The 60948-nt window shown below is 34.7% G+C and overlaps 1 protein-coding gene across 4 annotated transcripts; it reads right to left on the bottom strand.

The window, feature by feature from the left end:
* Positions 1–1446: 1446 nt before the first annotated feature.
* Positions 1447–54616, bottom strand: galnt13 (polypeptide N-acetylgalactosaminyltransferase 13). 4 transcript variants are annotated; one of them, XM_015358791.2, is made up of 13 exons: positions 54181–54616; positions 48572–48856; positions 37792–37960; positions 36349–36515; positions 35789–35996; positions 34002–34172; positions 32026–32143; positions 31337–31517; positions 24020–24159; positions 20943–21041; positions 16298–16432; positions 11985–12189; positions 4557–4642 (listed from the first exon to the last, which is right to left on the bottom strand). In XM_015358791.2, the coding sequence occupies exons 2-12, from the start codon at positions 48711–48713 to the stop codon at positions 12004–12006; spliced, it is 1716 nt and encodes a 571-aa protein (XP_015214277.2). In that variant the 5' UTR covers positions 48714–48856; positions 54181–54616; the 3' UTR covers positions 4557–4642; positions 11985–12003. The 4 variants fall into 4 exon arrangements, with proteins under 4 accessions (XP_015214278.2, XP_015214279.2, XP_015214277.2 ...); XM_069196426.1 differs by lacking the exon at positions 54181–54616 and adding an exon at positions 48975–49072; XM_015358792.2 differs by lacking the exon at positions 11985–12189 and having other exon boundaries at positions 1447–4642.
* Positions 54617–60948: the final 6332 nt, after the last annotated feature.

Below are 60948 nucleotides of genomic sequence, written 5' to 3'. Positions count from 1 at the left end.
TAATGGTCGATAATTATAGAGCAAGACCGAGTTTAAGTTTATTTTTTTTTTAACAGAGAGATGTAGTTATCACTGTAAGTTTAGAGGCCAGTAATAACCACAAGTTTGATGGCTAGAGATATTATTACAGTGGAAACGAGATACAAGGATACTTGTTGTGAGTTTCATTTTAGCATGGATTTCAGATTGTTGCTGAGGAGAGAATGCATGAAACTCTGCAAGATGAGATGTACTAAATATAAAAGTACTGTATATTCTGTACTATACAGAGAGTATATAATCACAAGATACAATCTGACTTGCGATCATATCATGTTTTAAGAAGCACATCATAATAACTCAGTATGTAACAAGCTTGCACATTTTACCTGCCCTATCCATTTTACAAGACCTAAAAACCAAATCAAGAGATAATAAAATGCTTAAGCTTTAACTTACAAAATGTGTATAATATGTTTTAATGGCAAAAGCCATCTAGTCATTACTATATACTGTATTAACAGTATAACATGAATAAGACATACTGGATTTAATCAATATTAAATTAAACGCACATACTGTAGCGTCTGCAGGAGATAAAAAAAAATGATGAAGTGTTTCCTGGCGACAGTCATGTTCACTATTCCCTATTTCAGTGGAAGTCTCAGAGGTTGAATACCATGTTTGTGATGCATCCTGGTCTGTTTGTACCACTATAGTGTAATTTGAAGAATGTGTATCCTGGGTTACATTGCAATTGGGGGGGGTGCATGATCATGTTAATGCAACAAAGCAAGCACAGAGGCACATGCTGTTTTATTAGATGTCAGAAGTATTAAAAAATCCTTGGATTTCAGAAATATGGTTCTGGTGCTGCCATGATTATTAGAAAATAGAACTTGCATGTATTTCCTTAGGGAGAGTAAGCTTTGATTGCCCGATTTTTTTCCTTAGGTACTTATTATTTTGTCCAACCTTTTTAATTTGATACTATGGGTTCATGGTCCTATACATACAGTATTTGATTCATTTGTCAGTGGTATGACATCTCCCATCTGGCACTTTAAAATTACCTGTCATGTTATTTGTTGCTTCATAAAGTTATGAAAATTGTTTTTTTTTTTTCCAGTGATTTGTTCTCTTCTTAAACACTTTCAACAAGTTCACTCTGGGTAATGCCCTTATTTAGGAGCACTCACATTATTGAATGTATAACAGGAACTGTGCTGAGATTGACAAAGTCAAACATCATGAGATAAAGATCACTGTAACCAAAATAACATATGAACACTCTCCTTGTATAAAGAATTTTAAAAACCACAAAGCCATTATTCACTCATAGAGTATATATGAAAATCTACAGTATGTCTTTGTTTAGAACTCCAAGGTCTACTTAATATGTAGACCTATAGCTAGAAACTAGACCCAGAATATTTTCTCACGAGTAAAGAATAATGAACTCAAACATAAAGTTGTAAAGTTTAATAAGTCAAAAATGTACAAATTTTTAATTATACAGCAATGGCAATTGACATCACTTGAAGACTGGTACAACAGTTTTTTTTAGAATCCTTTGAACAGAAACATCTTTTTAACTCTGAACCATGCACTGAAAATAGCAGCATCAGAGGACCTTTAGAAAAGCCCAACTTTACAGTACTAGCCATCTTAATGGTGTATACCTGATATGTACAGAGAACTGAGAATATAAAATAAAATCACTGAAAAGTTTTCAATGGCAAGTTTTGAGTATTCAAGATTAGAGTGAATAAAACTTCAGCACAGCAACAATTTTACACAAGTTGCTTTGTAAAAAGAAAACGTTTTCTATCAGAGACCTACTTACAAATATCTTGGAGATTACATTTTTTTTTTCTGGGTTGCAAATTTTCTGCTGATTTTGGATGAAACTTGAGAAAAACTATAGGTCAATTATTTATACATACTAAATATTTTTAAACATAACATGGCATTTCCTCCACTATTGGTGAATAATAACATGTAAAATAATTGCAGAGCATACTTACAAGTGAGTTAACTTTCTTACCTGCATTTTAAATAGGGCTTTATCCCATTAATATTTCTTAAAAAAATATTTTGTTTTGTATACAGTATACATACATTATCTGATCATAGACAATTATTTACAATGTAAAGTGTTTTGTGTGAGAATATTAGACTGCAATTCTTCAAAAAAATGTAAGCTAAAATATTTCTATAAATGTGAATGGTTAACATTTCATTGGTTTGAACAAGATATGTACAGAACTACTAAAACCTAGAGCGAGTTCATATAAATGCATTTAAACAGTGATACAAAACTACTGTTGTTGAACCTTGCCGAGAGTGGTAAATTTACAGTCCTCCGTATTTAATCGTAGACCGAAGAAAAAGAGTTTAGCCTTGATAGTACAGGTTTTTGAGGTTGCTTATTGGAACAGGCTATGTAAACTTTCTCTGGATTATGTATCACCTGAAAAATTTCAAATCATTTTTAATTTGTTTCTTTTTTATTTCAAGACAAAATTGTATTTACTGTTCAGTCTGACTCTGCAACATCCAGTGGCTGTTCCCCTTCGAGAACATCATCTTTTGACTTGTGCTGTCAGGCTGACTGTTTCCTTTCAAGCTTCCAAAAACACAAAGAAGCTCCTTTTTTGGCTTGCTGTAAAAGGGAAGGGTTGCGCATTCTCAAGCTGATGTTCTACACAATTCCATATGATTTAAAGCAACAACTTTAACAACTCTATTTTACAGAAAAAAAACCATGCAACTGAGCACTGGAACACACAGTATGATGTTAGTTCAAACAAACAATGAGATGAGCAGTTCTGAAATTAAATAATCCATAACCTTTTTCCTACTCCATTTTAATTTTTCTCAGCCACATTGCAGTACGATAGAAAGAGACACCAGTAAATACATTTCCAAAGAATGGACCACTAACATCTGAACTAATCTTCCACTAGGTCTTCTGTTTCTTAGTACCCTCCCACTCTGCTTTTGCCTTCTTTAGCTTTTGTCAATTATTCAGAGCACATTATATGAAAAGAATATGAAAATAACCAAAAAGAAAATGAAATACCCAAAACACAAATATTATACAAACAGTTAAGAAAGTATATTTGACAACAACACAAATTCTAGGCGAGACATGACTCCTCACATGATTAACCCTTTCTAACTGGGAAAAAGGCTTTGGAGTCCTAAACAATTGTTTTACAATTGATATTTTTTTACTAATAATTTGGTCCATGTAAAAAAATGATAAAAATGCAATGACTATTACACATGTTCTAATGCATTGATATATTTTGCTATTAGAGTATAATTAAAAGTTTGTACCAAAAATAAACTCCCATTGACACCGCATCTACTAGGCACTACTAGTCTTTCTTTTTCCCCATTTTGTTTTATGCATTTATTAATCCTTTAAAATATTACATATTAATAAAATGTTTTATTATTATAGTATATACAATGCAGATCCTGTAGCGCCTGGTTTTCATCTCTCATAAGAATTAAGTTAAAACTGATCTGTAATTGCTCATGCTCACTTTAACCAATTAGCTTAGCTAACTGAAAAGAGCAAAACACAAGTCACAGTCATTGTGAACACAAAGGTTGAAATACAGTAGCACTAATCACCATCATCTTCGTTTTCTCTTCTTTTATGCTATGAAAAAAAATCCTCATTATACCTCTTGATATATACAGTGACAAGTCTTGAAAATACAGAGAAGTTCCCAGAATCTCCCCTCTTGCACAATCTGTAAAAGCATTTACCTCATTTTTTTTCAAAGATCTGACAGGCATTCACAAACTGTTGGACTCAAGTCCAGAAAAAATGGCAAAAAAAAAAGTGAACAGTATATGCAGTTTCATTACAGCTGCCAAATTATGCCATTTATCTCCAACTGTGTTTGATAAAAAGGTTAATGTACTCTGTCTGGCCGCTTTATTGGAATTAATACTCCTAGTGAATTTGGCATTACCAAGAACTTTTATAGGGCACAGTCTCAAAACATACCCTAAATCCCCTGAGTGTTAATTTGATTAAGTCTATCCAATAACATGGCATCTGTACACAGATATCGGTGACTGTTTTCAATGTTTACTACTTATGAAGGATACATTTCTTTACTCTGCCAAGTCCAATTTCAGGAGTATGACAGAAACATCTTGAATGATCTTTAATGTCCCTTGATATAATTTAACAGTTTTGTAATGAACCTGAATGGCTAAACCCTTCTCTGGTCTGTTTGCACCACAAAATGTTCATGGCTAATTGCATTCAGTGTCTCTTGCGGCATCTTACAGTGCTTCATGTTGAGTACGCTTCCAGTGTCAAGGCTGTGACTAAGAAAAGCCATGGTCCACAAGTCCACCAGATTCTGCACATACAGTACTAAAGGAGCCAGGCAGTGTTAGTGACATTGCTTCATCCACATTAAAAGAACCTAGATATGAAATGGTGAGAACCCTGGGTATACTGCCAGTCTGTGTCGAGTGCTCATTGGCCTCAAGCACTCAGGGTCATGTTCCTCAGCAGCCACTGTTGGGATCGGCTGCCATTGCAGTCCTTCAAGGTGGGAACCATTTTGTCCTCCTCCGATGGCATGTCGAGACACTGGTTGCTGTTCACATGCCGGAGTGTCATCTTCTGAGAAATTTAAAAAAATACAGACTTTAAGTTCATTTTGGGAGAATCCCTAAAAATGGAATGTGATCCTTTTACTTTTTCTAAATGAAGACCTAATATTTGCATGCTGAAAGCCAGAGCTGCTACCCCTTTTCTTTTTATGAGTGGATTTCAGGGCCTATCAAACTGTATGAATGAACACAATTAAAAAAAAAAACATTAAAAAATGAGTCTTTTTTTTTTTCCTCCAAGGAAGATTGATTGATTTAAGTTTTACCTTTACTGGAATGTACCAAAGGACACTAAATGATTTGGCATCACAGCTTGTTTGACAGCTTGAGTGAAACAAGGTTCAGAGCTCAAAGCACAAAATCAGACTTCATTTATTGGTGTCAACTTGAAGCTATAATTCCACTGATGAGCCTGAATACAAGCATAGTTCTACATCACAATAGTTTTACACAGGTTAAAAGTCAATTTGCAGAGAATGGTATAATTCTTTATAACACAATTTAGAATATTTTAATTACAATATCATTGTTTCTTATTGGCAGTTTACCCCCACCTAGTGGTAGAAACACATCTATAGTTGTGGCCCAGCTTTAGGGCTTTTATTTTTCATTTCAGCCCATAATAAACTACTTGACATAATTATCTTGACTACATCAATTTAACAATTTTCAAAGGTCTTTAGTTGATGATTTATAGAGACCTAGACAATGTGGCCCTTCAGACCTAAAGCATTGCATCTTTGCTTTAGTTTAGTCTCCTGTTTCAACACAAAGTACAATAATACTAAGTATTAAATTAAGACTTAACCAGGGCTGGCTCAAGGAAAGGGTTACTGACATTCTGAAATATACCCCCTTAAACTGTTTAAACTGCTTTAAACTGTGAGATTTCACTCAACACAAAACAAACCCTGCACAAAATGTGTTTTTTAACTTAACTTTAATTCATATAATCAGATTTTAGTGCATTACAGTACATACACAACAGTATACAGTATATGTAATAGAAGCATGAAAACATTTGATTTTTAGTTAACCTCTGCATGTGCATTTATATTTTCAAGATTCACTTGATAACAGCAGTAGTGGAACACCTGCAGATATGTGTAGTTGCAAAACAAATATACAGTATTTTAAAGATATATATTCAAGTACTCAAGAAACAGAATAGTACTTATATCTGTGGATCTGATTTGTTTAGCTTGATCCATTTCAGGTTTCTGCTTCACATAAATGGTATTCTAATCATGAATTAGCCTACTTATAACACACAGAAAAGTTCAAGATCTAGGCTCACGTTCTGCCCACGGTATCCCCCAAGGCTCTTTCCTGGAACTATGGCTGGTCTCTCTCTACACCCACTCTCTAGGTCCTCTCATCTCTCTGCCAGGTTTACCATATTGTAATCATGTTGATGATGCTTGAAATGCCCGCTCTTTCACCTCCTCTGAATCTTATGTTTCCCCCATTATCTCTGCTTGACCCATAGCCATCTACACTTGGATAAATGGTCTTCATCTTAAATGCCACTCCTCATTTTTCTCCTTCTTCTTCCCTTTCCATAGGCCTCTCTCTTATCCAGTCTCTCCACCTTCTTTCCTTCCTCTCTTTTTGGAAGTTTTCAGTATTGACCTTGACCTCTCCCCCCTCCTATTTTCAGGACAGTGTTTCTCTGGCATTGTCCTGCCACTTGATCATGAGCACCATTTGAAGAATCCACTCCCTACCAACTATTCTACACATCTTCTGCTCCAGGCCCTGGTACACTGCTGCCTAACCAATACAGTGTCCACTCCAGCTCATCCTGAATATCATCTCTGCTTGTCTTATCTTTTCCATTCCTCACTTTTGACATACTGCTCCATTAATCTAATCCCTGGCTTTCTGCGGCTACATGTATCAGTAAAAAGTGGTAGAAGCTAAACAAAATCCCACAACTGAATGCAAATGAAAGGAATTAATTGTAGCTACTAACTTGTAATTACAGATTTTACTATATTTATTGATTTCTGGCACTTGTAAAGGTAACTAAAGCTATTAATAATCAGGAATCCCTTAAAACATAATTAACCCCCCTCCAGAGTCTACAGACTATGATTCAGTCACAAAGCGCAATAGAACACTAAGGGAGCAAATCTCACCTAAAATGCAAGTATGAGTAACTTAATTCAATAAAATAATTAAATATATCAAAACTAATTTTTAAGTTTTACATTGCATTTCTTAGTAAAGCAGCATCAGCAAAAACAGAATTGGAAAAAAACTGCTGTCATTTTTTTTTGAAGTCACATATCTCAAGAATGTATTTTATATTAAGGAAAAAAAATCTGTACTTTAAACTGCAATTCTGCAGTGTCATCTGAAATACCATAGGCAGCTCTTGTTCCTCTCTGCTGGTTTCAAACGATGGACTCTGCAGTCTGCCTATTTAAGAGAACACTGTATGCTTCAAAACAAAATAAAATCTCTGCTCTGACAATAAGGTTTATTGTTTCATCCATTTATAGCAATTATAAAATCAAACTGAGTGAAAATGGGGGGCTTTAAAATTAACCATGATGTGCTGATGCAAAATGTACAAAATTTGTTTTAGTTTCATAAGTAAAATAAAGAAGACACAGAACGGTCAATAAAAATTAGAGCTAAAATACAATTATTTCAGTTTACTGAATGTCCTCAGGCAACTGCTTATATAATCTCCTCAGATTTCAAAGCAAAAATACTTAACTGGGTTAAAAGATAAACTGAACTCAATGGATAGACTCCTTTACTCTGATTGATATCTTACTGTGCAAAATCCTTAATTAAACCTTGATCAAACATTTTACTTGTATCCAAGGAACGACTCATTTAGTAAATGTTCTAGGCGCATCTTATTAGATTGAACTTTTTTACACTATTTGTAAAGCACAATTTTCACCAAAAATGATTAAAAATAAAGCATATCAGAGTTTTAAGTAGATAGCTGTTTACATTTTACTGTATAAAAATATTAAAACGTTTTTGTGTCCTTGAATAGTATAGTTCTAATGAATCTAAATATTATGAAAATAGTTCAGTTGGGTAGCTGTGTCAGCATGCATTGTCTGTAAAGGAATAAGAAATAGGTTTATTCCATGCTGAAAAGAGAAGAGAAAAATCACAACGTTTTGGCTGTGAAGCCTTCTTTGGGTGTGAGCCTCACACCCATAAACATATTCCTTATGAAAATAGCATGCCTCTTCTTAACCTAGGCAAAGTGCAAAGAAAACAACATACATACACAAATCTGGAAGCTCTTATCTAAAAAAGTTTGTTCATTATCACATACTGTAGATATTGAATGCTCTAGTTAGTCTATAGATAAACCAGCTGTCCTACTGTAGTTTGCAGGTTAGAGAAAATCGGCAAAGCAAACAAATCCCAGAGGTTAACTTTTGTAACCTAAAGCATGTACCCTAAAAAATGTAAGCTTTAGAGTAAACAACAAATACAAAATAACACATAATAAATGTTAAACCATTAATATAGAGAATGACTTTAAAATTAAACAAATGCTTTTAGTTCCAATACTTGTTTCATTTTTATGCATTGCTGAACATAATGTCTTCTAATGTACTGTTTTCTAATTACTATTAATAGATTAATACACATTTCAAATTTATTAATATAAGAATATCTGATTCATATAGTGTACTGATTAACCTATTCAATAAAACCTTTGATACAGTACCATTATAGAGTACTTTTGACACTGTGGTGATTCTGTATTTCACCTTTTTGAAGAAATGAACAGGGTGAATCTATATTTAATGGAAATATTAAAAACACATAGAACAGTTCCCTCTTACATTACTATTTTATCACTGTTCACTGGAAATAAAAACTCTCATTAAAAGCGTGCTATCTACTTTAAAAGTCTCATAAGGTAGTCTCTATAAATGTGTACAGCAGTCCTACAACATAATGAATATGACTTGTAAGTCTGCTTTCAGTACAGCTGATTTACCACATTTACTGTGTTGCAATGCATGAAAAGAACAATTTAAAAAAGATACTGAATGTCTAAAGAATTTGCTCTTTTTGCTGACTTTATATTTATGGTGAATACCCACTGCTTTCCTTAAAATAGAAACAGCTCAATGCAAGTTGTGCAAAAGCCAATCCAGAAATGTCTTTCTCATACAGAAAGATGTATAGCCAATGAAAAATGATTTAACACGAAGAAGCTACATTGTGATTGTTATGCCATCATTATTGTCTTTTAATCACGAAGTGTCTCAGTGATGCACAACAGGAACGCAAACCTCAAAAAGGGTTCTTAATTAACCTACCACCCCAGTAATTGAGAGTCTCACCAGGTCTCGGATGAGGCTCTATAGGGGTGAAAGGAACAGCTGGTAGCGTTTCCCTGTGTTTCACCTGCTGTAACAGATGGAAGGAATAATACTCCAAGCCTGTCAATGCCCTACCTCTTACACTTACAATTATAATTACTGTCAATGTAACAAGTTGTAAGTACCATAAACAAACCCACTCTGCTGAAAAAATGCGTTGTCCCTAACAATAAAGCAACCAACCTTTGGGACACGTGAATTAATCCATGAGGGTAAACAGATCTAGTACATTTAAAAGGGAATCTGTGCGATCTCATCCCAGCACAGGGTAAAGGAAGTACAGTTTCTGAGTCATTTAAAAAGGTGAGGAAGTCAACCCAGTTAAGGACAACCATAAGAATATAACAAGGTTACAAATAAGAGGAGGCCATTCAGCCAGTCTAGCCACAGTAATTTGAAAATGCGTGGCTAACTTATCTAAGGAAATCATCTAGCTTTTTCTTGAAAGCAACTTAGTAACTCGTTCCATATTCCCACATTGCTTTAGGTAAGGAAGTGCTTCCTGTTCTTGGTTTTGATGGAGTTGGCAGTCCATCCTAATTGGCATATCCTTAGGAAACGGGAGTTTCAATGCAAAGATGAGGAGAACGTGAACTGCACACGAACAGCACCCAGTTGGCACTGAACTGAACACCCTGCAGCTGCTGCAAGCTAAGCAGTGTTAACCAGCAAGCCCTTCAGGAAGACCTGCAGAGATTTTTAGCACAGTAGAAATTAAATATATACACCATGGCATGTTGATAAATTGGTTGGAATGGGTGTCAATGACTGCGAACATTTCCAAGATGACAAATCACTCACTTGAACTTAATGTCCAACACATGCTCCGTAGTCAGCTGAGGTTGCTTACAGCTTTAAGGTGAAGTCATCCTCTGTTAGATGTTTATATTGTAAAACCTATTTCTTAGAGATGAGTACATTGTGAAATTAGGTCAACAATCTTAAGTCTAATGCCTACAGTAGTTGCGCCATTGAATGTCAAAATCTAAGTAGAAACAACTCCTACTACAGTTTGTCTACAATTTCCTAAATTGGCAAGTTGTAAATCTTTTTAACATGTAGAGAGATAGTCTGCAATTACTGTGACATTCCCAAGAAGCTAGGATCACATGATTAGGATGATCATGGAGTGGATGACTGAAAGTTATGTCTTGTACAAGGACTGTTTTAATGACACATCTTCAGAATTGTTTCCAAATTCCTTAGTGAATGACTGAAACAATCCCTCTACACATTCTGTTGCGAGCTGCCTGTCGTTATTGACATCCTTCGTGCTTTCAGATCCTTACAAGTTTAAATGAATTTGGCTAAATGGCACATTGGCTGATTAAACAGGTTCAAAAGGGTGAATATGCTTTTCTTTGAATCAATCTATAAATCATACAGGATCAAGCGTCTCAGGGACATCACTGACCACTAGGTCAATGCTCTTCAAAGTCACCTTCAAAGCCTTGCAGGCCCTGAGTGGATCTCATCAGAGAATGGAATATGAGTCCAAGGATATCAGATTCAAATTGTAATTGGGTAAATAATCAGTCAATATAATAACTGCTGCAAGAGATGGTTATGTCCAATATTAATTTATGACTTATTCATCTTGACTAGACATACTCAAATAGCAGAGGAAAAATTTCATTAGAAATATAGATAAAATTGCTTCTAAACTGAGGTGGTGCAGCTTTAGATTTATTTAGCATTGCTGTTAAAAATCAAATGTTGCTATTTGTTGTACTATTCACATTACAGTCTGGCATTTCTGAAGCTGTGAAAATGATAGAATGAAAACAACCCCTAAGATAGAACACGATGATCTGTTGGTGAAGTATTGTGACGCGTTGTCTCCCAGATCATGGCCTGTAATCAATAAAATGTGTTTGGGAGCACCAACTTATCATTTTAGAAATTGCTTGCAGTGAACATTCCAGCAAAAGTGTGCTGACTTAGTCCAGCCTAAACATACTGAAGGGACCAAGACACTGTTATCTTGATAAGTGGGGTATATTGGTTCTTTTCTCTGTTTTTCTTTCTTGAGTTTTATCAGACTCGACATTCAACAGATTAAATCGCCTTATTACCTGCACCCCATCAACTCACTTGAGTGTATCTGTCATGAATGATCAATTAATTAAAATGACACTGAAAACAATCAATATCCAAAATCAATTGCATTTGTTTTTCTAAGAACATAGATGCAGAAATAAAGTAATATGTTTCTTTTGATACTGAGTACATGAGGTGATATATAAAAATCAAACAATAGATCTAATTTCAGGCTCAGTCTATGTCTGACAAAAGCAGTAAAAGAGATACTGAAATCATTAAAAAAGTAATAAAATATTAATACAGAAAAATTAATGTCAAGTGGATTTTTATCTTTAAGCAGTGGAAAAGATGAGGCTAGAACCACTCACATACTATCATCTAGTTTTGTTGTAGCAGTAGTGTGTCCCTTTGTTTTAAAGGGATTTAATTTTTGTTTTTTTTTACTAATTTTAAATGTTGATAAATTATTCTGATCTTGCTAACTGATCACCACACTTCTACCAAATACTGACTTAACAAGGTGAATACTTACCCAATCAGCATTTTCATTTTTTATATAGCTTTTGTGGTTTGTCTGTGCAGACATATTACTCTGTTTTTGTTTGAGAATTCAAGTTTTGATTACAAATACTGACTTTAAAAACACACTGACTTTAACATTTACAATACTGACTTTGTACATCATTTGTGGGACATCATTGGAAGGGGGTGTATACTGCATGGAGACATATAAAACAGTAATCTCCTTACAGCAAGAACTCCAGGAAGTGGATGGAACATGAGGAACACATAAAAAATATGCATCACTTCAAATGTGTAAAAACAACAAAACAACACATACTGTAGTACTGCAGGTTTAAAGAGGTTTTAAGAACCTGCATACTAATTTTCTAAATTATCACAATACACAATGGCAAGGACTAGAATACTGACCTGGAAGTATTTAGACCTGTTACAGAAAATAATCTGTTGGACTGTAAAAGATCTTCCTAAAAACTTCGAGTCTTGTGTAGTTCCTTAGAATCCAAGTTTGCAAAGGACTATTATCACAATACTCCACAGTAGGACCGTAACTCCCATCCTCAAGTTTGCTAATTGTTAGACATGACTGGGTGATGATGTGAAGAAAAGTGTGTTTCTGTGTGATAAAAATGAAGCAATGAAATAGAAAACAAAAAGTAAACCTGATGAAGAGACTAACGTAGACAGTCGCACAACTATTGCTGTAGCTCTCTTGTTTGTAAAGCCATTGATCCAGTGAAAACACACAGTGCAATCACAGGAAGTACTAATAAAGCACACAGCACAAAATACAACAAACAACTCATTCTCAGACCACAGGACAATAGTTGCCAGATCCTCAGCTTCATTGAATAATAAACTCAGGGGAAATCAGATTAGGCGTTGATTTTAATTACTGTTAAATTTGCATTGTTTATGTCAGAAAAAATAAAACCTGCAATAAACATTTGAAGCATAATAGTATTCTGTGTGTACTTGCTGAGTGTCTTTCTTGTTTTCAGAGGCTCAGAAGAGTAGCATTAAAAACATGGATGCCAGATGTCTCGTGTAGATTTAATACTATATACAGTATATGTAAGGTTAATAGCCACATACTTGATGACTGGCAAACATTTAATTTTACAAAATGCTAGAATACCCCAGGACCCACTGAGCATTGCACATTAGCTTAGCAGATATGGCAACAGCTACAAGATAAGGGGGAGGTCTGTTAGGATTTATGGTACAAGTTAACACATAGGCACCCCAAATGATATATTATGATGCTTAAAATATTTACAGTAAGCCATGTTTCTCTCAGAAGTTTCAACAATAATTCACAAATATTTTATGCCACCAATATCCTTAGTTTTGTAAATATTTCCTAAGAAAAAATGTTTTAAAATTATTTGGCCATGCTGAAAGTGCTAAATCTACTGTATTCTTTTATCAAACAGATATAGAGGCATTTGATGAGCAAGATGATATTGCCAGAAAAAATCATTTCCAGTCAATCAACACAAATCAGTTGAGGTGACTTATGCTGTCAATCACTTAATTATACTTACAGTATTTCACACAAAAATAAGTATAAAAAACAGAGGTAACCTTCCAAGATAATGCCACAACATGGACCATGATGTCTACGATGATATTGTACTAGAAATGTACTACCATTACTAATCTAACACCAAATGAACAGATCGGATAAACAACGTTTTAACCAAAGATAAGGCTTTGTACACTAAGCATTTATAGCAAATTTGTCCTCCAGTTTTAAGATTAATAAAACAAATACATACTGTATAGATCTTACTGAAGGACACTTGACTTTGTTAGAAGAAAAAAGACAATTTGACTGACAAGAAACACTAAGTTATGCAAGATGTGTCAAACCCTTTTAAATCATGAAATATTTAAACATAAAATATTAAGTGCTATATAAATAAATAAAGCACAAAAACATGAAATGCTCTAAAATCTACAAAACACTTCTTGAATGTAAATGGGAGAGTGCTCTAGTGGCAGAGTCTATGCCACAGGAGAGCTCTACTGTGCTTAAGCATAAAGTACATCCTTTTAACCATTCAAAAGGCAGCTTACCTTAAAATCATATTCCCATTTTCCTACATACTGAATGTGAGGTAGAAAGAAAAATCAATACAGTTTTTAATTCGCTTAATGTTTCCAAAGCATCTAGAATATTCAAGTGATATTTCAGTGTGATTGATACAGTACCCTATCAAGAAACCCTTTCTGCATCTTGTTTCAAAAGGACATGTTTTTGTTAACCAGTTAAATATCTAATCATTGATTATACACTTAGAATTAAGCTATTCATATAGAACAGTGCTTTTTGTTTAAAGTAAGAGCATCTCCACACTTTTTATTTGAACGCTCATCTCCCTTTTGTTTTAGTGTCATCTTCCTTTCATTATACACGATCGAGACAAAAAGATTTAGTTCAAAAATTATACTCCAGATGGGATTAGAGATCTTGCCCAGATGGCACAGTGACGCCAGCTCAGCCAGTAACAAGTCATGCAGGGTCTCAGGAAAAGTAGCAATTCTGAATAATTTAAGGGACCAGAAAGAATCACCAGTAAAGTGGTATAGTTAAGGAATCTGACTGCAGAAAATGAAAGGAAGACTCAATAACTCAAAGTGAAGCCTTGAAAATCAATGTAAGAAATGCAGGGCTGAAAAGTTTGGAATCATCTACTGTACAGCACAATATCTGGAAATCATGCATAATCATTTGGGATTTTGCATTCCATGATACATTAAAAAGGATGAGAAATTGCTAACTTTCTGAAGGAACAGTTTATTGCTTTCAGTGAAGTCAAGAAAATCGAGGTCTAAGATTAATTAGACACATTCTGCAGAAATGTAACAAGCTCACTGGTAAGAAGGTTAAAGGTTCAAATAATTTGTTCTCCTTTTTTAACAGCTTCACTGTTCTAGAGTAATAATAAAGAATTGTCTTGCTACTTTTCATTTTTTGGATGATTTAGCAATTTCACAAGGTTAAACTCACCTATAAAACTTGGTTGGGAGTCTTTATTTTAGAGCACAGAATAACCATGCTATTTATGTGTAATAATTGGCCACAAAGTCAAATGATCATTTGTTTATGCATCTTCTGCCGAGTATAACTCTACATACTACTGCATCAAGGATTTACTGCCAATAAAGATAATTGTTTTAATAATTGGATTGATACACAAAGAAGCTTTTATGAGGCAGTTTATTTTTTAAAAAGTATGAACATTTTAATAATAATCTCACAGTTATGTTTTTAAATTATTTTTAAAAAGTAAAAATATGAAATATTTAACACATAATATGTTTTAATAGCACAGTACAGTAAATCTAAAAGGATTTATTACATATGTAACTGCACTTCAGCTCCATCTAGTGGCTGAAGTAAAATTAATTTTCCTTTTTTTTAAAGGTTATGATTAGACCTTTTAGATTCAAAATCATATTTCAAAACATATTTTTATTTCAATTATATTGGGAATAGAAAATTGTAATGCCCTACCAAAAACAAAAATTTGTAAAAGTTGACTGTTGTCCAAACTAAGCTGCATTTAGTACTATAATGCTTTACTACTTATTAAAATAAGAGTAAAGTTTTGTATTTAGAAATCCTAAAATGCACCTACTTTGAAATTATTTTGTACAGCAGAATTAGTAATATTGCATCAATGGCATTTATCGGTAATATAAAAAAGTATGTTACTAACAGACCAGCACTGATGCTGAAATTACAATTGCACCAATTTTGCAGCTACCATCAGTTACAATTAGAGTTACACTTTTACTGCAGTAATAATTGTTAAACTTACAATCAATGCTAAAAGGTACAAAATACACTGCTGTACAATAGTCACACAGTCATGTGTTATACAAGGAGAATATGAACACTTACTCTGTAGTTTCAATTCATTAGAACAGTTTTGCAGAATTGAAATGTAGTTATGGCTCTGCTTTTGTGCTTTTTAAAAAACTTCCACTTCTCTGGCAACAGGATAACTCATAGTGATTAGAAATGAGAAAATACTGATTGAAAAGTTAACACAGCTATGCACATGATCCCGCTTGGTAAAGTGTAACCTTATTTAGAGATCTTAATTAGTTGCCGACATGATTTAAATTCACATTTAATTAATTTGGACATTCTTCCTTTGTTGTTTAATAAACTGATTTAATTTTAATATGCCTAATCTTCTTCTAATATCAAACATGCTGACATAATTACTTTTCATCAGTGGATAATACACATTTAATTGTTAAAAGTATATTTAGAAATAAATACATAATTGATCTGCAAAATGATTAACTACTTACAGTACATGCAATTTTATAGGTGTGCTCAAATTGTAGTAAGAAGCACAATCATTATTGCACAGGGTCCTAAACTTCAAAACGTCTATTCAGAAGCCAGTCTTAGGTTTTCAAACCTGTTTAACAGCAGGATTTGACTAGGCAGAAAACGTTTCTCGTTAACAAAAAAAACAAGACATTCGTGAGTGTAATGTGAGGTTGGCGATCAGTCAAACATTTGATTCAATGTGGTTCAAAATCAGTTACTGAATTTATACTGTACATTTTTGTATTTTACGTATGAACACATTACACCAAATTAAATGTATATAATTACTGTGTTTTTTAGTATTTGACTATTTTTATGTCCTGGATACCAACCACTTTAGCTCAAGAAAAAATACAAGAATTCTTACCTCAGCATCATACTCAAACAGCTGGTTTCCTCTCATGTGATGGCATTTCAGCATTACAACTGGGCCGTTAAGCCTAGATACGTCCAGACACAGATCATCTGTCCTGATCTCCTTGTCAGAAGTATAAGAAAAGACCTGAAACAGAATCAACACTTGTTTTTAGAGTATTACTCAAAATGATTATAATGTATTACTGCTGAAGAATAATTATTAAATTTGAAATACACTGTAAAGGTCTTAGATATTCGCATTGCACAGCAATTTTCGGACTTTTCTCAGTTTTTCTCCTGTACACAGAAACACTATTGTCTTCTATTGAACTTTTAACAACATTTTAAATGTTAGTCCTAAAGGAGTTGAAGTTAATAGCTTTTTTTTTAAGCTTAGGGATTTATAGTGAGAAACAAATTAAATTAAGAACAAAGAACACCTGACAATGAGTCAATTAAATTTGACTGGGAAATATCATGTATAGATCACATTGAATTGTTCATGTTTTTGAATTTTTTAATCAATGTCAGTTAAAGACTGTGAAATAATAAACTCAATTCTTCTCACCCAAACTCATCTGTATTAGTAACAGTCAATACTGTGGTAATGGTAGAGAACTCTAGTGGAGGTTTTGAGTAAATCGCTGATGTTCATAAAATAAATATATTCTAAGTTTCAATTTTTTCTAAAATGTTTAAGACACCACCGGGTGGATTGGTGGCACTGTGGTTGAGGATCTGCGCCTGTGGCTGGAAATTTGCAGGCTCAAATCCTGAGACTGGCAGAGGAATCCTACTCCATTGGGCCTTAACCACAACTGCTCCAGGGGCGCCGTATGGCTGACCCTGTGCTCTGACCCCAAGCTTCTCTCTCCCCATCTGTGTGCCTGTGTGTCTTAAAGTGATCTTATATTATCTCTCTTATCTTATATGCAGTAGAAGTACAGTACATATGCAATACTAACCAATATATACTGTAGGTAAAGTTAATATTTGAGCCACGATGGCTCCTTGGATTAGAACATATCCTGGTTTCCATGTAGGTACAGTAAGTGGTCAAGAAACCATGTGACCACCCAGATAAGATACCAATCCAAAGCAGGGCTTCTACTCAGAAAATCTGGCCCTATTTACACAACTGTGTGGACTGGAGTGATTGTGATAAAGTACATCACTCAAGTGCACAACAGAACCAGGGCAGTCACTTGAACCCTGATCTGATCTCATAGCCCTCATAATCCACAACTTATGAGATCTGAAACATACCCACTTAATATGCATAAGGTTATAATTTTAATGTACATGCATAAATACTACTAATATATAGAAGAGTAATATTTTAATGCTATTCAAGTTAATGGGAATGCAAATATTTGGCTTTCTTTCTGTGTTTTGGTAGTACTGTATTTATATTTTAGTCACATACGATTGGTTAAAGAAAAACCTGACAGTGTTGTTCACAAAAAGGAATGTGATCTCTACAGACAGGGGTCTTATCAAGAGTCTGATAAACAAGATTTATGGATTAAATGAGAATGTCACTCTATATCAAGAAAATTATGCTTCTCATCCTTTCAATATTTGCTCTGTGTGACTATTTATTTTCATGGACAGAAACTATGCAGGTTTCCCACAAAGCACATTTTTGGAATATTTTATTTTCATAAATTCCAAAGGCATAACAAAAGCAGAAAAAAAAACATTTACATAAAGGGGTTAGCCTTACAACTCTGTACTGACATGTATTCTTGCTACATGACATTTCATCCTCCATGGTTCACAGTACCTGTCACAGAGTACTGGAAAGCTCTTTCTGGATGCATGTTAGATTTTCTTTGCAGCTATGCCCTCATATTAACCTTTACTTAATCAAAACCAAACAATGTTGTATAATATGAAGAAACTGTCACTGTCATTTACAATTAAATCATAAAAGGCCATCTTAGGCCATTAAAAGTCACACAAAACATTAATATTAAAATAAAATTTAACTCTGTAGGCTACTACACAGGCTTACTTATTCAAGAACTAAGAGTGTTGCCTCACATTCACTAATACAAACATTATGGATTTACGAAAGTGATGATGATCTTTGTAATTGTAATTAGACCAATATATTGTAGTGTGATGTTAGACTCCAACACACCAATGTGCAGAGAACCAACCAACCAATTGCTAACTATTTACATGGGAGCCACATCTAAATGAACTAAGAACTGAAGTACAGGTTGAGCATTTTAGAATACAGAGGAACTGTATTTTTTACCAGGGAAAGAAGCAGTTCCAGCCCCAATTACCCTTGTCTTCCTTTCCAAAACAGGGCCTTCCAGTACCAGAGATAGCCACACTAGTCCTCGTCTGTTTCCCAGCCAAATATCTCTCAGGGAAACGGTGACCATTACAATACTCTTTACACATGTAGACATTTATTTATGACACAATATAATTTTGAACATTTTTTTTAACATTAGTATTGTTATATGCATTCACATACGCACTTAAACATGTCAGAGCTGACTAAGAACTAAGAACAGCATTACTGAGACTTTTTTGTCATTGTTTAAATCCCATTCCTTTCAGTATCTACTTTATATCACCCAACTCGGCACTTGGAGAGCCCAAATCCCAAATCTTTAGATTTCTAAATTTAAAATCTAAAGAATTGGAGGTGATATATTCAATTAGGTAACTTAGAAATGATTTGAAGCAGAAATATCCAGCCCTCAACTTACTTAGTTACTTATTTAATTGACCAACAACTTACAATTGACTAGTGATGGTCCTGGAATCAGTCCATTAATGAGGTCAAGGAATGATGGGGTCAGCTTTGACCCACCCTTAAATATCTGAAGGCCACATTCACACATTGAAAAGGTGTCATTGTTTAATCTTCATAACATTGTTCTCACCTCTCTTTCACATCTCTTTCAATCTGGTGCACAAAAGCTAAAGCATGATTGTATCCTTCCTAGGATTGATAATTGAAATGCAGTGCTTGCTGCAATATTGCAGTGCTTACTGAAACCTGTTGCAGCATGTTCAGAACTCAGCTGCTGGGATCTTAGGTAAAACTAAAATGCATGAGCACATTATTACCTGTTCTAGCTTTCTTGCACTGACACCCTGTGAATTTTGGAATAAAATTCAAAATACTGATGTTCTAAGGGCCTGAACAGTTTATCGCCTGGCTCCATTAGGGAACTGTTAACTCCCTGTACACCTACACATGTGCTCTAACATTCTGTCAGTTCCACGAATTGGGTTCTGAACACTAAGGCGGTGCTTTCTGTTGTGCTGCTCCAAAGCTGTGGAATGATCTCTCAGCTCATATCAAATCTTGTCTCAAAATTCACTTGTCTAAACTATGTGTCATATAGTCTCAGACATCTCATTTACAGTATGTCTTCAGTAGCCATTATGTCTCTTTAATTTACTGTATATTATTATTAAATAATAATAGATTAGTGTTGACTGGATGACATATCCTGTGGTTCCTGAATCAAGTGCTGCCCCTTAATCTGTACATTTGACAATTGGAAATAAGCAATGGAAACAAAATCAAATGTTAAAAGAGGTTCTGAATAGAAGAGCTACACTTTAAGAGGGAAACAATACAATTGACATTAAATTAAAACAAATTTAATTTAATCGTTTAACAATTAAAAAGAAATAGATTAAATTTGACATGAGGCGCACTACTACAAAGAGAAAAGGGGTCATTACAAATACTCTACATATTAAATTGCACTTCATTTCATATCTGATTAGTTCTGGTGATGATTCATATGGAACAGATTCATTTCTCTTCTAGAATAAAAGGTTTATCTGGCAAGGTCACAGCAAAAGAAACCAATATTACAGGACTTCCTGGTGATTAATGTTTAAGATACAAGAATACAAAACACTAATTCATGCAAGAAACGATACAACAAAGAAAAACATTTTTTATTGCCATGTACTTTTAAGTCGACAAATAATACTGTGACGATTCTTTTCATATTTTATATTTCAGTTGTTAAAAACCTTTGAGAATGTTACATTTTAAAAAATGGAAAAAATTTCATATCAATAAAACTTCAAATGGGCTTTTAAGGTCAGTTTGAAGGGTTGAATCTTTTTTGTGTCTGACAGGATGAATTACAATTTGTCGCCAATCCAGATTTGGGTTTTTGCGAAAAGAAAATAAATTGAGTAACTGCTCATAGTAGACACTGATATGTATCATGGTTTGAACTCAGTACTTCATTAAATTTAAATGCCATGTGTGTTTGTCTTTGTCACCTAATCTTAAAAGCTTACTATCTGACCAGCAATAGAAGGATTCTATATATCTCCTTTAAATCTCCTTTTGTCATCGAGGGAGTGCCAGTCATAAAGTAGAAATTTAGCCATTTATTTCAGATAATGTAATTTTTGATTATGTCATACTGAACAACAACATGTAATGGTGTGCTTCCTGTAGTTACAAATCCTAAATAAATTATGAATATAAATTAATTACAGTACATTATTACACTGCTGACAAAACAACGTTATGATGTCTCAGGGATTAGAAGCATACCAGCAATCTGAAATCCAATGCTGTAATCTTGGGAAGTCGGACACATATGTACGTATTGCAACATATAAGACTTTAAAGGTAATTATATTCTTACCTGATTTCCACCCATTCCATGGCAGTTAAAAAAGCCTACTTTTTCATTTTCCTTTCTTCCCATGTTGTCCAAGCACTGGTTAGTTTCAACATTCCTGATCTACACAGAAGACAAAGTGATGAAGGTTGCTTCATTTAAAAGATTGGGATTGCACAGATTTTCATCTTCTCTCTACATCTCTGTTTTTACAGGTTGTTAACAATTTACCTCACAAATGACCTAAATAAACCTGGTATCTTTCAAGTAATTGCTGGATGAGATCCATGGATCAATTAACCACTCCCTACCAAACGGGCTAGATAAACCAGATGACCTCCTCTCCTTTGCAACCTTTTTATGTTCCTAAAAATAACAACATACTGTATTTTCAGATAACCAGGCATTTATAAAAATTTACTGGCATATTAAAAAAAATATCGAATTAAAACAGTACACTATGGGGCATTGATATTTAAGCAATAAGGCACGAGAGGCCGTGTTATATAGTGAATATAGTCACATTTAACAGGCGTTGTTAGGCCCTCCGCCATGATCATTTTCATTCTATGAATGAAAATGATTTAAACTACACAACACTATCGCTCATCGAGAGCACAAAAAATCACACGGATCCTCTAAAGCACAACAAAGACAGCAGAAGAAGACACATGTATCAAATACCTGAGAATCCAAGCTTTCTTATCTATGCTAAGTAGTCTTCAAAAGCCTATGCGATTTATTTGATTGGCCATTATTTATCGGTCAGCGCACTATTTCTTTATCACACAGTAAAAAGTCAAAATTCCATCCGTGGTGTGCGTATATCAAAGAATATAGCACGGCTTCGAAGGTGCGTCAGCCAATCAGATTTCAGGACCGGAACTATCCGTTTTATAATTGTTCATTATATGAATGAGACCATGGAAAACACATTCCACTGACAGTGATAACATGCACCAGAAGATGCCAGTAGGCATGTTGTCAATTACAGTTTAGAATCTAGTAAAAACCTGCAATGTTCTCTCCCTCTGTTGTACACAGTTGTTCCCAATCCATGGGAATGTGTTCTCTGCAGTTCTCTGTGTACATGAACCAAACTTTATTGCTTCACTGTTTTCATAATGCAGATGCTTGAAAAGACCGACTAACTTTATAATGACAGTGGTGGCTATATTCTGGAGCAAGTGAAATGCTTCCAGACACTAGCTTGTACCACTGGGTCAAGATGGCTACTGAAAATGGAAAACAATGATAAAGCAAAAGAGAGATGAAACAGTATCTCAGATGAAAGTCCCAGGCTATTCATTCATTTTAGAAGTTTTGTCAAATTAAAATTAATGAGAAAAGACATCACAATTTATAGGAATCATATATTTATTATTCAGTGTTAACTCGCCTTGCTGAGGAAATGACAGTCTGGCCATAAGGTCAGGGCTGCCAAATCCCCCTCACTGGTGAGGAATAAACTAGGGAGGCTGCTGCATTGGTGAAGATGGGGTAAAGATGCATAAGCTCAGCTGGTATGATATTTATTACGTGAATGTAAAATTAGATCTCTTCTCAAAATTCTCTTTAAAAACATTATTAATAAAGAAACTTTCTGAGACAAAGAGTTTTCTTCGACAAAAAAACTTAATTCATTTTAAAACAGATTGTAAGATCTAATGGAAACATCAGCCTGTTTTTTTCCAAGAACATACATTGTTAAATATAACTCAAACATCCATTACACTGTCTTAAATGTTCTATGGTTTGTGAATGTATATGCAATTCATTACAGATCTGGAGATACTGCACCAGAATGAAATGTTGGTAGCCAATGTTGAATATCTTGCTCTGTTGCTTTCTTCCAATAATCTATCATCTTTTCCTATATAATGTATTCTGCTGCATGCCTCTGACATTGACAACCTCTGTACCATTTGAAGACATGACAGTAAGAGCCTAAATGCACATTCTGGCTGGTCATGCATACAGTATATTCCATAATGTTGCCATTTCACAAAAGAACAGTATTAAAAATATAAATTTATCATTCACAAAATATTATTTAGGAAATGTGCTTCATTCCCCTTTTAGCAGAGGTAAATTAGTTAATGTTCACAATTCTGAACTTTTTTTTATCATAGCTCTATAGTAAACATTAGAGGTACAAGTGACAGGAGAAAAATGAAATTAGACAAGACACAAAAAGATCCTAGAAAAAAAATTACTTTATTGTTTTTAGTGTTTAACCACTATTTAAAAGAAAGCTAATATAAAAGTATCTTGGTGCAACACCCTCTTAAAAGTCACCAAAACCTACAGCTCACCTACTATTCATTATTATTAAGGTGACTGACACAGTCCAAGGAATGGTTTTCTATCAATTGACTTTCTATAACAATATCAACCTTTCCAATTTTCCTAATTTTTCAACTGAACTGTTTCATAATAGTGCACATTTAATGAGAAACAATATTTAGCTGTGCAAATTAGTATGTAAATCAGAAACACCGGCAGGGTGAGAAATTCTTGCATGTTTCATGGATTTGTGTTTAATTACTTTTTAAATTAATGAACCATTTAAATCAGATTGTAATATACTTTTTAAACTCAGGAAAGCACTATGTTTTATCACCATCTTATTATGCCATTATCATCCTTTTCATAATTGAATAATATAAAAATTAATGAATATGGCTTTGAAAGAAGCATGGCTTTTACTCAGAGGTTATTCATTTGTGCACTGAATAGCCTCCACGATGAACTAAAAGTCTGTTCACTATTAAATTACTAGACCAATCTAGTGCATTTAACTGAATTTTTACAGACCGTATTTAACTTAGCATTTAGCCTTGTACTGTAGTTAACTACGCTAGAAGCTCCTTGGTTAATTTTCTAAATCTTGCAACATATGCATTTGCCATTTAATGCAGTCAATATATAAGTTAGTTCTAAAAAATGCAAGTGCTTACCCATGAGCTACAGCATCAGCTATAACATTATATTTGATATGTTTTTGTCATGTAATGCTTATTTTCTTATTAAGCATCCAATACCCTGAATTGGTGAAAACTGCAAGCACAATGAACACTAGTTATTTAAAGACATCATACTTCACCAAGTGAGTGGTATCTTCTTGGGATCTGCGAGTCTGGATACACGTTTTCGAGATACCACGAAAAAGGTTTACACTTCAGGGCTTCTCTTAATGCCTTGCGAGGGGACACATCTCCATATTCCACCTTGACTACACCTGTGAAAAAAGCATTGCAAATATTTTAAATGTTATATCAACTTTGTTTTACAACTCTGAATATAAATATTTGACATACAAACATGACTCTGTGAGTTATACACATGTGGAAGGCTTCCTAAAACAAGAAGAAATTAAAACTAATTCTGTAAACGGATTCAAACTCAGAAAAACATCATACTTGGAATTTTATATACTGTTCTGCATAACAGGAAACAGGACAAATATCATTGGTTAGAACATAAGCATCCACAGCACTTCATTTATTGTTACAATATTCAATTTTAATACAGTATATATTGACAGATCAATAAAGTATTTTATGTAAATATAGATTTATATTTTATTTACATTTATTTATATTAGAAAATTAAAAGACTCCTGTGATGCATAATTCATGGCACCAGATAATGTAAAACAAGCATAACACTGAAATATTCAGTCTATGGTGCAAGACTCTCTGTATGAATAATGTATCATGTTGACTTCCATTTGAACATCAAAAACCTATTAAGGTATCATGTGTAGTCCAGAGTGAAAATCACAGAGAATTCAATGAGTGTGGCATGCAGCCCACAGTAGGCCACATGTAATGGATAAATACATTTTATTGGACTACATCTGACAACAAAATACTCAACAGAATTGATGCTGCTGCGCACCTGATGTTTTTAATGCAACAGTAAAAAAAACTGCAGATACCTGAACTGCACTACACATATTAACCACCAGATGGACCCTGTTGATCATCTTATTAGCTCGTCCTTGAGCAAACCTCCATTGTTTGCTTGATTTGCCCAGCTATGAAAAAATAACTAACTTCATTTGCATTTGTGTATGAAACAAAAAGGTCCCATGTTTATCTTCTTTTGTTTAACAATGTCACCTCAATTTGCATATTTCCTTGATAGTGCTGCAACGTTACTTCATACATCAGAAAATGTTGAATACAAAATCTTAAATAAATATCACTAGGTCATACCCTGGGGTTACTTGTAGAAGAGGAATGGTTTCAGATAACAGACAAGCACTGGTAATCTGGTATGGATGCAACTCATTAAATATAATTGTGAAAGTCTTTCATGTTACAGTCAATATAATCATCTCCGCAAACAAGAATGCATTTCCCGATGTACAGTATTACTCCAAAGAACCGTAAGCTGTAATGCCATGAAGCAAAAACTGAAATGTTTTGTCTCTTTCAAATGATAAATTCTTCATTCCTGTTAGTTCTTGGCAGCTCCATTCATCCATTTTCTAATCAATTCCTCTCATTACAAGACGAGCCGGAACCAATCCCTGTAAGCAACAGGATCAAGACGGGATACGCCCTGGCAGGGAAGCCAGTCCATTGCAGGGCACTTACAGAGACGAACATGAACACGCCTTTCTAAGAAACCACTTAAATTTTCTCAGAAACCACTTGTTACGTCCCGGAGTGTGGTCTTTGTGTTTTGTTGTTCCACACTTCTGACTGTTGATTGTTCTCCCTTCCCCATTGGCCCACCATTACACCACAGTTCCGTATGACATCATCATCAATCAGCCTCTCAGCCAATCAGAGTGCATCTTATTCAGTATATAACATGGAGGTTTTCAGGAAGGAGAGGCCTTTCTTTTTACTTCGGTCCCGCTTGGTTTTGCTTTGCTTCATTTCGCTTTGGTTATCGCTTCGTTTTGCTTTTGCTTCAGCTTTGTTGGTTTGTTGTTTTGTTTTGTGTGTGTGTATTTTCTTATAGCTTTGGTTTTGTTGGTTTCTCTTCGTTTCTTTGTACTTCTGTTTGTTTGTGTTTATCCTTGTTTTGCCATTACCTTGCCCTAACATGTAACATGTTCAACCTTTGTGTTCTTTTGTACCCTGTTCCTGTTGATTACTCTTGTTTTCTCTTATTTGTATTCCTAGTTCACTTGTGTTTTTGTGTGAACTTTTGTGTATAAGGTTAGTTTAGGTTGTTGGGTACATTCTACACACTTAGTTGATTTTTTATTAGTAACACTAGTTTAGTACGGGTGAGTGCTGTTTGTCTTGTATGGTTTTGGGGAGTCAGTGGAGGTTAGCTAGGGTGTTGAGGATGCCGAAGACCGTGCATTTCGGATTTTCTTTTGTAGTCAGGTTAGCTTTTCCTCACTGTCCTAGCCAGCTCCATTTTGTTTGTTATTTTTTTTTCTATGGCACCACTCTAGTTCCTTACCTTTATCACACTTCCTAGTCCCTCACCAGAACCCACCTGCTTCCAAAAAAATTATCCTAAATGTTACTATCCTTAACCCCTAGACAATTGGGGTCGTATCACCACTTAAACTACCAGTTGGTTCTTGGCCTGTGAGAGGAAACTGGAGCACAGGGAGGAAACCTACACAAACACGGGGAGAGCATACAAAATTCCCCACAGATAGCTCTCCAGGTCCAGAACTGAACCCAGAGCCCCAGCGCGGCGAGCCAGCAATACTAATCACTGTGCCACCATGCCACCGCCTGCCAGCTCTTTCACTGCTTTTATTTTCATGTCAACAACATACAGTATGCCTACTTGTCATCATTTCTCAACATATGCACAAAGAGGGATGAGCATTTTGTTAACTGTGGGGATTTGAGAGGGAAAAGGCTAAAGATCACTGCGTGATGCACATGTGTTATCCCTGGTACACAATCACATTTTAATGCATAAAGCACAAGGAAAACAGCAAATGCAAAAATTCTCATAATAACAGCAAAATATCTTCTTTAATTGACTATTTCCCTTTTCTCTTATTTCATGTTCCTGTCATTGATATTTGTTTTAAATTTACATGGCATTCAGCCAGTAGAAATTTCATTTTTTTGCAATTCAATAAAGATTGCTCACTTGCCTCAATTAATTAAGTCTTTTGTCAACAGTACAAATCTGACTTTGAGTTCTCAGAATGAAACAGATACTGACCAAATACTTAGCATGAGAAAAAGGAAAAAAAAACAGCAATCTGATCAAAGAAATGTGACTAAGTTCTGTCAAATGAAATTGTGAAATAATGGGCCTATGTATTTACTAACTAAACATAAAATGTGCATCTTGTGCCAGGAAATTATGGTGTAATAATTCCAAAGAAATAGTTTCAAAATAACCTCTTAAATTCTTTCTCTGTATTTGTTCCGAGTTCTGTTCTATTATAATTTAATTAATTCTAATCACTTTGAAATGGGACTTCCCATAAAGGTCTTAGGAAATATGTATGTACATTTGTTTGAATATACATATAATATTCTGCACTGTAATATGAAATAAAAAATACTAAATCTTATAGTTATTCTAATTTATTCTAAGTATGTATGTTCATCTTAAGCTTGCTGTTTTTAACTTAGTAGGCCTATTTCTTGTTCTCAAGATTTGTTTGGACTAGCTTAGCTGCAAAGGTCCTGGCGTACATTTAAGGGTTGGATTCTTTCACACAATTACAGTTGCTGTCAGCATCTTTTGTAAGAGAACAAAATCTTATCAACTATGCTCTTTTGCTTTAACACCATGGCACCGAAAGACTGTATGATTACACTTGTGACTTATCAGTGGATTCATAACAGAAATTACTCGTAGCAATATGGCGATTTCACAAGTGACACCAATCTTACAGATGAATTTTATGACATTTTGCTGCCAAGCACAGACTGAAAACATGAACACAACAAACAAAAATAATCAGTACTAAGCTTCCATGTTGTCTCAAGGATACCCAAATTCTCAGTGAGACCAGCATGTAACTAAGATAATTAGAGCTGCTTAAAGAAAACCAAATCATTTAAAAAATCTAAAAGGCACATATAGTATAGGTCAAGTAACAAAGAAATAGGTCAAAATAGATCAAGTAACAAGGAAAGTCAAAAAGAAAGCACATCATACTTCACACAGAACACAGTTTACTATTAATGTACAAAAAGTATAATAATACTGTAGCACTTTACTCTTTTCCATTACAGCCTTTTTAAAAATCCCATTTCTTCTTTTTATCTGTCTGTTAAACATTATCTAAGCTTTCCTTAAAGTAATCCTTCTAAGTTGTAGGAGATGTTCTTATAAGTACTGTAAACAAGTGGTACAGATACTATATATTGGTACTCAAAGTTTTGCAGCTTCAAGTTGAATGGTTACAAGAAAGCCTGCAATGAGAATGTGCAAATATGCTTCTGAAAAAATTAACAGTCAATGGCCAAGTTTGGAGAACAGGGAAGTACTTCCACTTTTTTCCCTCTCTTTTCTTGAACACTCCCGTATACTGATGTTAAATCATCCTTAGAGCAGTCCAGAAATCCACAGAAATATAGTAGAAGCATTCAGCCATTACCAATGTGAATTTGAACTGAGGATATGAGCTGATATGAGACTACTGCCCATTTATGTGTGACTAATGTCCACTTATGCGTGGGTATCAACCACTTACATGAGATTATTGGCATCTGATAGAGTTTGAAGGGCAAGAGGACAGCTATAAAATGCCACATTTCTGCTGTCCAATTCTTCACTTTGTTCAAATTGCCCTCTTATATGATACCTTGAATAAATTTTAAAATGTGACTCCAGAACATGCTTGACTGGACACTGTTGCATAGCCTTCTTTAGCGTTGCAAGTACTTGAGAAGGCAGCACATTCCAAGAGTATATTTTAAAAAACAATGTCTTATTCCTTATTTACAAAGTACTGAAAACATACAACTGAGAAACATTGCATGAATTTTAAAATACATTCCAGCTATACCATTCTTTTTTGTGATGAAATTATGATGAAAACTTTTTACCTACACAACATCTCTGTAGGACCAGCTTACACTTGGTTGCAGACACTTCTTGTACAGTACACCGACAGACAAAAACAAGTGCACATTGAATAGACAATGGTGAAGAAAGGGAAAAGGTAAGAATAAAAACAGAAGTAAAACTCCAGGAAAGAGGTGAAAAGGAAAATTGGGGGACGATGCATTTCTTTTAACTTTCCAGTGGCATGTCACCATTTCACTCTTTGTTTCATTTTTTAAAATAGACTTTTCAGTTTGAAGTTTCAGTACCACTTGGTCTGCATATAGATTGCATTGTCAGAGTTGAATAATATAATACAGGTGCTTAACCCATATCTGGTATTTGTAAACATTACTAATTAACCTGTATTAGAGTTTTTCATAAGGAGCTATTTTGCCAAGATGTAAAAACCACTCATCAAAAGAAGGTTCACATTTGTAGTCCCTCACTATCAGTTTTCTTCCAAATTAAAGCAGTCAGGATCCAGCTGGCATCCTGGGTGGAGACCTGAAGTAGGGAATAAATCTCCTAGAACATAACATTCTAACCAACATTCCTGAATTTCTGGGCCACCTCCACAGAGCATGTTCTGTACTTGCACAGCTATCAGCATTGTGACATTGAAGGCAAACATTTAGCCATTTATTTATAAATTTCCTTTAAGTAACTGTAAATGCTTCTTCTCACCTTAATTAACTATGGCTAGGTGTGCGTTTTCAGCATTCCTCCTACAGGCTGAGCAGTGATAAGAGGTAATAAGCTGGTGTTGACACGAGATCTTGGTTGCCTAAGTAATTAACCTGTAGAAGTTAACTGTATACAGCTGAGGGTAGAATTCAGTTTGGAGACAAAGGAGCAGAGATAACACTGATCTACTGGTATACAGATATAGGAAGGAACAGGGGCACAGAGGGAACAGCACAGATATGGAGCTATTATGTCAGGATTGACAGGGAATAGATTGAGAGAGAACAGATGAAATGAAGAACTGACAGAGGTAAAAAAAGGAAATCTGTAACATAGGCAAGAAGGCTGGTTAGACAGACGTTGGGTGAATCAGAAGATATAGGTCCAGTACAAACAAATTCCAGTCCCTTATCTTTTTGTCCTTCCTCTTTTGTTCCACACCTGTCATACAGATGATAGTTCTTTTTTTCCTTGTTTTGCTCCTTTTTTTGTTTTTGTCTCCTATGTCTGACACCTTGTGTAATACCTTAATCAACTCCAGTCCTGAAGAGCTGAGGAGTACTCAGATTGTGGTCCCAAATGATCTCTAATACCTAATTTTACAGAATCCTGACTAAATTCTACTATGATCTACCAGCAGCCATATCACCCTGCAACTCACAACTGGCAACCCACTGAAGCTAAGCAGGTGTGAGCCTGGTCAGTACCTGGATGGGAGACCTCCTGGGAAAAACTAAGGTTGCTGCTGGAAGAGGTGTTAGTGGGGCCAGCAGGGGGCACTCACCCTGTGGTCCATGTGGCTCCTAATGCCCCAGTATAGTGACGGGGACACTATACTGTAAACAGGCGCCGTCCTTCGGATGAGACGTAAAACCGAGGTCCTGACTCCCTGTGGTCATTAAAAATCCCAGGGCGCTTCTCGAAAAGAGTAGGGGTGTAACCCCGGTGTCCTGGCCAAATTTCCAATTGGCCCTTACCAATCATGGCCTCCTAATACTCCCCCTCTATGAATTGGCTACATTACTCTGCTCTCCTCCCCACTGATAGCTGATGTGTGGTGAGCGTTCTGGCGCACTATGGCTGCCGTCGCATCATCCAGGTGGATGCTACACATTGGTGGTGGTGGAGGGGAGTCCCCATTACCTGTAAAGCGCTTTGAGTGGAGTGTCCAGAAAAGCGCTATATAAATGTAAGCAATTATTATTATTATTATCTTGTGCAATCTGGACTTCTTAAAGTAAAGGGTTCCTTAACCTAAAAAAACTGAACTGGGGCTCTGCAGAATCAGGGTTATCTACAAATACCTGTAACTCTATTTCTCCCAAAGTCACTAAAGTAATTTATCTCCTTATTTTTGTATTTAACACCATAATTTATCAACTCTATTGCTGCAGTAACCAAGTTCTTACAAAACACTTAAAAAATGCATTTCAGTAGATTCAAAATAATACAGAAAAATTATTCCAGGTTCAGGCTACAGATCAGAAAGCACTGTATAGAGCTTTCTCACGTTTTTTAAGAGCTTCTCAAAATCAACACATTTAGAATAATCTCAAATTGGCACTTGCAGTGAAGATGACAATCCATCACAGAGATCTGCATTGTTACTTTTTTTGCAATCTTTACATGTGAAAAATCCTGAAGCAAAATTAACTGATTTTTGTTTAATGTATAAAATAACCTTAATTACATTTTGCAGCTAGATGGAGGCAAATTTGTAAGTGTACCTGGTGATATGATGTAGAAAAAATCTTTAAATTCATCCATCCAGACTTCCGCAAGCCTTCTGTTGTTTTTGTTGATGACTTGGCCAGTGCCTCCAGGGAAACTGTATGGGGTTGCTTTGCGGAATACATGTCCCACATGTGAACAAGTAACAATTTCCAAAGATCCTCCACACTGCCAAATCTAGAAAAAAGATACCAATTACAGTATATTCAAAAATGAATCTCATGAACAGAAACTGTGAAACATTAATGGAATTTCCCAAGTCAATTATTTCATTTAGCCTTAAAGAATTTCCAGACACAATATTTAAAGAAAGCTATTTAGTGGACTCTCTGAGAATAAATTTAAAAAGTTAACAATCAAACAAAAAGAGGAAAGGGTATAGGACATTCGTGTACTGTAATTCTGTTGAGAAGCTGAAATTTATTTTTACTTTTTTAATCAAAATTTGCCATGTGTTTCTATATCATGACAAGCCTTCGAAATTACTTAAACAGACTTGGTAACAAAATCTTTACTTCTGGTATGGAAAAAATATCCCTTGGAAATGCCCATGACATTCAGGGAACAACTGAAAACTGCCTTTCTTCGAGCTAAATATCACTGTGTTACTTTTTGAATTAATTTGTTCCAGCACTTAAATAAAGTTCTACCTTCAACGGACATTAAAGCAATAAGCTGTAGTTACCCTGAAAGACATTTCTAAGTTCTCTCCACCCCAAATATCCATTCCCGGATCGTATGTTCCAATTTCTTCAAAATAATCTCTGTCAATTGAGAATAGCCCACCAGCCATTGTAGGGGTCCTACATGAAAGGAAATAGTAAAAGTACTTTGAAAGTCTAAAAATAAAAAAAATGCATTACACTTCAGACATGCAATATAAGCTGAAACTGAATAAGGCTAAAACACTAATATCAGGAAATGGTAGCCATTTATTTGAAGTTTGATTTGAATACTTTTTTTCCCATTTATTTTAATTAGTTTACATCACTTGCCCAAAAAGTTTATTCAAATCCCAGTATTAATGTCAGATTAACTTATTACAAAATATGAATCGGGCAACATAACGGTAAAAAATGCAATATACTGTATATACAGTATGTATAATACAATTTTACATCCTACACAAAGATTCAAGCATGACTTGTCAGCAAATTTAGTATGTATAATTTGGTACTGTCATGTTTAAAAAAGGCAGGAAATTGACACTGCAGACTACACTGGAGACTGATATAAATGTAGCATTCTTTTTCTAATGACTCATTTTAAAGGGTTTATGGCACTTTCTAGCACATTGTATTTCTAAAGTGGATAAATCACTTTAATTGCAGGTAAAATAAGATTTTCATAAAACATATTTTTCATGACAGTGAAGATAAACTCAGGGATTTGTGGGGCTTTTAAAAATTTGATTTTATCAGGTACCAAATACAATTACAGTATCTGTAAAGCATTGTTATGAAGTTCATCAACACTTTCACGGTAATCTGGTCATATGGGTGCCTAGTAACCTTCCTGCTGCATAATGTACTGTATAAGAATACAATATGCTGCAAAAATGTTTCATTATTCATCTAATTTATTTTTGTGTCATTAATTTCAGTTAATTTACATTTTAGAATACTAGTCTGTGAATAACATCTGATACTGTAAGTAATTTTTTTCACAGAGCTCATATACCAAGTCATTGTACAATAATTCATGAAAGCACTTATAGTTCACCTGTTTCTTAATAATTTTAAGAATCTTTATAAAAATCTTTATAAAAAATTGAAAGCTGTTTCTGACACACTAAAAGATGCGTCCAGAGATGAACACATGCTCTTAAGATTATTTTCCTGTTTTCTGTCGATGTTCAGCGTGCACCATTCTCACCTCACCTGGAAAGGCCGCTAAGAAGATGAATTAACAATGCATTCCGTGTTGATTTATTAAGAAAACTACTATCTTATTACATTGTTAAGAAGGAAACTATTATCTTCATTCAATAACACACGTAACATACACAACAGCAAAAAAAGCAGAAAACAAAAGAACACAAAAAAACTGACTTAATGAAACCAAGAGATAAACTAAGATTATTTATTAACTGTAGATTAAAATTTTAATGAAAAGATTAAATATAGAAAATGCTGACAGTCATGTCTTGTGTAGTGAGTTCAAAGCTGTGCTGAACTTGAGATAGACCGATCACCCATTGAGTCTGGTCTAAGGCCTGAATCAACAGATTTCAGATTAAAAGATGGACTATCCTTATGCAATAAATCCCTAAAACAATCTGTAGCAGTCAGAGCATTATACATGAACAGGAGATCCTTGAAGACCACTTTACATTTTACTGGGAGAAAGAGAAATTTTAAAGTACTTTTAATGCCACATAAGCCGCAGAATTATTGATATACAGTACTGAAGCCTGTTTAGTACACCAGTAAGAAAGGCTTCAAAGAAGTCTAGTCTTGATGAAAGGCATGTAAAAATACTCACAATAATATCTACAGTACACAGGAATCAACTTTTTCAGTTTCATTATGGTAAATATCTTGCATCTGTCTCTGTAATCTCTGGGAATTTAAATGTGTTTAAAAATCTTAACAGTTTTTCAAATGATACCGGTAGAATGGCTCATCCACATTATACACCATGATGCCACTTGCTACTTGCCTGACTGGTAAAGTTCTGTCTCCTTTTCGTCTGTCCATTTCTCTCTGTGGAACAGGGTACCATCGAAAATTCAGCTTCCAATTGAAACCACCGTACGTCATATCAGATCCAGCCATGTATTCAAATGTGTCATCACTAATGACATCAATGATGGGACAAACTACTGTTTTCCTGTTGAATAAAATTAGAAATTCAACTAGTTTCTATTTTTCAAATGTAATTGATGAGAAAACATCCTTGTAGTTTAAAAATCCAGTTCCTCAGATGCACTGTCATAACAAATCCATTATTGTTATGATAGTTTATATAGCCACCTTGAAAAAAGTTCCACATAAGAAGTCCAACGAAGCAGCATAATTTATTATTTTTTCAACTGTTTGACGGGTCACACAACTGTGCAAGGTGAATTGAGGCTTCTAAGCAACCAGTAAATTAATTCTAAAAAAAGGATCCATCCATGCATTTTTAGAAACCAGCTTATCCCTGGTGAGGGTGCAACAATCCTGGGTCTACCCCACATGCATAGGGTTCATGTCAGGACTGCATCTTGGATGGCATGCCACTCCATTAAAAAGCACACATGCACCAGGAAACTTCAGAAACAATCATGTCCTTGGAAGTTGTGAGGAAACCAACATACCCAGGAAAACCCCAGACGAATCAGGGCAGAATATGAAAAGTCCACACAGAGTGGACTATTCAAACTCAGGACTGAACACATGGAGTGAGAGGCAGCAATGCTCTCTACCAGCCACTACGTTGCCACCCTGAAAAATGTCTTTTATCAATCTAAAATGGCTTATATTGTTTTTCTAACAGTATAATATTGTTATACGAATATATAACAATAATATTTTATGAATTAAGGCTACATCACAATTAATGTCCAATACCAAAAAATCAAAAAACAAAAGAACATTCTTACACCAAGATTCTCAATTTTTTTTCCATCATAACTAAAGCAAATACTTTGTAAACTTAAATTTCTCATAAAGCTAAACTGCTGGCATGGCAAAAACAGGAACACTTTATCATAATACTCTCAGAATAAACCATTTACAAAGGTAATAGCCCAAGACTATTTTTCATGAATTAAAAAAAAAATTATGAAAACATGTTTATGCTGAGCAGACAGATTCTACGAGTAGCTGTGATTTTGCTCTTTATAATGAGCACAAGTAGCATAAAAATGTTATACATTATTGATTTGAAAATACCATAGAATGCAAATACAGTACATCTAATACTGTAGGTCACAATATAAAACATTTGGAGAGCCACTGAAAGGTTTAATTACCTTTAGTCAAAGAGAATGTGCAATTATAATAAATATGAATATGCTGTGATACATGTCACAAAAGGATTAGTCATTTTCTTAAGCTATGATTAAAAAAAGTATAATAGGTAAGAAGACAGCAGCTGAGCAGGGTGAAAAATAAAAATGGAAGATTGCACCACACGCCGGAGCTCATATAAACAGGGGAAGTTAACTCGTATAACAAAAAAATAGGTATGCACTGTATATGTATTGCTAATTTTCGTGAATATTTATGATCAAGGTGCTCATATAACAAGAGATGAGTATAATACAAACGGATAAAATATAAAAAAACAGCACGCATAAAGGAATAAAATAAGTTGCAAAAAAATATTAACACTAAACCTAATGAAAGAAAGATGGAAAAAATATTCGGAACAGAAGATTTCTTGTATAGATTTTTCTTGGCCATAGGCATTCTAAAACACCTCCCGGAAGGTAGCAGTTGATAATGTATGTTATTACTCACCTGTCTTCCTTAATTCTCGCCAACAGTGGTTCCAGCCAGCCCACTGTACACTCGCAGTGGGCATCCAGGAAAGTTATGACCTGACCTCTTGTGGCTGCCGCCCCTCGGAGTCTGGCGCGAATAAGCCCTGACCTCTGCTCCATTCTCAAAATTCTTACAGGCACTTCCAAACCGTGCACATAACTTTCTAATCGCTCCTTTAAGAAATCTGCAATCAACGACAGACCACATATTTTTTATTAATTCCTTATGGATGTTCACGTTTTATAGCCAGAGTACTGTACGGATTTAGTGCACTGTTCATCCCGTATAAACAAATTATATTTATGGTTCAAACACAATGACACAGCCCGATAGATTACAGAATGATACGATCAAACACTGTGCATCTGTATTCTAGATATATTTGGTTATAAAAAATAAAAAATATATTAGCTTAATATTATCAGTTTTCTAACAGAAAAAGTTTAAGTGAATTTGTATTTCAGTAAAACATCAATAAGAGTAGGTGAGTTTTTCTCTGCAGCATTCCCACTACATGCAAATGAACATCTACTCACCTCTTTCACTAGCATCATCCACCAGCAGGATCTCTAACAGTAAATGTCGTGGAGATCTGCTTATCACACTGTGGACTGTTCGAAGGAGGGTGCTCCAGGCCTCATTGTGAAACACTATGACAACACTTGTGTTGGGCAAGTCATCAGGATATACCTTTGTCTTGCAGCTGCAAAACAGATAAAATACGCAACAGATACATAGACAGATAACAAGGTACTGTAGCACCTTCTTCAAGGTGTGTCGGACGACACAAATTCTGAAGTATTCAGTATCTAATTTTCCAAGCATCAGGCCAATATATCATGGTATTGGCTACTTTCCATGAAATTATGAAACTGAACTAATAACAAATAGGAAATTGAATCTTTAAAGCTGCTAGTTTTTTTTCAGAGTAGCTGTGAGTGGTAAGCACTCACGTCAATGTTGTTCAGTCCTCCTGAATTATCTTTGAATCGGAAATCATAAGGATGACAGAATGAGGACAGCAGAAAATAAACACAAAAAACAACTTATTATACTACAACTTAGAATTACATAACCTGCCTATTATTTATGCTAATATTGTCACTCGTGTTCACAATACCTTTATAAAACAGCTTTGATCCTAAGTATTTTCTAAGACTGAGCAACCATTTTCACTAAATTAACATAATCTGTGATGAGCAGTTGTCGTCAGATACAAAAAAATCACTCCAGATAATCCCATGGATAACATTCATTAGAATTACATGTATGTATGCCATACATTCCTAGCTGTGTTAAATTTTGAAACCACGCAATATCTTCCATTATGCCATGCTCAAATTGTCAACATAGAGTCCAGACATTAATCTGATTTTGTCCGTTTGTGTTTAACCAAAGTATGATATTGAACTTTGTAATGTATTTGCACATTTTGCTACATGCATGTGTTAAAATGACTATTTCACAGTATGTTTTAACTGCAATATTACGATACAGTTGTATCAATATGGCAATCAAAAGTTTATGTTTCCCTGAAATAAATAACTTTTGAATAGCACTGGATATATATACAGTTGTATATGATTCCTCTCAGTCAACTTTTACAATTCAAGGAAATGCATTGTTTTCAGGTTTCCCCTTAAAACCCAAAGGGGGCAGCCTGAGATCCACAGAAAATCCCTCCGTTCAATTTCTTTTTCAGTCTGGAACTACCCAAGACTGTCAGCACAGAAATACAGATGATTGATAACAAACTGCTGTAAACCATAGATGTTGCCCTGTTAACTAAAAAAGGCTGTCTCTGTGAACTAAAAGATACCAATACACATTATAAAAAGGTCATTTTAACTTACAGAACTCTGTACTCTCTCCTTTTTAAGCAATATTATTTAAGGTCAATTGAGTATCTTGCACTACAAGCCCAGTGAACAGTGTCTGTCGCTCTTTATCCGTCTCTGAATAGATGCAGGTAGACTTACCCTTCCAACCTCACATCTGGTAGACTTCTATTGAGTGCAATCATATCGCTGGCCATGAGGTTAAACTGGTTGATTTTAAAAAGCTCCTTCATTTTTTCTTGGTCCTCCTTGGGTATAACAACTGGTTTTCCCATTTCTCCAGGGCCCTCGTGTGTTCTTGATATGACAGCTGAAACAAAAGAAACAGTTAAGAACACAGAAAGATTATTAATCTACGCGAGATTCTTTGTCATACGAAAATGGTGTGGGTTTTCTCATGGACTCAGCACAGGATTGCATTTATTTAGGTACAGTAAATAAAAGCTAAATAAAATAAAAATCTCTCTTCACAAAAGTACAATGTTATATGTACAGTATGCTGCAGATGTCTTTTGTTAAACAAGACAGATCATTGAGCTTTTAAATTTATGACAATAAAACTGAAATTAAGAGAATACTGTACCACTATTTTAAAAAGTATCCCTCATCAAGTATTTTGGAACACAAAAACAAGGGATATGTGAAACAGCTATTGCAGAAATACATCCCAGAATGACGTGATGCATTAATTTCCTTTTATTAATTTGTCTTGTTTCTCGTGCTGATAATTGTGTTCTCCATTTGTACTTACTTGCGCATTTTGACCACCCAACATGGCTAAATCACATTTTAAATTTTAAAATGATCACATTTTACTCTTGACATAATTCTCTTGGCAATACCGATTATAAGAAATATGGATTTTTATTCATGATGTATATCTTTTATAGCTGTTTTGAACATAAAATAAAAAATATAGAATTAACAAATGGGAAGTAAGCACAAAAATAGCTCACTGTCTCTTAGTCTCATTGTTTTTAATACTTCAAGAAAATAATAATAGTTGGAAGCCACTAACGTCCTCACTGTGTTTTTTGCATGTTCTCAAGAAGGCCTTTGTTAATCCACTTGATTAAGGTTTCTTCTGTGACTATGAGCAGAGGAACAGAGATCTTACCTCTTTTGGCTAATTGTGTTACTTTCCTTCAAACCATGACCTTATCAAGTTACCTTTTTTCAATCTTCGATGCAATTTTTCCCTTTTATGCTGTCGCCACCGAAGAAAAATGACTAAATCATAATAAACTAATTCTTTAAAGTTGCAGACAATCACACACAGTTGCAATACATGTTTCCATCAAAGTTAACACATTTCTATACAAAAGCTTTCAGATGACGTCAAATGTTTAAACAACTAATTTAAATGCTAACTATATACAGAATTTACTATCAAATGCTAATGCTAATATTTAGTGAATGAATAATCAAAAATCAAATTGCAGAACACTACATAGTGTTTTACAATTCAGTATCCTTTGCTGTTAAAAAAGTAGACTATCAAAAGCACATAATTTAAAACAAAACAACTATGAATCTTCATGGTATTGACTAAATTTACAACGTAAAACCTACGTTATACAGGAATTCTACCTGTTAGGAGATTATGCCTTACAGTATGTGTCTGGAGACCATTGATAGATTCCTAGCAAAATCAATTACTGAGCTACTTAGTTTCTGCACTATTTCCTGCAGACAAACAGTGGGTAAAACATTTATCAGCTTGACAACCCAGGGGAGTGTGGAAATAAAAAATGATGGTATCATCTCTACACGAGGGCAATGTAACATAATTTGCGCTGGCCTGCAAGTACAGGACCAGCCTGGAAACACAAGTACAGTAAAAACTTGTGCTCCTGCATGTTAACATTGTTGTGAAAATTACTGTCAGCGATTTGTGCAACGTTGCCTATTGTACATTTGCGTAATTAATTATGCACTTTGGCTTGGCTTGGATGGCACTGTAAATAATAACTATCTTATGTTTTATTATCATTATAAAATTAAAATAGGAACACCTTATTTTCCAGCATTTGTGACTCTGAGTTCAAGATGCTTTTTAACTGGTTTATAAAGGCAGTTCCCCAGATTAGCCTACAATAATTCCACACAAATGTGACTATTTCATTATACAGTAACTCTGAAAGTTTAAACAGAAGACTAGAGCAGCCTCTATACATACTGTATGTAGAGGCACAGACATACTGAAACACTTTACTGAATGCTGGCATGGATCATACACTAAATTCACCTCAAATATTTACAAGGATTATACCAATTTTAATTTTAATTTTGTTGCAATCACCACATTAATAATTGGCCATAAATCATAATGTTATTGTGATTTATAAAGGGTGTCTAACCTAAAGAAAAAGATATTTGAGCAATGTTATACAGCTAGAGAGAGATGTGATGTATTTCAAAACAACCCCATTTTCAAATTTGTAAAGTTAAAAAGTGCCAAAAAGGAGAACTGGAAAAACTGTAATTTAAAGCAATACAAACAATGCAGTGATACTTCTTCACTAAATGTACACAATATGTTTTCCAAATACTGTATGTCTGGGATTTGCATAAATAAATCAAACCTTGTTTCATACTGTATTTTTCTGAAGCATATAGCACTATTGTTTGTGAAAATATACAGTATATACAGTACAGTGTGTCAATGCATCTTATTACATTTCTGGGCTTTTGGACTGTAGATTAAATGTTTGTAAAACCCAGGTTGCATTGCTCTGAATTACAGTACAGTATGTTTCTTGTACTCACGGATCTCAATCTCTTTACAGCACACTTGCATCTTTCATTATTTCGGCACAAGTGTAGCCACTAATGTTATCTCTACTACAGTTATAGCCAGTTTCACTGGAAAGTGTCATTGGGTATAGATAATGGTTTTTAAGCTATGCTCCTCAAAGTCATGGTAAATTAACCTACATCTGACAACTGTTTTCCACGGGTAAAGCAGACGCAATTATTACAATTGAATTAATATTGTGTAACAGATTGTTCAGAAAGGATGCTCTCATTTAATCAACACCAAGTAAAATGTTAAATAAGCCTGTACTTTTTGCAAATGCATGCTAATGCATAACATCATTTCAAGCACCCATTTAGTTTTAACTAATTTTGACAAAAAAGAATCAACCTACTGTGCATAATCTATCCTTGGTTGGAAACCTTGGTTGGGCGTGTATCTGGCAAACATGAATATTTTGGGGGGAAAATAAGGTAACACAATACAACCACTTTACTTAGCTGTCTCTTGGTAAGATGCTGAAGGTTTTCTAAATCATTGTAAATTAGCAGCTTTATCCCAGATTCCTTATAAGAGAAATGCAAAATGAATGAACAGATTGCCAATTCCATTCCATTAATGAAAAGATGGCTATAATCAGTAGTGCAATTTGTATACCACATCTAAAACCAATGCTTGACTGAGAAACCTTTAAAGTTTTTTTTAATACCATATTTCTGTTAATATTGTTAATAAACTTTCTAAACAGCATTAATGGAAGGGAAAGAAAAACAACTGAAAAAGCATCTTCATTATTTCATTTCCAAACAAATATCCATGGATTTAAAAAAATATATCCTTTCAGACTTCAAGCAATTTTAATTTTAATTTATTAAGGTTTCTTTATAAAGAACCATTGTCCTTAGCAGCTATTTATTTGAGTTGAATAACATACTAGAGTGAAAACATGCAAGGATAAAACTATTTCCTAACAAATGCATGAAATGATATTTCAGCATCTGTAATATGAATGTTTTTGAAATTCGAAAGCATGCTCTCTGAAATTGTACTCATTTAGGTACTGTATGTGCAACACACATAAGAAGCAAAAAGAGAACAATAATGTGATCTTCTTCCACTGTAACTAAGTGCAATTTAACATATAGGGCATTTCATGTTCCATCCCAAACATTACATAATCATTATAGCCTAATAATATTTGGATCATTCCAAATATTATTTTCCATTCTTTAGCTACACAGTACCTTTAGGCTGGTTTTCATGTGCCAAAATTAAGACTAAGCTTTTTCATAAAAGTCAGCTTTGTGGAGATTATAATCTACATACTGTATTACTGTACAGTCAATCTTTTTAGACATTTTTATTAAAGTCTCCTCTTTGACATTTTGGAAAGTATGAATATTTTTTGAATATTATTATAAAGTATTTCTTCTTTGCACAAGATGTGCGCAGATTGTTTGCATGACTATATTTAAAATTATGTTATCTATTAATGTTTTCCATAAATATGAAATCTAGAAAGAAGCTGTGCCTTGCTGCAGTAACAGACCCCTTTTAGTGATCATTTTTCATTAAACTGACTACCTTTTACTCTAACTTACATTTTTATTACCATAACAACCAAAGTACAACCTCAACTAATTGTCAGCTAACATTTGTCCATTAAGGAGGAATTGCCCACATTATTAAAAATTTAAACTCAGCAAGCATGCAAATCACATTATTGCCATGCACTTTTAAACTATGAACCCATGAGCCATACATTTTTTATCCTGTTTGTAATCCACCCATTTTCTAACTGCTTTATTCTAACTGCTGAGTTTCTGGGGGAGATGGAGCCTACTGTATCTCTGCAAGCAACAGGCACACCCTAAATAGGACACAGATACAGATCTATCACAGGGCTCACAGTTACAGACTGACCAGGGCCTGTTTTCACAGAAGCCAATTCACCTACCAGTAGCACCACAACACATGGAGGAAACCTGCATGAACACAGGGAAAATATACAAACTACACACAGATAGCACCCTATGCCTGGAATTGTACACAGGGCCCTTATTCTGCGAGGCAGCACCACCATGTCCACCTCCTGTTTGTCTAGATGCCCATACTGTATGTTCCTAATCACCTCAGTGGTACTCCTCTCCAAGCCTACCAAGGTACACCTAAAATAATAAACAGCAACAATGGAACCCCTGTGCCCCATGATTGTGTCAGCTGCAGTACTGGACTAATGGTACTGTATTTCATAAACATACACAGTATGCTGAAAAACATTTGGAAACTAGACTGCATTACTGAAATACATTTTACCAGCATCACAAAAATCAGATCAAAACTGCTTGTGATTCCCTATAAACAAATGAGGAAAATAAATGAAAATAAATCGCACTTAAGATTAAACCTAAAATAAAAATAATTCTGCATATGGCAGCCCCCAAAGAAAGCCACATAAAGGTGAAATAGCGCACTCAAGATGTTTGTTCATTAAATTATATTGTGATTTTTTTTTTCATTACATGCAGTATTACCAATCGAATACCTACAGCAGTTTTTCTACCCCATCTGAGGTATTAACAGTATCCCGGTTTTCTTATATATAAAGTTGAACAAAGCTGAAACTGACAGGTAAAATCAATTTTGTGCTGCCACATGTTTTCCACTTACTACTGTGTACATTGAGAATGAGTCATATTTTAACCATAAGCATGTATTTTCTACTCTGATTTAACCATCCTTTGGTTTTAATTTATTGTCATTAGTACAACATAAGGACGTACTTTTTCAAAAACATGGGGAGCCTCAGAGGTTTAGAGGCATGTGTGTTTGCACACGTGTATACAGTAAATGTGGTAAGTGCATACATTATGTACAATTTGTATACACATGAACTGCATGCAGTAGATCTATGCCCTCATGGGATATCTTTCTTACATTGTAATTAATTACCAGAATGCTCAGCAATGCAGCAGGAGTTGATTAATTAGGATCCTCCCAAAAAAACAGCTTGGCTCCAGCCTGAGCAATGTTTTTTAAAAATGTGGCATTTTTGTTTTGTTGTCTGCATCCGATATGCAAAAAGCCACTAGTTCTGCTTTCAGTGGAACGAGTGGAATGCTTATCAAGGCAGTTAGTCACTCTGCACCATTTAGCAGACAAATAAAAAGGAGAAGACTTCTTCTTTCATGTCTTTTTCTATTACAATCATCTTAAAATTTCCTGCACCATGCTCAGCTGCTAGAAGAATCTGGTACTAGCACAGAAGAGAATATGTGTAAAGTATTTTACTACCTGTTGTAGGCACACCTGTACTGAAATTCTGTATCTTTATGAGAAATGGTTGGTGAAAGGATTAGTACCATCAAGCCGGATAATTTAAAAAAATAATTCACTGTGGGATTTTAATGGTTATAATTGTTAGAGTTAGATTGATTATACAGCGATGTGGATTAATACATTATCTTGTATCCCTTCCAGACATACTTTTGATAGTGAAATATTTCACAGTATATTTCAGTTTTATAGTATACAGTATGCTTTGTCACATGAAATGAGCCATGCCAATTCCCCAAAACAATTCTCCAAACTATTCCAGAACATAAAATCCTATTTTTATTTGTCGTTCACTTGAAAAATAAGAAATTACTAGTATATATAATATAATAAACCAATTAAATCAGGCAGGATATAAGATATCACCTTCACCTTCGAGGAGACCTTCATGTCTCCTTAGGGAGACAGAGAAATCAGTTCTATTATGAAAAGAGAGAAATCGGTTCTTATGAAGACAGAGGGTATTACATTTTTGCCTTCTGATGAAGTTGCACGTCTATTCTGGAATATGGATTGTCAAATGTAATGGAGGAGATTGGTGATCACAGTGGAGGTGAAGGAAGTGAAATGTGAAGGATGGAAGACAACTGATGATAAAAATATGTAAAGATTGACGAGACACTATTTAATTGAAAAGCTTCATAAAAGTATACCTGATAGCTTTAAATTTTCAGAGGGCAACAAAGCCTGCTTTGCAAAATATAATGGGAGCAAATATTATATAACAGCTACAGACTGGGTCTCTAGCAGGTAGGTACAATATGAATGACTACAATATCTAAGAAAAATACAATATCCAGTACTGTATGTCCTGATTTGAATTTCAGCCCGGCCTAGAACAAAGCAATTTAAATTGTGTAGGACAAACATGTATTGCATTGGAATTATAAAATATTTTAAATTCATTTTACCAGTAGGATTTTATAAATATATATACACAGAAGAAAAAGTACATTTGCAAATAATAAGTAGGATCACAAAGAAAGTTATTAAGAAAAATCTAGAATTTTAATGTACAGTATATGCCAGTTTACATTTGTGGTACTTATACTAAAGTTTTAGCCACATGTCAATGATAAAGTAAATAACTAAGGTTATAAAGATTTAATACAACTTTTCTTGATCATGTTAATTATTACACCTGTATGCAAATGGTGCTTAACTGTTTGACATCTCAATACTAGGACACTGTGTGTCACTAAACAGCTGTGAAAACATTAGAGTTCAAAAGCAGGTTTAATTACGTGTAATGTGGAGATGTCAAGTAAACATCAGGAATAAAAGGAATAATGGTTAAGGTGCTTGAGTTTTTACAAAAGAAAGTCTACATAATGGATTTTCAAAGAGCAAGGCATTGTCAAATATATGTACATGTACAGTATATGGCCATTCTGTGCACACTGAAAAATGTTAATTTCTGTTCTACTCATGTTGTTAATATATATATATTATTATATCGTATTCTTATCAGGTGGTCAATTGCATTTTTTTACCACAGTTAAACAGAGCCTCAATGGTAAAGTGTATTCTTTCTACAGATATTAATTTTCCATTTTTATGCTAATCATTTATTCCAATACATAACTCCTATACAGTATAAGCCCTACACAACCCCTACATAATGCAATGCAGTAATTATTTTTTTAAAAAAATTGTTCATTAAGATTATGCCAATCAAATTAATTAAAAACTACTGCAATTTTCTTTAACATATTAATTTTTTTTTTACAATCGTATTGAGAAAATAATTAATAGTGTAGAGGAGAAAATGAGGATTACAGGTTATCTCCACTGAATCATAACCAAAATCAAACCTACAATTTAGATGTAAATGCAGCATTATTGATCAGTTCCAGTTATTATCTACTACTGTGATCTCTACATGTTATAGAAAGCAACATTCTGGAAGCCGTCATTTCTGTAGGATTAACCCTTGGAGTACAAAGACATTTATACAACTATTAAGACTGACAGCACTGAGGAAAATAATAGTTTAAGAGCTCAGTAAGCTGGTAATTTCATGAGGTATGGAACTGCATATAAAGCTTTAATGCTTTCAATAACTGTAGCTATTTCTGGAACTATGACAAGTCATTCTATGATAATGTTAAATGGCCCACAAACTCTTAATCAACAGCCTAATGGGAACTTTCATATCTGCCTGTCAGCAAGACATCTTCCTTTTATCTTAGCTACAGTGAACCAGTAAATGAACAAAGTCCTTTCATTGTATGCCTATCAGGGTGCTTGCACAATTATATATTAAAGATAATATTGTAACGCTTCGGGATTCAGGCGGACGCCCTTGCCGGATCAGGTCGGCCCCGCACCATCGGGGGCTCGAACCCGGGACTCCCGCGTCACTCACCAGGGACCCAGCCCGGTGAGCTAAAGAGAGATCTCTCTACAGCCCCCTGGCTGTAGTCCTGCTATCACAGGGAAGGGCGGTGACGTCACCTGCTCTGGTAAGCCGGCTCTTACACAGTACCTGTTGGCTGTATGCATTACAATATCATGGGAGCAGCTGATCCTTTACAAAATGCAAACAAACACTGAAGTGTGCTCCTATTGGTTTTTTTTTTACTAATGTATTTTTAAAGTTTACAAGTAGCAAGTACTGTTTTGAGATAACATGTGTCTGATCTTCTAAATTCAAAAACAAAAGCTGCTTGACATACTTATTGCTCAACGGTACCTGGTTCAAGATACTGTACATGTGTAAACCAGAAAAGAAAGCAAATTCAGGCCTGATGAGAGCACAAAGATAAAATGAAATTTGGTCTCAAATAATTCAACATTTCAGTTCACAACACAAGCCAATAATAAAAAAAATCTAAATTTACTACTTGATGGTATGTTTGTATTAGGTAAAATCAGAATTATTTAAGAGCATCTAAAAGTGGGTGTGTAATAGGTGACTTGCAGGTGGATTGAACTTACAGACCAATTATATGAATTTAATTTGACAGGTTTAATTAGAAAGGTTACTAATGGTAGTTGCTAGAGCTTTTTCCTTTGCAAAAGGTAAAAAACAAAAAAATGTGTTGTAAAGATTTATTTGTCAAATTCCAAGTAAATAGACTGAGATGTTACACAGTGTCGAACAAGAAAAGCTGATGTAGTTCTAGCAACTACAACACATAATTATATGCAGATAATAAAAAGTATTTGCATTAATCAACAGTACCATTTGATTAACAGTGTTAGTACTCCATTAGTTTAAACATTCATAAACCTTGGCAAATGAAAGTGAAAAACTTCTATTTAATTCACTTATGAAATTCCTTCTTAGCATTTCTAAATTAAACTTAATCAGGTGTTTCATTTTAACAAGGTAGGAAAAGCGATTTTAGAATAAGACAATGCTAGAGTGATATTAAAGCTAAACATCTATGATTAATCCTTGCATTTGTAAGCCACAAAATGAAACACTGAATGAGTAACAGACTGCCAAATGCCTAATCCCTGCTTTTCTAGACAAAACCACTACTTAGACCTCATTTGACACAATTAATTCCCAAAAGCTTATACAGACAATTTAGACCCAAAATTAAATATACCAGAACTCTTTGTTCAACTGAAACTTCACAAAACATTTAGAATTGAAAAGAAAGGCAAAGTGTGCCAGATTCATTATCAAAATAATTCTAGATTTCCATTTTTCAATTGAGCACTGTTTTTTCTCCTTCCATGAACTCAGAATCGGCTTTTCTCTGCTTAGGCAAATGAATAAGTAGCAAACCGGAGACTGTAGAGAAGAATGAACTGTCATGCCACTTTCTCACACTATAAGTACATACAGTACAACTTGAAATTGCCGAAAATATACAAAATATGCATTTTTAAGTGTTTTGAAAGCTGAATGCATTTGGGGAAAAAAAAACAGAAAAACATTAAACAAAACAAATCAATTAACTTCTCTCTTGAGATGTATTTCTTCAAGTGGAAAAATCTGTCATTACCAACTCAAAGAGTTTTAGTAACTGAACTAGGTAAGGTATAGGGAACATGTTTTATTTTATCAGTAACATATTAAACACTTTAATATGAATATACTGTACAATTGTCTTGCACTTGTAAATTAAAGATCTAACATTTTTCATAATACAGAGCAATAATGATTAGACTAGACTATATGATTAGAAGTTTATTTTAACTAAACAATTGTGTTCTAAAATGGCTGGAAGGTTGCCGGTTCAAATCCCGCAGCCGGCAGAGGAATCCTACTCCATTGGGCCCCTGAGCAAGGCCCTTAACCCCAGCTGCTCCAGGGGCGCTGTACAATGGCTGACCTTGCGCTCTGACCCCAAGCTTCTCTCTGTCTCTGTGTCTGTGTCTCATGGAGAGCAAGCTGGGGTATGTGGAAGAGACAAATTCCTGATGCAAGAAATTGTATATGGCTAATAAAGTGATCTTATCTTATCGTATACTGTAGATTTGGACAGCATGCCCTTTGTCAATTGTGCAATTTGTGCAATGAAAGCAAAAACAAATTTAAATAAAGCATTATTGTTACTATTCTATGACATCCTCAAAGATGGAAGGGAAAACACTAAACGTTTCTATTACACTGCAGCTAGGGGAGTTTTTTTTATCAACATACAGTACTGCACAGCAGGTTGCTGCTATTTATTCTTCATTTATTTCTGATTTGTTTTCTGTCGATCAGCAAGCAATGACACCCATTTTATAACATTGCCGGTAACAAAAACTGTACATAACACGGACATACAGTAGTTAACATACACCTTTTCTTATTAAAGGTCCAGGACCAGCTGTGTTGTTATACTGTACATACTGAACACAGTAAACAAAGGGTTAACTCACCTCTCAAGGCAGGAAGAAGTAATCTGTCTTTCCTGTCATCACACTTGTTACACTCACTGAAGTACAGTAGCAAGAACACATCTACAAGGACCCAGACTAAAGATGTGGCCAACACCACTTTGCAGTAGACAAATCTTCTCATGTCTTTAATTTTGTTTTTTGAGTGTTGTAAACGGCAGACGGTGGAATCAGCAGAATCCCCGATGAGCTGGAGAAGAGATTCCCTTGAAGAGAGGAGGCAACACAGGAGGGATGGCGCATGGATGATAGAGGAACTTTATCCCACTGAAAACAAACGGGAGAAAAATATTTAACGATTTAATAAAAGTTCACCATATTCAGTTCTACTGCAAATCAATGAAAACATTATTAATTAATAACAAACCTGTAATTAAGTTCTTACCCTGCATTTGTTATTTACTCCTATTGATTTTTTGTTTGTTGCTATTCTCCTTAAATGAATGCAGCAGGAACCTAGACATCGTTACATGGGGTCTTCTTTCTCATCTGACTATGATTATCAGTTCATAATAAAGATCACATACAGTGAGTATTATTATAAGTTGTGTTTTTTTACTTCATATACACAACAATCTAAACCATTTATCATTATAAATAATTACTGCTCATTTACAGATGAACAATCTGTAAATGTGTCTGAATGCTTGCCTGGCTGAGACAGTGACAGCACTTGCTTACAATTAGTGCCATCACAACACCACTCACTTCTGAGGAATGAAACGGGGAGCTGCTGTAAAGATGCAGTTGGTGAGGTGATAGGGGTGTTAGAAAAGATGTGTGCAGAGTTATGGGAAGTCAGCAAATATTTAAACACAAAAGATGAAAGTGGAAGTGTAAGATTACAATTTTACTTCCTCCTCCTGAACTTTTGTTAAATAATGCCAAATGTTATATAAGCAAGAATTGAATGATCCTATGTTAATGTCAATTCATTCTATGCTCCAGATCTTGATCACCATCTTTCAAAATCAAGGCGACTCTGACAAACAGGGGGAAAAGAACTCAAAACTATGTCTTTAAGATTCACTTTTATCTCAGATGGTTTCTTAAAACCCACACTCTGGCCTTATTAAACTCTGATAGTGGCATGTTAAAAGCCATCTCAGGGTCCTGGTCATGGAATGACAATTTTTTTCCTGACACCCTCTGGGCTTACCAGGATGTGTTCCATGGGGAACACCCCTTTGTGGGCTTAAGTCAGACAAAATGTCATGCTTCATAAGTCTGCTAAAATTACAAATGTATATAGCATGGGAATTAAATTTGACTATTATCAAATGGATTAAACTGCTTAAATTCTGCTCTGCTGCCTTAGGTTGTCTTGTGATTTCCTCCAAACCCTCTGCCACTGAGGACACAGCTATGGGTACAGAAATGCAGTTTACCCAGTATTTCTGGGTCCAGAAAAAAAACCCTGAGCATTTGGAGAGACCTGATTACCACACCTAGAAAGACATCCATCAACTGTTACCAGTGACTTACAGTACATAAAGAAATGTTCACATGCATGCCAAAAGATTTACATATGCTGTATTTACAGTAGATGGCCTAGCCAATGGGTTTCTGTAGAAATGTTACAATAGGAATCTTTAGGGAACTGGGATATTTTTATACAGTAATTTAGTAATGTCGATGCCTCTTGTTGCAATATTGTACTACAAACCATTATCATAGACAAATACAATATGACTGGTGATTGTATTATTTTCTCTACTGTTATAATATAAACATATTATAATCATGTAGATATTTAATTAAAAAATGTATAAAATGGTTTAATTCAAGAACAGCTCATACTCAAGAAATACAATGTATTGTGCAGACATACAGGTGAACGAATACAGTATTACCTAGTTATAGAAGTAGAGACAGCATAATTTTTTCCGGTAATCTGATTTACACTTTCAAGGTTAAATTCTCAATACGAACTACCAGCATATTTTTTGGCAAGCATGTCAGTGAATCATTACATGACTTCACCTCCTATGCCAAATTAGCAATGTGCATTGATCTACACTGCAAAATATATGTGTCTGTTGATTTTTATCTGACCTCTTGAACACAACACACTGGCAGCCTTGAAACAGTATTTCCCAAGAAGTCTGGAAGTGATAGATCCGTGATAAACCCATGCAGCAATAATTTCTGTTCCAAATATCAAATTGGATCCTTTTTTGCTGTTCAGGCCATCTGCTTCATGTTCAGCAACAGATTTCGTTAAAGGTTTAAGTGCCACCAACCAAGCTTGAGGCACTGCCCGCCCTCCCTTTAAAAGATTGCTTCATTAGTCCGGCCATCTGCATGATGAAATTTCTCCTCTGTTAAGCAGTACCATGAGGTCTTCCTTCGTTACAACAAGGAATTAAAATAAACAGTTGTCTAGCCCTCCAAGCTTACCAAGCATTAAAGATAACAACAAGAATTTAGTTTTGTCTGATGCATCCTTAGCCATCTATCTTACATACAATATTCACACACTATTAAAACCAGGGATCCATACAAATTCCTTACCCTCCACCTTGTACTACACTGCAGGAACAAAGAATACAGGAAAAGAGCAATCTTCAGAGGAACGAGCAGTAAAAACAGGCATAAGCATCTTTTCTCTGTACTGTAACACTTTATCCAACCAATAATTAATTCCTGAATCTCTTAAGTCTTTAAGAGATTGTATTCTGGACAGGATCTGAAGCCATGGAAGGAAAACAAATTACCTTACCCACTTAAGAGCGGATTCACGATTTGGCTGATTGCTCACATAGGGGGTAAATGCTCAGTTTTACACATTCAAACAATGTTACACAACTGTAAAATGACAATATAATGCAACTTAAGTTTTTTTTATTCCCAATATTAAGAGTTTAATAGTTTAATCAGTCGCACTGCATTTTGTATCTAATACTTTAATTTAATATCTAATTAAAACTTTTTAATTAAAAAAACTCATATTGCTCGTTGGTGTCAGTAGTTTGGTCTCAAAAACTATACCTATGGATTCAGGAATCAGAGACAGAGAAGCAAAGGAATATAGCTCTAAAACAATACTTTGGGCTGCAGTTTCTTTTATACACAATACAATACAACAATACAACATTCTGTATGAGAAATCTTTGTTAGTTTGGAAATAATGTGCCGTGCCGGTTTACAGTTCCTGTTTAAGATTTGGGATTTAGGATTTTCAAACATTTTCTGAATCATAACATGTTTGGAAAGAATACAACTTGGATTACACCTTTTAATTTCTTGCCCGTTTATCTGCCAACTGCCCACACTGAACAATGCTTTCTCATTCTGAAGAAGCTGGTGCTGAACAACGGTTTTAAGGGATATGTTTTTACTGCCTCTGAGAAAAGTATTCTTAAGTTTTCTGTGTAGTACAGGCAAACTGAGAGGACCATAAACAAAGGCAGCGTGAAGCCTCAGTGTCCGCAGTTGGATAAATAATGTTTAACAGATAAGCACCATGTATAAAACAGAACCACTTTAAAATCGAAATATGATACCTAAACACCTCAGCAGTGAAATGCAATGCTTCTGAAACTATGCCAAGGTTCCAGACAAACTTCATAACTTCATTGGCTTTTTAACATGACACTGCCAGCTGAAGGCACACAGGTAAGACCACGATGCTATAAAACCATCACACAGTAAACTCACATGTACTCTACATGGGGCAGCAGCAGACAACAGGGGCATGGCAGTTAGCACTACTGCCTTCCAGCTCCAAGGGGCTGAGTTCAATTTTTGCTGTGCAACTCCCTTTGTGAAACTTCCAGGTTCTCCCTGTATTCATTTTTTCACAGGGCTCACTGATTTCCTACCTCCCATCTCCCCAGAGATGTGCAGGTAATAACTGAGTGGCTCAATGGTCCCTTTTGAGAGTGGGGGAGGGATACTGTTTTGAGAGTGACCAGTAATGTAATGGGATTAAATCAAAACCAGATGAATATGTTCCAATATGGGCCAAACAGCCACCTCTCATTTGTAGCTGCTGATTACAGAACCAATCTGTTTTAAAAAGACAGGACTCGGCGCCAAAAAAATATAATTTCCTAGGTTTCATGATTAATGACAATCCTTCAGGCAACTGTCCCTGAAGAGGTTGCTCAGCTCAGGGTTTCACGGACATGCTTGGAAATTTTACTCTTCACCTACTGTAGTATTGCAGTGAGTAATAATTCTGTTTCATCTGGACTGCAAATTAAAGCTTGTCTTCCTACAATTTTGTGAAAGCTGTGTCAATAGGCTTGCTGGAATGCTGTCTGCATGTACATAGTTTGCTCATCCATGTACTGAAAATATCTATGAAAAGTTGCATGATAAAAACAACTTCAGAATTTAAGGTTGGAAATAATGAAGAGGCTGTCAGATGATATCTGACTGAGAAAGCAGGCATTGCTTCAAGCGTGTTGTTGTACAATGTGTAAAGATTGATATTAAATAGGACATACAATCTTATAGTCACTGTGCATTCAAGTTAGTAAATGTTGCTACAGTATGTAGTTTTATATACTGTAGCTAAGTGCACTCAAATCTCTCTTGCTTTTTTATTGTCCCCTGTTGCCGGAGAGCCTTTAGAATCAATAAACACTTTGATAAATTATAGACATCCTTGGCATTCTTCTGGTACTGTATTTACAGATACTAAAATGTCACTTTATCATCCAATATAATATAATTGCCAGCTGGATAAACGTAAGAGCTTATATGATTTACCCACAAGTCCACAACACCAATTTATGCAGTGAAGTAAGCTATTTCCCCGTATTGCAATATTTCCTTGATCACATGAGAACGGCATTCTTACATTTAGTAGTTATCTTTTCTACCACTTACTTTGACATTTCAGAAAAAATAAATTCCATTTATGTAACAACACACACAAGAGGAGATTTCAGCATGGACTGTGCACTCAATAGCACAGTTAGTTTTTGGCAAGTGTGCTAATACAGTTACAAAATGACTCATAGTCATTTCCTTTTTCATATAGATAAGTTCTGTCTATAGTTAAACAAATGTCTTTTAAATGCACGGCATCTGTTTAAAATCCTTCTTCAGTACCTGCGACAAAGGCACTTAATGTAAGCCGTAGTTACATATCATTGATGTTTAGATAACTACAGTATCATCAGGTCACTTCTACAACCATTAAAGAGGTACCTTTGGCACAAAGACATACTATCATTTCCAAACTGCCTACAATATTACAGTACCTCTGAAACGTTTAATATTTAGTAATAATTATGTAACAGCCACTTTGATAACTATGTAGAGTATACAACACTTCAACGATTGCAAATATACCAATTAACACACGGTATTGTCACTTGCCAAGTTAAAAAAGGTAAGTGATCTGAAACGACCGATCGAGTAACGCAATACTTCACGTGAATAGCTTAAATTAGAAAAGATTAAAAATATGGCAAAAGATTGCCTTAACAAATTTAGCCACATAACAAATCATCAACTGCAGCTTTACGCGTGATATAAAATTGCACCATCGAAATAGCACTTCCTCTTTTAATGCACTGACTTTATATTTACAGGTGTTGTCCTCGTTATTGTTATTATTATTTAAAAATACTTACTGAGGAAAACAAGATGCTGTTGTACAGTCCTGTTTGCCAGCAACATGTTGCATAGGTATATGGAGTAAGAAAATAAAAGCGAAGCATAGGAAAAATGCAAGCAAAAGCGATTAATGCAAAACAAAATGTTTGTATTGTAATGGTTACGCGGCTGGAAGATGGTCATGATCTCGTTAGGGAGCAAAAATTACGTTCCTCTGAGACGGAATGACACTTCTTACAAGACGCAGTGTTTCCATTCTGCCTCATCGACATCGTTTTCGTATACAGATCTGTCAACACGAATATGTTTGGTTCAATTCTCAGTTTCTATATTGTTTTTACAATGTAAATTGGAAACTGTGCGATATCTACAGCTTTCACTGCCTTTCTATAAAAACATAACGGAAAAAGGCAAAGCTTCGAACAGCAGACACAGTCTAACATGAAAGCCCAATGGTTTGTGTCCCTTTATAAGCATACGATTGGTTGCAGAGAGTGCCAATCTCCTTCTACTGCTTTTGCAAATGTAGCATAGACCGCTGGTAAATGTATTTCTTTGTCACTCTGATGTTCAAACAATATTTAAATTACTACTCGCGAAGAATAAAAAATAAATACACTTAGACTCAGTGCTATGGCATTTTTAATGACAGGGTATTTAGGACCTAGGTTTAAGAACTCATCGGACGTACAGTATGGCATCTTCTACAATACATTTTTGGTGGTTACGGTAAAGGGAATTGCTTTTGAAATACTGACCCGGAGGGAAGAATACCATCTGCTGGTCACCACCTAACACACATCAAGCTGGTTTTGCTGTAGAGATCTATGCCATTACACACCAGGCACGAAAATTCTTAGCTTGTGAGAACTGACTAGAAGCACCTAGCTTTTTAACACATTTGGGCCCTCATATAGAATATCTCTATATTTTGTTCTAAATAGATGTACAAAACTTCATATTGCTTCACTGAAGTGTCTAATCATTTTGCATTCATACAGTAATGCTGAATTTTTGCAGTCATCTTGCCCTTTCCTCAGTTCTAATCACATGAATTTTTTTTAAAAATCAATTAATAAATCTGTACAATTATGAAACTCATTGGTAAAAAATATAAAAATATTTATATAAAATATAAATATATATCATAAAATGTCCCAAAATACACAAAAGATGAGTGCAAGTTTCATCAAGATATCAATGATCATAATGGTTAATATACAGTAGTTCCTGCTGGGTTTTTTTTTTGTAATTATTCTACAAAATTCTACATGACTGCCTCAGCTGTCACTAGAATGCTAATCAGAAAGGAAAACATTTTATGTTCAGTCTTCTTAGATATACAGTACATACCATGCTTTGTAAAGGTATTTAGGCCCTTGAACAGATTTCACATTTTGTTTCTTTAAAGCTTGCAATCATGAAATTTTGAAGTAATAATTAATATTTGATATTTACACATTGTACTCCATACTATATATACAAAGCAAGAACAAAACAAAAAGTAGATGTGTAATATGAAAGAAAAATGGAGATGTGGCGAATGCAAAAGTACTAAAACCCTTTGCTGTGGCAAACCTAAATTAATTTAGTGACACAAAACTGTCTTAGCAAGCCACACAATTATTTGAGTGGCACCTGTCTGTGTGTCATAATAACGGTGCAATTGATTTCAGAATAAATACACCTTTCTAAGATCCCTCAGTCAGGTAGTGAATTTAAAGCAAAGATTTAACCATAAAAAATAAGGGATAAAGGGATAAAGTTGTGTAAAAGCACAGATCAGAAGAAGGGTAGAAAAAAATTCAGTGCCTCCTTAATATTTCTTTGAGTATGGTAAAGTTAATCAATGATGAGTGTAAAGCACCCAGACAGATCAGGCTCTCTTTACAAATTGAGCATCTGGGCAAGGAGGAAAATGATTAGGGATGAGACTGTGAGGTCAACAATGTTTTTTGAAAGATCTACAGAGTGTCTGAGATGAGAATAAATGTGACACAAACTCAAGCATGTTGGTGGCAGCATTATGTTATATACAGCAGGAACTACTGTATATTAACCATTATGACCATTGATATCTTGATGAAACTTTGTCAGAGCTCTCACACCTGAAGAAGGCTCCACGGCCGAAACGTTGTGTTCTCTTTCTTCGTTTTTTCAGCATAGAATAAACCTATTACTTGTTCCGTTGCAGCCTACACATGCTGACGCAGCTACCCACCTGCATTATGTTATAGTTCACCATTTCATCAGCTGGGACTGGGAAGCTTGTAAAAACTGATGGAAACTAAGATAGAACAAAAAGAGTAAAAACTACTAAAATGTTGTTAAAACTTCACTTTTCTGTAGGACAAGCACACAAAAGATAAGGTCAAAGCTTCACTGGAATAGCTTAAGAATGAAAAAGTGAATGTCATCGAGTGGCCCAGTCAAAGTCCGGACTTGAATCCTATTGAGAATCTGCAAAAAACTTGAACATTGATGTTCAACAGACAGTAAGGACCTTTAGCAAACCTGCCAAGAAGGATGTCCAAAAACTGTACCAAGCCAGGGTGCAAACTTGGTAGCAACCTACTCAAAACGATTTGCAACCTTAATTGTTTGCAAACATACTGCAATTAAATTCAGGTCTGAATACTTAAGTAATCAACATATTTCATAGTTCTGTTTAATTTTTGCATACATTTACTGTAACTTAACTTAGAAGTATTTAGTGTGAGCATTCACATCTTTAAATCTCTTAATATCTCAAGTTTAGAAACAGGTCTACTGTATGTATCATTATATCATTTCATATGGGACACCAGAAGAACGTTGTGAATACTTTTGTAAGGTACTATGCATGAAGCACTAACACAGAGTAAGGTAGCAGAACATCACCTCTAGAGTGAGAGATTTAATTGCAAGTTAGTTTGAAATAGTGGCACGATCTTCACAATTTTATGTGAATTACTTCTTTGAGACCTTAATATATCAGTTAAAAACTGTCATTGCCAACTACTGTAGGTTGCATCAGCAGAATAAGATCAGGGAGTAATTCACCATGTTGTTAAGCTCTTATTACATGCTCTTGGTTTACCTTTTCCTTGTAGTTTTCCTTCCAAGCTTTCTTTGCATTAGGGCTATAATAGGCTTTTAGAAGTCATCTTGGCTGTACTTCGAATCTCTTAATTATATGCCAGTAATAGAATTATTTTATTAGGGAATGTTGGGCATGATATGCAGCTCATATGCAGCAGTGATTTGACAACCATCATTAACAGACCCTTTTGTTTTATTCATTACTGTCAAGTTGCATTGAGAATGCCTAGCAGCAGGCCTTCTGTAGCCATTAGTCAAGCAGGATATAAAGTCTATCAATCAGCCATTGTGAATTTACAAACGGTAACAGACATGGCTTTTTTCCTGGAGTAATTACCCTAATTACCTTTCCTAATAACTCCCCAGAGAGTATGTGGGGTCTCACTTTTTACCACTTCTTTTCCACAAGATTATTTACCTGTTGAAATGTCATGAGATCAAAAATTAATTCTGTGTTCTTTAAAAGTGCATGTTTGTAATTCGAGCTGCTGCATTTTATATAAATATATTTGTAATTCACTACTTTTTACATCTTAATGTGTTTAATTTGATCTACACAAAATTCTCATTGTCTACAAGCATACTGCATACTGTATACTTACAACTGTGACACAATTTCAAACTTTTTGGTTTTCTCAGATGACCTTTGTGGCTCATCATTAGTGCCTGTCAGAGGCTCACTTGACACATTTTTAATTAAAATATGAGGCCTATGTTAATATTCTGATTAAGTGCTGCATGAGAAAGGGCACATTCACAATAACATGAATCACCCATCAGGGGGAGAGATCTACTCTGAAATGGCATCCACAGGATTAGCATCTACATTTACAGTGTGGTATTATCATCAACTCTACCCTTTATGCAGGGATTTAAACAAACCTGTGTACAACCTGAGCAGATGGTGAGCAGCACTGTCACTTAGCAACTGGCAGCAGGAAGTTCTACTGATCTGTCTCTATCCTTCACAGTCTGAACTAGACATGACAAAAGTATGGTTTCTTTATTAGCCCAAAAGTAGTTTTTCTACAGTTTCTTACTTTGTACTGAGCATGTTCTTTCTGCACACGCTGTGCAACACATACAGGAGATATTGCATAACTCTTATGGAATTCTACCACAGTTCATCTCCACTGTGTTCGGTGTAGTTTTCCAATGTTTTGCCACACTTTTACAGTACTATGACTTTAATGCACAGTGCTAGCAGATTTATTATTTAAATAAAGCTGGTATACCCCTCTGAGCATTATTATGTTTCCATTGGGCTTCACAAGACTTACTTTTATAATAATAAACATATCAAAGCATCTCAGAGTGCTTTACAGGAGGAGTTCAATAAAAAATACACTTATGAGGATAACAAATTACAAAAAAAGCATACAGTATAAGAACAACAGGCAGTTTAAACAGGCAGTTAATGATAAATGCTCATTAGAATCATTTCTGATCATTAGATCATTCTGAAAAGAAAGGTTTTGAGTCTAGATTTAAATGCACTCAGAGTACTGTAGGTGACTCTCTGATATCTCTAGGGGATAGAATTCCAGAGCTCGGGAGCATAGCGACAGAAGGCCCTGTCTCCCAGAGAATGTAAACAGCATGGAAGACATATAGAAGACCAGAATCAGGTGTACAAAGGTTTTAAGGTGAGGTGTACAAAAATAATAAATCAGATTGGTACTGAAGTGCCATACCCTATACACCCTTATGAAACTGAAATATATGTAAAATATGTTTTAAAAATATATTACTACCAATATGAATAGATTTTAAAATATGTTATAATATACTTTAAGGATAAATATATTTCAATATCCTGTAGTACTGTATACAGAGATATATCTTAAAATATATAAATTATTGCCATTTTTGTATATTGCAATATATTTTCCAAAATATATTTTAAAATGCTAGGCATGATATACTGTAACATACATTTTAAAACATAAAGTATATTACAATCTATTCAAAATATACTGTACTCTAAAATATAAGTTACAATAAACTGTAAGTTTGTAACTAAAATATTAGTTACAATAAACTGTAAGATAGATTTTAGAATACATATTACAATATGAGGAAATACATTTTAAAATGTGTGTATCATTTTTGTACATTGCAGTATATTTTAAATTATATACTAAATACTGTATATTAACATGACATTGAAAATAGAATTCAAAGGATATCTCATAGATGTTGCAATATATTGAAATGTATCCTGGACCAAATCAAAATATGACACACCACAAATGACAAGCCTAGTACTGATGTCAGGTAAGCAATAAGCTTCTAACCTGCAAAGTTCTGTTATCAGTCATGCCCTATACAGCCTTTTACAGCCTTTTAGATGAGCATGACGATTTTAAAATTGATTCAAAACTGGAGAGGAAGCCAGTGAAAAGACTCAAAGAACATGTTGGCGTTTTTGGCATACCAATTTAACTTTTATAAGTAAGCAACATTAAAAAGCAAGTAGTTTTCAAAAGCCTACGTCAGGGTGAAGAGACTAATTAGAAATATGTACAGTATATATTCATTTGTGCATTCACGTGGCACACATACTTTCTAAACATCTTGATGTACAGTATATACAGTATAGTGAAGCAACATGCTGTTTAAATAGGTATTTTGAATAAAACTTTCTTTTCATTTTCTGAGATGACATTTCAAAGTACGGTCAATATATACAGTATATGGTTATAGTAGTCACTGTGAGGCAGTACTGAGAAAGTGCTATGCAATTGCTCAAAACTAGAAGAAGGGCAACTGGGCTCTGCATAAAACGTTTTTACGTATTTGCGTACAGATAGGAGTTGTATGAATGGAACTATAACGCCAAGAAAAACTCGTTTTAAAACCTATGCATCGATTCAGGATGCAAAGCACTAAATTTGCTTCGGTATGTTTTCAAGAAAAAGTAATTGAAAATACTTTCATTTTTCTTTATTTTAAATCAAATATTTCTTAACTGGACTTCTACTTTAAATGTATTTTAAAGTATTCTTAACATGCTAAAATGCTTGTTACACAAGTTATTTCACAACTCTCACTAAAAAACATCAACCCGCACGAAAAGCGTGTTCGGCAGTGACGAGAAACAACACCGCCCCCTTGTGTATGTCTGGAATTCTGCATAATATCCACCAGGGTGGGAACATGTGCAAAATCAATGAACAAAAATCATCACAATGCATAACTTAACGGTTAAAATGATTTTTAATACTGATAATATTTACCGTGTATCTATATTAGATGTATTATATCTATATAGTATTAATAATAATGACATTCTTTGCTGCCAAAGCAACCCAAAGTGCTATTGTACAAAATAAAATGTACAGGTACAGTATACACAGCGCTCTCCAAACATATTAGGACAGCAAAGGCAAGATTGTTATTTTTGCTTTAGTCAAGCAATTTGTATTTGTGACTAGGAGATTAATATGATTAATAAGTATGCATTTAAACATGTTATGTTCAACTGAATGATTACAAGTGTTTGTATATATTGGGACAACATTCACTTTCAGTAAAATTCAGAGCCTAAAAGCTTTGATTATTGCCTATTTTTAAAAGCTTTGATTTATTTATTTGATTTATTGCCTATATTTGACTGCCTATCCCTTTCAAGCAACTGCATGAAGTCGACGACATATTTTGCAAACCAGACTCTGTGTGTAATCATTTGAGATAGTTTTCTG

This window comes from Lepisosteus oculatus, chromosome 12, assembly GCF_040954835.1.
Source record: "Lepisosteus oculatus isolate fLepOcu1 chromosome 12, fLepOcu1.hap2, whole genome shotgun sequence".
NCBI classification, from domain to species: domain Eukaryota; kingdom Metazoa; phylum Chordata; class Actinopteri; order Semionotiformes; family Lepisosteidae; genus Lepisosteus; species Lepisosteus oculatus.
The sequence above is the reverse complement of the archived record's forward strand: the minus strand, read 5'-3'. Positions and strand labels throughout refer to the sequence as shown.

Coding starts and splice junctions, on each gene's coding strand:
- galnt13 (XM_015358791.2), bottom strand. CDS start 48,713: ATGAGAAGATTTGTCTACTGCAAAGTGGTGTTGGCCACATCTTTAGTC. Junction 34,173..35,788: donor GCGAGAATTAAGGAAGACAG/GTGAGTAATAAC, acceptor TTTATTCAACAG/GAAAACAGTAGTTTGTCCCA. Junction 31,518..32,025: donor ACTTAGAAATGTCTTTCAGG/GTAACTACAGCT, acceptor TCTTTTTTCTAG/ATTTGGCAGTGTGGAGGATC.